The 71,532-nt window shown below is 41.4% G+C and overlaps 3 protein-coding genes across 6 annotated transcripts in view; 2 read left to right on the top strand and 1 right to left on the bottom strand.

Annotated features, from left to right (window-relative positions):
- ZDHHC18 (zinc finger DHHC-type palmitoyltransferase 18) overlaps positions 1 to 18,224 on the top strand; it is a 22,732-nt gene extending 4,508 nt beyond the window's left edge. The window contains exons 2-9 of one of the 2 annotated variants that reach the window (XM_070950106.1): positions 344 to 429; positions 1,265 to 1,414; positions 6,366 to 6,503; positions 7,173 to 7,221; positions 8,292 to 8,394; positions 9,032 to 9,141; positions 11,370 to 11,469; positions 16,553 to 18,224. In XM_070950106.1, the coding sequence (XP_070806207.1) occupies positions 344 to 429; positions 1,265 to 1,414; positions 6,366 to 6,503; positions 7,173 to 7,221; positions 8,292 to 8,394; positions 9,032 to 9,141; positions 11,370 to 11,469; positions 16,553 to 16,738 (922 nt within the window). In that variant the 3' untranslated portion in view covers positions 16,739 to 18,224. Of the gene's footprint in view, positions 1 to 268; positions 430 to 1,264; positions 1,415 to 6,365; positions 6,504 to 7,172; positions 7,222 to 8,291; positions 8,395 to 9,031; positions 9,142 to 11,369; positions 11,470 to 16,552 lie in introns of both variants that reach the window. The other variant, XM_070950104.1, reaches the window with a different exon arrangement.
- Positions 18,225 to 27,603: 9,379 nt separating this feature from the next.
- On the top strand, positions 27,604 to 29,126 carry SFN (stratifin). The gene has a single exon (XM_070949226.1). It carries the CDS (start codon positions 27,709 to 27,711, stop codon positions 28,447 to 28,449), a length of 741 nt encoding a protein of 246 aa, XP_070805327.1. The 5' UTR covers positions 27,604 to 27,708; the 3' UTR covers positions 28,450 to 29,126.
- An 8,837-nt stretch (positions 29,127 to 37,963) lies between these two features.
- GPN2 (GPN-loop GTPase 2) lies at positions 37,964 to 58,006 on the bottom strand. Of its 3 annotated transcripts, XR_011600772.1 has the most exons (8): positions 57,892 to 58,006; positions 56,248 to 56,685; positions 54,945 to 55,101; positions 53,643 to 53,803; positions 52,528 to 52,658; positions 51,646 to 51,820; positions 38,786 to 38,855; positions 37,964 to 38,043 (listed from the first exon to the last, which is right to left on the bottom strand). XR_011600772.1 is itself a non-coding variant. In XM_070950107.1 (6 exons), exons 2-6 carry the CDS (start codon positions 56,662 to 56,664, stop codon positions 51,724 to 51,726), a joined length of 963 nt encoding a protein of 320 aa, XP_070806208.1. In that variant the 5' UTR covers positions 56,665 to 56,685; positions 57,892 to 58,006; the 3' UTR covers positions 50,023 to 51,723. The 3 variants fall into 3 exon arrangements, 1 of the variants encoding a protein (XP_070806208.1); XR_011600773.1 differs by lacking the exons at positions 37,964 to 38,043; positions 38,786 to 38,855 and adding an exon at positions 48,238 to 48,300; XM_070950107.1 differs by lacking the exons at positions 37,964 to 38,043; positions 38,786 to 38,855 and having other exon boundaries at positions 50,023 to 51,820.
- Between the last annotated feature and the right edge of the window lie 13,526 nt (positions 58,007 to 71,532).

Below are 71,532 nucleotides of genomic sequence, written 5' to 3'. Positions count from 1 at the left end.
GTATTGTTTTTGAGAAAGACATCATTGAACAAGTATATACTGAAAGCATTTAGCAAGTTTCATCCCAGAAATATGCTATAAATCCTGTCTGTGAGATAGGTATCTTTGTATCTTTTTCCTAAAAGTTTTAAGAGAGCTAAGCAGGTTATGATATAATATTTGTTAGTTGAAGGAAGCAGCTTGGCTAGGAAAAGAAACCAAGCAATGAGTGGAAAATTAGTGTGACAAATGGAAATTCAGTTTAAATAATGTTTTCTTTACTTTTCAGCTGTCCATTCCTGGCTCATAACTTGACCATGGCCATTCCTATCATTGCTGGCATCCTGTTCTTTTTTGTCATCAGCTGTTTGCTACAAACCAGCTTCAGAGATCCTGGTATTTTGCCCAGAGCCACCCCCAGTGAAGCTGCAGATCTGGAGAAATGGATTGGTGAGGCTTATTGCATTTCTTTATGGAAAAATATATAAGGGATGCTATTAATGGTATTTATCCAGAATTGTCACCCTGGCATTTTCATTCTTGAAATTATCTATAGAAAGTGTGCATGTCGTGTCAGATCAGGGCCATTTTATGCTTTAGTCTTTGACTAATTCCAATAATTAGTCTTTGACTAGTTGATAGGAATCCATAATCTAATAGTTACACATTTTACTTCTGAAACTTTTATATATCCTGGTTCTTTCTTTTGCTTAAACTTTACAGCAGGCTTATATAACCATAGTATGTAGAACCTAGAGATATCATATTCACAAAATGGCATATGATCAGTCAACTTTTTCATATTTTTAAAGTGGTAGCTACAGAGATATTAACAGAAACAATGAAGAAAGGTCCGTTTGGATTGTCCTTTTAATTTTTGAGGTAATGTAGTTTTTAAACATCCTTTTTCCTGGGCCTTTTTAAAATTGATTTACACCAACTTTAAGTGAATGATTCTGAATACGGATTGTTTGAAACATCCCACTATAGTGCATCTCAGAAATCATAATAACAGTGCTTAGATACGAGGATTAACATTTGTATATATTAGTCTGAAAGAATTGCTTCAGGAGTGAATTCTATTTTTCATTTGTGGCCTGCTACAGTTCAGATAACATGCTATCATTTCAGAAAGACAGCAATGAATGATGTGGATGGGTTGTTTGGATCTTAGTTTAGATGGAGACTTGATAGAAGATTATCAATATGCATTCAATCCTTGCTTTAGTCTGGTATTAGTCAAATCTTGGATGAGTCTAAGAGGTGAATATTTTTGATTTCACAGACAACCTCGGCACTTCCACTTATCGGCCACCTGCCCGAACCATGGAAGTTGTAATAAACAAGTATATGGTGAAATTGAAATATTGCTACACGTGTAAAATGTTCCGTCCACCCAGGACTTCCCATTGCAGTGTCTGTGACAACTGTGTTGGTAAGATCAGAGTGAGACTTTTATCCTGTGAACAATCAGGATTATCATTTCCATTAAGTTATTTTTCTGCTTTTGTTGAATGCAGAAGCATTTGAGTTCACATTTTGTGTTGTATGTTCTTTGTTTAAATTTGATTGTTCCTCAGAGGATAATTCTGAATATAATAGAGAGGGTTTCTCATTCTGCTTGTGCTTAGGAGTATTTCCTAAGTAGAAAGATTTCCTATTCAGGTAGAAACTTCCCAAACTCACATACAGTGATTCAAAAAGAAGATTATCAAGGTTTCTTGTGATAATATCCAAAGGTGCCTGCTATTCAAAAATATGCCTGGATGCGTGAGTGTAATATTGTAAAGTTTGAATCTTGCCTTCTTTGAGCTGCAAGAGAATATTTAGAAAAGTCTGAGCAATGAAGAATAAAGGGTGCTGAGTATGATTTTGCTTCAAGATCAGCAAGATTTCAGACTTGGTTAATTCTTTTTTTTCTTTCCCAATCACCATTCTTTCTACTTGTCTGTCAAACAAATTGCCACCCCAATAAACATCCCTCTGAAAAAGAGTACCTACTTCAGATTGGAAAGCCTATGTCTCTCTGCTGAGGTGCTGTAATGGTGAAAGTACATGATATAAGGCAGGGGTGAAATCCAGCAGGTTCTGACAGGTTCTGGAGAACCGGTAGCGGAAATTTTGAGTAGTTCAGAGAACCAGCAAATACCACCTCTGGCTGGTCCCAGAGTGGGGTGGGAATGGAGATTTTGCAGTATCCTTTCCCTGCCATGCCCACCAAGCCATGCTTACCAAGCCATGCCACACCCACAGAACCAGTTGTAAAAAAATTTGGATTTCACCACTGATATAAGGTATATCTGGCTTTTCTACCGTGTCTCTCCCCCCCCCTCCAAAATAAGACTGGGTCTTATATTAATTTTTGCTCCAAAAGACGCGTTATGACTTATTTTCTGGTTAGGTCTTATTTTTATTGATTGATTGATCGATTGATTGATTTGATTTATATGCCGCCCTTCTCCGGAGACTCAGGGTGGCTTACAATGCGATTTTGGGGGAAATATAGTACCAAACATTTTAACTAGGGCTTTTTTGGGGGGTAGGGCTTATATTACAAGGATTCTGAAAAATGATGCTAGGGCTTATTTTCTGGTTAGGTCTTATTTTCGGGGAAATGGTATATGGTCACAATATGAATATATTATATTAATTAAAGAGCTTCCACTGGGAAGAAAAGGTGACTGGATGAATGTATGGCACTGGTAACTGAATTTTTAAATATGCTAAGATATATTTGGTGGCTGCAAGCAAGGATAAGTGACAGGCAGATATTAAGAATGATGAGAATTACTGAAAACTTAAAGAGCAAAGAAGTAGCAAGCCATTTCCACTTTTAAGGAGATGTTCATTTCTTTCATTCTTGAAGCATTTGTAATAATGAAATATTCCTGTAGCACATGTTAGTTGGGGAAAATAGTTACAGGCATATCAAGACATGAACCAAAGTGTGGTCACACCCAAAAAAAACTAAACCTTGCCAGGATGTATCACTCTTTAGGGCAAGGGGAAGGTGTGGGTGAGGCAGTCTACTTTTGAAGTAGATCATTGCATTCTTGAATTGACATTTTCCCCTCTTTTTGAGGGCAGTGAGTTATCTTTAATGAATCCAATCTGAATAGAAATCTACTTTATCAGCCAATTTCATGTATAGTCATGGTTTTAAACAATAGAGCGAACACAGTTATTGACTCAAGAGCTATATGACTACACCTATGTTAGATTAAATTGCCTAGCAAGAGAGGACAGGCATATCTGTCAAAGCCAACAAAAAGGTTTTGCTATGAGAAATGGTAAACTGTTTAGGCACATGTATAATATCTTTCTTCAATGTACTTTAAGCAGATTGTGAAAAGGAAGAGAGAGTATCTAAGGGAGCACACAATAAACTGCAAATAGAGCGGATAAAATTAAAGTTTGGATAGCATTGGCATACAATTTGAATGGCATTGACATTTCTTGAATAAGTAAGATAGCTAATGTTTGTCTTGAAACAATTTGCTTGGCTGTAATAATGCTATATAATGACGAATACACATTTTAACAGAGCTGATAATACCCAAATGTTGACTGATTTGAGATCAAGTTCCTAATAATTTACCTGTTGAAAGGTGAAATTGTGGGATGGAAATAGGACTTTGAATAATTATCTATGAGTTCATAGGTGGTGATCCGTGCAGCCTGGAACAGCTGATAGGCGGTATTCCAGGAAGCTGATCCAACCGCCAATCAGCTGATCATGCTAAATCAGGCTGTGCTGAAGCTGGCCAAGCTGTTTGCTGTTTGCTGCAAGAAGGCAAATTGCTAGGAGGCAAAGGAGAAGCAGATTTTTTTTTCTTGTTTTCCTCCCCCAAAGCTAGGTGCGTCTTATAGTCCAGAGCGTCTTATAGTCCGAAAAATAGGATAATTGCTTTCATCCTTCATATGGGTCCATGATATCTGAGGAACTGTTTCACCCTGATGGGACTAGCCCATCCCACTCATTCCAGAAGAAAGGACTTACTTTGGATCTCTTCAGCCAAAGAATTTCAGCTGGCAGGGTTCAGGTGATAAGCCTTTTCTGCTGTGGCCCCCACCCTCTGGAAAATTCTCCCACCTGGGGTGGGGTCTACCCCCACACTCCTGGCCTTCTGGAAGAGCCTAAAAATGTGACTCTGCTACTTGGCCTGGGGCCCTGATAGGTGCCTGCTGCATTGGGGTTGCTGATCAGGCAGAGAAGATCAGCTCCAGGCCACCTATCATCTTGCTTTTTAGTTTTTCTATTCCATTTTTCTCATTTTAATTGTTTTCTAGATTTTTTTTACATTTATTATATTATAAGCCTCTCCCCCCCCCCGCCAAGTATCAATGAGATGGGTGACAAATAAATAAATTAATAAATTAATGTAATAAATGAATTAATATTCCCATCAAAATGTTGGCAGTTGTCAAGCAGATTGAAATTTCTAATGGTTTTATCATAGCATTTTGATTTTTTCCAAATATGCGGATAGGAGTGTCAAGGAAAAGGGGAGATGTCAGGGAGCTAAGATAATCTATTTTTAAAAGTAGAATAATAACTCAGGTATACCGGTAGATATATATCCTTTTCTTGATATTCATGAATGACCTTTCTTTGCTGTATCCCAGCATTGGATTGATTTGGATGTGTTCGAAATTGTTCTGCCTTTCTGCATTTTTTCCAAAGTGATCCTCTGGGAAAAATTTCACCATGGCCCAAAGAACTACAATGCTTTTCTAGTTCCTAGTTTATTTACCTTTAGTTGCCAACTCGTTCTTGACACTGTCATTTCCCTACTTAGTGAAAAGAATTATTTCACTTTATTGTTTCAGCATCCTGAATGCTTCCATTTTACTAAAATGCTTAGTCCTTCTTTGTTACTCCTAAGCCCCAAAGGTTTGCCAATGCATAGCTTTGTAAGCTGCAAATAATTAGTTTCCTACTTGTTTGCTACATCAACAAATCTGATGAACGTATCTGTGAGTTGGGTTTCTGGAGAAACTCATATTAGAACTGATCCTCCTGCCTATTATCTTGTCTGTCCCCAGTGTCCTCTGCAGTCTATTTCTGGCAGTTCAATACTGGGGGGAAGCTAGTATTATGTGCATTACAAGTAAATCTGGCATCCTAATTTCTGAACAAACACGTTAACTCTGGTTGAATGACTTGTGTGAATGAACTTTTCATTCCCTTTTCATTCAGTTATGTGTCTCTCATTCTAATACAATGGTAACCAGTTCCCTAAAGCTAGTAGTCAGATCTCAATTCAGTAAACTTGTTGATATTTCAGCAGAAAAGCTAATGTTGATTGCTATCAGAGAAAAGAAAATTTAAAAACCACAGGCTATTTCATATTCCTTTCTTTTTGTGTCTTTGAGTGAGTGTTGACTTCTGGTGGGTCCCTGGGCATGCCCCTTCAGTTTTCTTGGCAAGATTTTGGAAATGGTTTACCGTTGCCTTCTTCTTAGGGCTAAAAGAGAATGATTGGCCCAAGGTCACACGGCTGATTTTGTGCCTAAGGTGGGCCTAGAGCTTACAGTCTCCCAGTTTCTAGCATGAGGTCTTAATCACACCAAATTGGCTCATTTAATATTTTAGAACTCTCATTACATACACATTACCAAAAGAGAGCCTGATCCTAATGTATTGTTTGTTTGCAATGTTTACATTCCATTTTTTCTAAGAATTCAAAAAAACATATACAATGGTCCCCCTCCCATTTTATTTTAACAGCAACTTTATGAAATAAGTAAGACAGCAAGAGACAAATAACTGACCCAAAGTCCCCCAGTGAGTTTCATGACTGACTGACTGACTGACTGACCGTAGACCTGAATGGGGTCCTTTGGAATCCAGCACTAACCATTGGTTACACTCATCCTCTAAAATTGTTTTCTGCATCACTTGTAAAATACATGAGGGATGTGTACAAAGAGTGTCGATCTGGGAAAATATCATTTTGGGAATTCCAAAACTTTTCATTTCCTTCCAGGTCACAGTGAACCTCCTTTGGACCATACTGTTGTACTGGCAGTTGTATAATGCTTAAAATAAATTCTCTGGAGCAGAAGTGATTCTTGATGTTCTGAATGTAATTTTCTAAATAAAATTGGACCAAATAAAAGTGAGCCAAACCATCCTTGGCACATCTCAAACTACTTATGATCCAGAAAAGTTGCTTTCAGAGATTAACAAACTATAAACTTGCAGTGCCATGTTCTGGAGTGAATGAAGATAGAAATAAAACAGTCAAAGAGTTCTGAATTCCTAGAACAATTTGTTCCCAGATTGGCATATTATGTACAGTCCAAGTACCGGTATATATCCTCCTTGAGCATGTGAAATGTCATTCCCTTTAATACTGTGTTTTTGTTCCTTTTCCCCTCAGAACGATTTGATCATCATTGCCCCTGGGTAGGCAACTGTGTGGGGAAGCGGAACTATCGATTCTTCTATGCCTTCATCCTCTCTCTCTCCTTCCTAACAGCCTTCATCTTTGCTTGTGTCATCACCCACCTTGCTCTGCGTAAGTATAGCCTGTTGTCAAAGTTGAATGTCACAGAGCTCTAGGAAAGTGTGAGGAAGTTCACTGTGTCTTAAGTCACAACTGAAGAAAGAATTATTTAGAATAGATGTGCATGAACTCCCATTCCAAATCTACATTGGCCCCTCCTAACCCTCAGGTACAAACCCAGGAATCTCCTGAAAAACTGTCAAATAGTATTTTTAATGAGGGCATTTATTAAATATGTAGAAAGTAATAATAATACCTACAATAAATAAATAAATCAAAAAACGAATGTGGGCCATACAGTAGCCAAACAAAGATATTAATATAAATATCTGTAACAAAAATAACATTGAATATATTTGTTAATGTACTAAATTTGAGCAATCCTATATATTAACCCTTTCCCAATCTAAGCATGTTGGATTACAACATCTTTAGTTCACAAAATCAGTTTCAAGAGGGAGTTACTTGTATGGCTCAAAACCTCTTTTCTATCTGAGATCCTGGGGATCAGCACTGTTTAATCTTCTGTACGTTTTTGTGGTTAGAGAAGGAAAATAGGAAAAGGAAGGAATATCAGATACGGTTCACCGCCTTGAGTTATTTATAACAATAATAAAGGCAAGATGAAAAAAAATCTCTAAAAAATTCCTTCCTTTATCTCAATGTCTGTTTGCTTTGCAGGCTCCCAGGGAAACGATTTCCTCACTGTTTTGAAAACAACACCAGCAAGATATCCTTTCAATATCTGTTTCTTCCCTCTTCCACTTAAAAACCCTTGATAGTGTTTTTTGAATGTATTCAACAAGAAATGATCATAAATGGGAATCTGAGCAGTTCGTGGGAGTGACAGTCCTAACACATGTAGAGAATGTAAAGTGGGAGTTGGCTGATCTAGGGCAGTGGTCCCCAACCTTTTTATCGCCGCGGACCAATCAGCCTTTGATAATTTTACCGTGGCCCGCTGAGCGCGCGCAGGGGTAGGGACTTTGGGCCACACGTGCGTACCTGCGCGGGGCTCTCTTCCCTGGAGCCTTTGCGCACGGCCCAGGAGCTTTTGCGCACGGCCCAGGAGCCTTTGCGCTGCAGCGTTCATGTCCCCCGGCCGCTGCGCGGCCCGGTGCCAGGTACTCCACGGCCCGGCACCGGTCCGCGGACCGGGGGTTGGGGACCACTGATCTAGGGAATGAAGAAGACTTTCTCCCAGACCTTTTGTCCCCCTTCCCTTTTGGCAGGTGTTTCCTAAAATCTGGTATTCATTTGGTCCATGCAACTTGGTGATTCAAAAACCGTAAAAATAAAAATCCAGTGCCCTCTGTAGAGGTCATCCTTTAGTGATGATTAGCTGAGGCAGGCCTGTCTCAAATTTAATATCTCAAAGCCAGATGGGGACTTTTTGATTTCCCCAAGGTTTTTTCAATCTGTGTTTTAACTTGACTGTGTAGCTGTGCTGTTGTTGCACTGTTTCACTCTGTGGCTATCATTTGCTTTATTGCTCATGGTTTAACTTTGTCTGTAAATCCGTTTTGAAAATCTTTTAAATAGGATTAAATAGCAAAGTATTAAAACAGCTGGGGACTCTTTGTCCTGAAGTGCAGAATACATTTTCCCCTGATGAATTTATTGTATCATTAATTATGTCTTTGGGTTTATTTGTATATCATCTTTCCTTAAAAAATTATGCTGAAGTGGCTCAGATGCATTTGGTGGGTGGTGACTACTGGTAGGAGTAAAACTTTGGCAGAACTTCAGCAAAATGAATGCTCCTCAGTCACAAGTATTATTCCTTAATTCCTAATTTACTCTGTTGGAATTGGTGATTTGTTTTTTTTCAGTCTGGTCTATTTTTGGCCTCTCAGGGTTTCACACTTACTTAATTGCCTCCAATTTGACAACCAATGAGGATGTGAGTAAAAATATTGTTTTCAGTGAATAAAAGTTTAACATTCCAAATAGCCATCATGACAGCTTTAAATCGGTTTCTTGAAAGGCACAAGATTATGTTTAAAATATTCTTGCTTTGTTTTGTTCTAAAGCACAGTGGCTATAACATTTATCGTTGGTGAAAAGATAGACATTTCTGCATTCCAAAATAAAAAAAAAGGGCCTTTATTTCTAATGAAAAGATTTGAATAATGTTCTAATTTTTAGATTGGACAACTCATAGCCTCCCATAATGTCTAGGCGGTATAGCCAATGATTTGGAACAGCTGGCCTTTACTTAAATTAATAAATGTTTCAAGATATCTGTGGTGGGAAGGGCAAGCGATACCACAACCCAGTCATTTATGTACCTGTATCTGATAATCAGGATACAAATATGAGTTTGCATGTTTTGTCTTTCTTTTGGGGGGAGGGGACCTTATAGCAGACACCTATGGCATCAGTTCTGTAACCTGAATTCCTACACATATATGTGCAAATATATCATGGGACTAGTTTTATCTGATGTATAGTTAACTGTGACTCTCATCTAAGTAAAGACAAACCAGCAAAAGATTTTCTGGATTTTTCCTAACCAATTAATCTCTTTTGGATTGTAGCTCAAGGGGGCATGGTCAAATAAGAGAGGTTCTGAATTTGCCAACCCCTATAGCCATAAAAGTGTCCTAAACAACTGCTGTGCAGTGCTCTGTGGGCCATTTTACCCCAGGTAAGGAAACATGTTCCTAGATGGACTCTGTATTCAAATGCCTGATGAATGATCCTGCAATTGCCTCTTGTTCCTGTTTTCTGCAGCCATTCATGCAGGTAGAAAAAAAGAGAACAGCAGCCAGTACTTTATGATCATGAGAATGATCCATCATTCACACAGTGAGAAATATATAGGTATTGTAAAAATGAAAGTTAAGTGGGGGAATTTGGTCTCTTGACTGATACAAAATAGTTCCCTTTGTGTAAAACAATGCAAATTATGGACTTAGAAAACCAAAACAGAAAGAAATGAAAAAGGGGGAAAGAAGAGAGCTAAGGAAGTGGAAACGACAGGGCTAGAAATTAAGTTTTAAAACATACATATTGCTGGGTGAAAGCGTTTGCCTGCCAGAAACAAAAGTTCTAAATTCACTCTTTTTTCGCTAACTAAAAAATATAATTTTCTACAGTTTAATGCCTGCTCTTGAGGCAACTATCTTTGTCAGCTTAATGGTTGTCCTAATCATTGAAATTGGTTAGGATACAATGTAATGATGTCAGTCTTCATCGGAAAACCTCATTCTGCCAAATGGCTTACGTAGACTTTATAAAACAAGCCATTTCTGCCAGTGAAGTTACAGTTTAGACCATAAGAAAGAAAAGGGTTGAAGAGACACAACAAAAGCATCAGATCTTACAATAAAAGCAGGTGTGAATTTGGGAGATAGAATATTCTGTTTTTCTCCAGACCACTTTGATCTGGTTGTTCCTGGAGTTGTTTGGCCATTTCCCAAACTTTATAATCCCCAGAATGGCAAAGTGATCCAGAACATTCCAATATAATCAACCTCTGAAATAAACTATTTTCAACACTCCTATAAAATAGCACAGTCCACTACTTACAAGCACAATTGACCCCAACATTTCTGTTGCTAAGCAAGACAATTAAGTGAATCACTGCAGTTGTTAAGTTAGCAGCACTGTTGTTACATAAATCTAGCTTCCCCATTGAGCTTGCTTGTCAGAAATCACAAAAGGTGTGTTTAATGATCCAAAGACACTACAACCTTCATAAATACATGTTAGTTGCCAAGCATCCAAATTTTGATTGTGTGAGCGCAGAGATGCTGCAACGATCATAACAATAAAAATGGTCATAAATCCCTTTTTTTGGTGTCATAACTTCAAACAATAACTAAACAAATGATTGTAAGTTAAGGACTACCTGTACTTATAATGACCTGCTGGAATGGGGACAGTTCAGAAAGATCAGCTGTTTAGAACTAATCTTTGAATAGAGCTGATGGAATATTCTATTTCCATCTTGTTCGGCTATAGCTTTTTAAGCAAAATTGATATTTGACAATTGCAATGAGGAATTTTCACTTAGGATACAGTTTCCTTGAGATCAGATGCAGCATTAAACGTAAATATTCTAGGTAATCTCATCATAAATCCTTGTTTAGTGGCAAGGAGCAGAATTAGGCAAAACAAATTATTATTTCAACACTTATTTTGAGATAATACTAAAAATTATATGGAGAATATGTACAAAAAATTGTTGAGCAAGAGATTACCTGTTTTATATTTTGGAAGGATAATTTGAATGAAGTTTTACATTTCTGTCTAGCTATTTTTCCTGGTTGACCTTAATATATCATTTATTTCTAGAATTGTAATGGAGAATAAGTTATAATATTCTGATGGAACCCTGCAAAATGTGTTTAGTATTTAGCAATTTTAAAGTAATTTCAGTAGACTGCTGTACTGTATAAATCAAGTGGGGCAGAGTTGAACCATATTCAATTTTTTTTGCCTCTTAAATGGAGCATTGAAGGTATTATTAATTTTTTCAAATGTTGGCTATTTATTTATATGGCTACCCTACTCACAATTTATCACTTTTTCCTGAAAAATCCCATGGGCATTTGACAAATTGAGTTTATTTGATAGCTGCCTACTATAGTGTTTACTTTTAAAAGTTCTGATCAACAATCAGATCAATCTGTACATAGACCATTTGCCTTTGTACTTCTATGTAATTCCTCACTAAATTATATCAAATTTCTTGTTTGTGATTGAAAGCCCAGTTAGAATTCTCATCCGATCTCTAATAATGAACTGATGGGGTAAATGAGAGAATTGTTGTTGCTTAATTGTTTTAGCATTATTTCTTATTTGCATAATTAATTAGTAATCTAACCTTTTCTCTCCTTTTTTCTTCCCCTCCTTGTCTGAATTGTCTAGTTTAATAGATAGAAGAGGATTTGTCCAGGCAGATGCTGGGACTCCCTCTACTCCTAAGGGTGAAATCCCTTCCTTTGGAACAAAATCTGATGCCAGCATGGTATGAGCCAACATTTTAGCAACGCTGACATACGTATCTTATGCCTACCTCCAGCTGGTGCCTCTCCTACCTTTTACCATTATCTGGGCTCAGGCAGACAGCTTCATGGAGCAGAATCTCCAGAATTCTTATTCAAACCAGAGGCCACCTTCTCTTGCATTGATTTTTAATTGGTTTGGTTTTTTTAATATTTTGGGACTTAACCGGCCATTTTTCACTGCTGCAGCTAAGGTCTAGGTAGGACCTGCCGTCATCTTGAGGGTTAAAATACTTAGAACAGCTGGTTGGGAGATTCCAGCTTCATGAGAAATATCTTTTATTGGAGGTTTTGTTGAAAAGATTGGTAGAAAAAGGCATAGCTACTTTGCATATGGAGGTGTTGTAACAGAATTGTCTCCTAAAGTATTCTGCATACTTTATTTGTTCCAACAATATTAATGTTACACTGTTTGTCCTGCCATTCTGCCTGAATATTGCAAAGAATAACTGATGCTTCTTAAACTGTAACATGAATCATTTGAAGACCCAACACTACCTTGCCTTACCAGCAAATACTGCTTGCTGAGGAAATTAGCCTGAGTAGCTGTTTTGGGTAGAAGATAGAAGTTCCCTAGAAATGATTATAAAGAAAGTCTACAAAATCAGAAGCAGAAAATTGTTTCTCAGTCTGGGAATTGACTCAGGATTGTCCTTGTCTATTTCATCTGAATCAGGATCAGAACACTAAGCTTCTAGAGGTTATTTATTTAATAGTAGGAATGAAATTAAAGAGATCAGTTGGAAATTCTTAAATTATGTCATTCCAGATGAGTTGTATTTACCTGGTGCCTCTGGACAGCTGAGCCACTTTTGTATTGGGTTTGGAGATTTGTATAAGTAAGGCATGTGGACTAAAGGCCATTTCAGCAAAACCTTCATGTATACAAGCATTATCCAAAACAGAGTTATTATAAGAAGTCTTTTCACTTGGATCTCTGATCATTTCTTAAAGATTCTTAGGAGGGATCCTGCTTCCTCATGCTGAATTTTCTTACTGTCCCACAGTTCCCATCCCATGGCATGAGAGAGCCCTTGCCTATAGGGGGAAACTAGATACTTGAAATGTGTTTATTAAAAGCTGCTGGGAATTTTTGCACAAATTTTATAGTTTTTTTTCTAGCAATGTTATTTTGTCTTCTAAAAAGATCCTTTTTACTATCTGTAAACCTGTGCCCAGAAGGTGTTTTTTAAGTGTTATATCTTATTTCTTGGATTTTACCAGCCAGTAGGAGGAAATGGGGAACCTGTAGAACTTGCTCATCCAAGGTGTTAGGTTTCATTTCTTGTACTGTAGTCGAAAACATCTAGAAACTGCCTGGATGGGTTAATCAGCTATGCAACAGTAATATTCTCCCTACTGACCTTTGAAAACGGGGGTTTAAAAGAAATTGAATAGGATTTTATATTTCCAAGAAAACAAAGAATAAGCACATAAGTGTATTATCCATCCTGCTTCTGCAGAAGAACTGAGAAGCACCCTTTTTGTGTAAAGAAAAAAAAAATGCAGTCACTGTGGTCAGGAGTTTCCCACCATTCTCACCTTTCTGCCAATATATTCCACTCACTGTTATGGGCTGTGTTTTGAGTAGCTCCATCATATTCAGCAATGGAAACCACTGCTCTGGGCATCTGGATGACTTTGATAGGAAGATTGAGTTGAGAAGCAAGTTGTCCAAATCCTTTAAGCTGAATCATGACAACTGATCTGAAGTAAGGTTGCTCATCTGTAGGTATATTTTTGTACCCTTCCTAAAATGTTTGACATTACTAGAAGGAATAATGCTGTATCTTCAGCATGTCTGTTCTAAGTTGGAGCACTTCATGAAGAAGAACAAAGCCAATTAACTGCTATGGCATTTCTTTGCCTGTTTTATATTTTGGTTAGTTTTTCTGATAAATTAAAGTTGCAAGAATGGGTAGTACATATCACCGGTGCTCCCTTTCTGAAGTTTGAGTCTGATTTTAAAATCAGCTGAGTCATTAGGCAAAAGCCACTTAGATGTTCTGATGAGGTGCAGAAGCTTCCATAGCAGCTTCCAACAGCTAAATGTGGCTGCTGTGATATGTGATATAATTGTATTTATATTCTGATGCATGCCACACCTAAGAAAGCCTCTGTATAACTCTCAGAATCTCCAGAAGTATTGCTGATCTGAGGACTCCACTTTCTGATCACTGTAGAGCAGGAGTCTCCAATCTTGGGAACTTTGAGACTTGTGGACTTCAACTCCCAGAAAAGCTGGCTGAGGAATTCTGGGAGTTGAAGTCCACAAGTCTTAAAGTTGCCAAGGTCGGAGAGCCCTGCTGTAGAGCATACTTCTCATTCTGAGACAGTTACGAGGTCTTTTCCAATGGTATGCTGGCTGATGTATGGGAGAGTATTTTTATTCTGTGCCATTTAGATAAGTGCCAAGGCTGGGGTATTTTAATAATAGTAGGCTTAAACTTAAAGATTGAGTCTGCTATATCATCGGTTCTGCCCTTTAAGATCCCTGGACTCAGTGGAGACAATATCTGTCTCTCCTGGTTTCTATCACCTTGCATGTCTCTGAACAGCTGAACTGCTCTTGTTCCCAGAGCAGCCACTTCCATGGCTCTCAACTGGTTGGTGTTTTTTTGGAGGTAGCCTTATCTGTAATCACTTATATGTGAGAAGTTGGCTAATGGAACCCAAATGGATCTTGGAGCTACAGTAGGTGCTCAAAATAATGTGGTTTTGATCTCCAGAAGGCTGTTCATAACTTATTTCTTTCAGAAATTTAATCAGAAGGGAGGGGGAGAAGATAATTCTGGAAGAGTTTTTATTGTTAGGAAAGAGAAGAGTTGTTTCTTATTGAAGAAAAGTTTGTGTTGCTCTCTTAAGGCATTACTGTATAACTTGGCGGGGAAAGAAATTGTAAGCAAGTGTTCCATTTATGAAACACTCTTACGATGACTAAATCTTTTGTAATAAAAATGTTTTTTTAAAGAGCTAATTGTTTTCAGTTTTATATTTCCATTTTCCTTATTTGTTAAATTAAGACAAATTAGTATTTGAATATCTTCTAGACCAAGAAGCTGAATTTGGGCAATTTCAGGGCTGCTGATTCTGGAACCCAGCAGGCATAGAAACGGATGCTGGACATAATTCCTTATAATGAAAGGTGGAGATTGGAGAAAGATGAATCTGTGTCCTGTTAATTGGAAGTTTTGTTTTAGTGCAGGGGTCCCCAAACTTGGCAGCTTTAAGACTTGTGAATTTCAACTCCCAGAGTTGAAGTCCACAAGTCTTAAAGCTGCCAAGTTTGAAGATCTCTGTTTTAGTGTATTGCTTCAGAGTTGCTGTAACTAAAGCTAGTCAGAAAGAATGCATTTAACTGCTCTCGCACAGTAGCTGTGTGCTATGTCTGTCTTCTCTCACTTCCCTACCATCCCAACCTGTTCCCCAAACCCAAGCCTGCCACAATACATAATCTCTGGTGTCTTCTTCAGGAGGATGCCTGCCAGGACTTTGCGATATCTTGCACTGCCTGATGGGATAGTCCCTCCCCACAGGATGGGTTAGTACTGCTCTCTGAAGGTTAGCTGGTAAGAATTTTTTTCTTCCTCGCCATCACCCAGTGATTCATCTCATTCTCACCACATGAGTGTTCCAAGTCTCAGTCTGAATTGTTTTCCATGGTTACGGGTCAATCATCCATCCATGGCTTAAGTTTCAAGGAGGGTTCTAAGGTTTATAAAGTGCCAAGAAGGATTTGAGGGATAGACAAGGAACCTGTGGAGCAAGGCAGATAAGACACTATATAAATAACTACACATCAGGATGAAGAGGTGGACATTATGAAAGGCTGCACTCAACATTGGGAAGGCTTGAGCTAGGGTGAAAATGTTAAATTTTAGCACAAGAGACATCTGTTGGCTTTGTCATTGGCGAGCCATGATATATATTTGGCTATGGCTGTGCTATTACTGTCTCCAAGAGATTAATTCCTGTAGGTTATTATCTTTGGTGAGGAAGTACATGTCATCAGATCTGCCGCCTCTACTTTCCCCCCTTAAGAAAGAACAAAGCTGGAGAATATTTTTAGTTACTTTACTCATTAATCTTCTTTCCTTGCCTTACATCTCTTATATTCTTGCATAGAAAAAGCAATTGTTGCTTACTGGTATTTAAGTGAAGGCATCTAAAGGAGAAGCAACTGGAACAACAAGCAATCTGTAAAGCTAACTATTTCTCTTTGGTGTCGTAAACAGATTTGCATAGGGCAAAGCAAAGGAAGAATTCTGGACCTTTAGCCATCTGCCTATATTCCCAGCTGGGGGGGAAAAAAACCCAGAAGCACAATAGAGGCTTCATTGCAAACATACAGAAATTGGTGCTACATATTTTCATGTGACCTCAATGTACAGCCAGTCCAGCATGTTTAAATATGTCATTGTGATTGGAGTAGTCTAAAGGGGGCTGTCATTCATATATTCTTGCATGTCTAATGAAAGTTGACTATATGCATATCCAAACACATTAGAACATCCACATCATATGTGATTTAAGAGCCCCCTCCCCCCTCAACCTCTGGGCATGATTTCTCATTTCTAATGTAGTAATAGAATTTATTGTTACAACGGATGCTATGGGTGGTCATGAAAAGATTTGGGAGTATGTGTCGTATTTGGCATATATCTGAATTTTACTGTTTCATCATAGGGGAAGGTATTTTTTTTTGTCTTTCATTCTCTTATATGTCCATGTAACATTCTTCAGGAACCTTTTATTTTGTTTTTTTCATCCTCCCTTTTCTTTGTTGGATGCATCTAATATTTCCCCTCCTGAGAGTTTTCTTCATCCAAGTGTTTCGGAGCAAAAGCTGCATTTTTAAAAAGACATATTCCAGATTTACCTGCATTGTACTAACTTTCCTTTTCCCGTACTTTCCTTTTCTCTAGCTTGCCTGCCAATGCTAGGCCTGTGATGATCCTTCTTTCACTGCTGCTTTCATTTACTAATCCTCTCTTTTCTTCTTCCTTTTCCCTCTCCCAATCCCCTCCACTTCTTGGGAACATCCAGTATGTCCAGGGCACAAAAGATCTTTTGAGGACCCTCTGCGCCTCGTGGCAAAACTCAAGGCGAACCCAAGAGACCCCTGTCAAATATCTGAAAATACAGCCGTTGCCACCACCTGTGCCTCTCAACCCTCCAGGGCTATCTAATTTTTCTATTGCTGCATCACTTTCTTTGTCCCAGCAAAAATAGGGAGATGCCACCGTGCACAAGGAAAAAGCTATGCCAAGCCCTCAAGGCTGGAGTGGAGGTGCTCCTGCTACCCCTGGGGTTTGAAGCTTAAAGCCATACAAATCAATTCATCTGCTGTGAGTGCAATTAGAGGAAGTTCTTTTGGCTCCTGCATTTCAGACCTGGTTCAGGGATGTCCCAAGCCTTCAGAATTCTTGGGCGATTTATACAGTTATCTAGGTTGGTACCTTGTACTAATCAATGACACCGATCCCAATCCAGTTCTGTTGTCTAGAATCAGTGTTTCCAAAGCACACTACGCTTGCGTCAAACGTGATGCAGTTGGTCAACGTTAGCAACTTTTCAAAAACAATGCAATGCACTGTGAGCCAGTATTCAGGACTGTGTATGCGTGTGTTTGTGTGTCCGTACGTGTGTGGCTTGCATGATTCTATAGAAACGTAGACAAAATACGGGATAAGGGATCTAGAACTTTCTGGGACTGTATGCTTTTTATTTTGCTTTAATTTTTCTCCTCCAAGCGAATTCTAAACATTATTATTTGGAAGGTACGCTTGCAAGTGTCTATGCAGTTTCTGCTAAAATCTCAGAAGTAAGATGAACCTAGATTTCCATTGACCCAAGTGGAGATCTAGCACTCGCCATCTTTACAAAATGAGAATTATGCAACTTTATAAACTTATGTACAATAAGTCAACTTGCCTCCTTTCTATTCTGCAAAACCTAGATGCAAAATTGTATGTGTGTGTTTGCGTGACACGTGTTTCCTTCTGTATTAAGCACAGTACGATCCACAGCTCTGCTACGTAAGTGTTTGGGTCTGTGGTGCCCTCAACTATCATGAGAGGATAGTTTGGGCTGGATCACATCAGTTTATATAGACCTATCCTGCTGAAATTCAAGCTGCTATAGCCAGCAGGGCAAGATTGTGCAGAGTCTGAATTGAAAACTTTTTTAAAAACTCTATAAGAGATGAGAAAGGGGTATGTGTACTCCTCTGAATATAGTTAATTTAGTGTTTATACTGGTAACTGAACTTGAGTTTTAGAAGTGGCTTAGATTTTTCTCTACCTTTTTCTTCTCTTCCGCTTCTCCCCTCCCCCAATCTATTGACACTAGTGTTTTGTAGTATTAGGTAACAGTTTCTGATAAGAATTCTTTTCTTGCTTCACCTATTGCACATAATTTCTAGGACGGACAAGACGTAAATCAGAACAGGGGTTTATAGGAAGGCTTATTCCAGCCTTTCCCAACTTGAAGTCCTCTGCAAAGATGTTGGACTTCAGCTCTCATCATTCCATTCCCCATGCCGCTTGGGAAATAGAATTGAAAATCTAACACCTTTGCATAGGGCACAAACTTCCCCAGATTAATTCCCTCTAGACAACAGAACCAAACTTGTTTGACCTCTTCGACCGTATTTTTCTGGAATTTGAAATCCATTTATGCCTTTCACTTTTGTAACAATAAAACTTCTCCTATCTTACTCTCTGACTCTCTGGTTTCTGTATCAAATCCATTGAAACATATTCTCCATATCTATCTACGCATGTGGTTTATTAGTTCCCCTTTTCATGCTGACATTGGAATGTAACAGTGTAATAGAAGATTGTATGTCTGTGTCTATGTGATTTTGCAAGTGCCGGTTTCCTGTGCATCATTCTAAAAATGAAATTGCTATGCACAAGGAGAAAGTTTGGAGATAGATGCACATTCTACTTATTCCTCTACCAATGAAATCTCATTGTTTTAACAAATAGAGTCTAACCATCTAAATGGGAAATCTCTTCCATCTGTGTAAATGTCCTATGCAATTTAGAACTGAACTTGTCCTTTAAAAGTTTTGTGCTCACATTTGCAGGACATATTTGAGCTCTACAGTTTTACTTGTTACGTTGCCCAAATCTCAAAACTTTGTGAATAGCTATAGATTTAATTTAGATTATTTTATGATTGAGCAGCCCAGGCCTAGAATGTGAGGCAAATTGGAACCACTCCTGTAGTGCTGTTCTACTTTCCTTTTTCATCCCTTGTGGCTACATTTGAAAGCAAAGGCCCTGGGAAAGGATTAGGTTTATTCATCTGATATTCATCCCTTATTCATCCCATGGCCATCATCTCTAAATATGGATTTTTGTGGGCTTTGTGTGTATTCGCAAAGAAAAATGGAAAATCAGCAAATACAGGTAGTCCTTGACTTATAATCATCCATTTAATGACCATTTGAAGTTACAACGGCACTTAGAAAGTAACTTATAACGATTATTTCACACAACCATTGTAGCATCCACATGATTGGAATTCAGATGCTTGGCAACTGGCATATGTTTATGATGGTTACAATATCCCTAGGCCAGTGGTGGTTTGCTCCCAGTTCGCACCGATTCGCAAGAACCGGTAGTAAAAATTTGTAGTAGTTCCGAGAACCGGTAATAACATTGGCTGGCCACGCCCCCGAACCGGTCCCTGGCCGGGTCGCTACTCACTTACCCCGCCCACCTCATCAGAGGCTTTTTTAAAAAAAAAAACAAACTTTTAAAAGCATTTTTTCTACAACCTCTTCGGCTGAAGAGGTGGTAAAAAAAATGCTTTGAAAAGCCTCTAACGATGTCAGCCGAGTTGCCTGATCGGCAGAGGCTTTTCAAAGCATTTTTTTCTGCAACCTCTTAAGGTTGTAGAAAAAATGCTTTTAAAAGTAAAAAAAAAAAAAATTGGCCACGCCCACCCAGTCACATTACTCCCCCACCAAGCCACACCCACAAAATAAGCCACGCCCACAGAACCGTTAGTAAAAAAAATTGGAACCCACCCCTGCCCTAGGCCATCTAATCACTTTTTGTGACCAGCAAAGTCAATGGAAAAGCTAGATTCACTTAATAATTGCGCTACTAACCTTAAAAACTACATTGATTCACTTAACAATTGTGACAAGAAAGGTCGTACAATGGAGCACAACTCACTTAACAACTGTTTTGCCTAGCAACAGAAATATTGGCCTCAATTGTGGTTGTAAGTCGAGATCTTCTTGTAAATGGCTGTCATCAAAATGGAACAGTCAACAATAGTTGAAGCCTATTAGGGTATAAGGTATATGTGTTCTGGATGGCTGCTTCAACTATGATTAATTACAATTCACACTATGTCATGCAAATGTTGTATAGTGGCCATCTGGAGAGGGATTGCTCATAAAGCAACATTCATGCATTGGTTCCAGTTTAATGTTAACAGTTGTGACTACCTGTATATTAATATGTTCCAATATATTCTTATCAATATATTAACCACTAGGTGGCAGCAAATAGTTTGCCATTTGTATAGCCAAGTTGTTACACAAGTGTTCTTGAAGCTGGAATTCAAGAAAGGGGCTTGTGTGTCTGACAGAGAAATAGTCAGCTATGGAGTATTCTCAGTACAACCACATAAATTTTCTAGAATTATTGTTGATCTGTTGACTAGTCAACTTACAGTAATTCATCTTTAGGTGGCAACTAAGATTTTCTTTTCTTTCTTGGCATGCAAGCTAATGAATTTGTACAATTAATTTGCAACTACTATAAGAGAAAATTTGAAACTCAGGATTGACCCGTGAGGTCCTTGGTGCCCTCTGAGCTTGGTTGTTTTCTTTCAGGCGTTTCATAACCCAGCTAGGTAGCATCATCAGTGCTTGCAAGTACTAGATAAATGTTGAAGAGGTAGCTTTTGAGAAAACTCTTTGCTGAATTTTGTATCAAATCACAGCATATTGATTATTCAAAGAAGGAAAAAAAGGTGTCTTGAGGCCTTATTTATACCAAGTCATATTCTACTGTACAATAAAATACACTTTTAAAAAATACGTGAAGAGCCCAAAGTGATTCTTCCAAAATAGTGGCCATTGCTGCACTGCTACAAAAGTATAAGAGTCAAGTCCATTTGTATACATTGAGCCATAATTGTAATCAATTTCAAGGCTACACATCTTATGGTTGGTCAACCCACTTAAAACAAAAAGGAACTACTATTGAAGCCAGTGTCCTGGTGCCTCTCACAGCCCAAACTGCAAACAGGTGCTGGCTTGGAGGCCAAATGGCAACGAGCAGTCTCACAGCACAGCTGCTAGGCCAATTATAGCCAAGCAGATTATCACTTCCAAGCCACGGCCATTATGTGCCACAGGTTGTTGAGATGGGAGGTTATCTTCCATTTTTCTCAGGAAAACACTGCTTTTTTGCTAGAAGAGCTTGGCCTGGCTCCACCCTGCCTCAGTAGATGCCTGACTCCAAGATAGAAGACCCATTGGGAGGACCTGTCCTCAGCAAATGGTAAGTGGGACATCTTCACATTGTAGTAAGTAGGCTAGAAGGTTGACCTCACAAACAGAATTTCCAAAAGGCTCTGTACATAGCATGCCAATGACCAAGCTATCATCTTAGTCACCTCTCTCTACTGGCTAGCAGCATAAAACTGGGAATAGCTGGCTTCATGTTTACTGCTATCTTTACAGTCTGCCTGCCCAGCCCTAAAAGGAGGCTGTTACTTCCTAACTCGCTTTTTTTTAATTCTTTTTTTTTAATCCAAGCTAGAGAAAAAAAAAAGTAAGAAAAAAACCCAGAAGCGTTCCAATTGAGAATTGTTGGGGGTTTTCTTGGGGTGGGGAAGGGACAGATCCTGTCCAGCTTCCAACCTCTTCTGCCCCTTTCTTTAGCTGCAGAAGGGAGAAACCAAACTAGCCAAGGAAACGGAGTACCTAAAGGCCTCATTTTAACTTAGCACATTGAGAGCCTCACCTTGATCTCGGGAACGAAGATTAAATAGTACACTGGTCAGCAATTCCCATGTAGAGGTTGACTTGGGGGGAATGTAAACAGGTAATTCTTGACTTACAATCCCAATTGGACCAGAATTTCTAAGCAAAGCAGTTAAGTGAGCCGCACCCTATCTTATATTTTTTTGGCACTGCGGTTGTTAAATGTCATTAAGTGAATCCTGCCTTGCCCACTGTTAGTTGAGGACTACCCATATGCAAGATTGACTGTTAGATGTTGTAATTTAGCAATATCTGGTGATCCTCAGGATTCCCAATGCTACTCTTGATCCTCACAACCATATTAAGCAACATTATAGGCCCTATTGTGCAGGATTGTTGTTGTTTTCTTGCCAAGTTGCTGATGTTTCTGGATCACAGGCTTAGCTTCATATAAACAATATAAAATATTTTTTCCAAATTGTAATTCAGACACCAACAATTGGGCCTGCAATATTTTCAGGTGTTCCCCAAGGCCAGAATGAAAATGCTGATGGGCTAAAACATGACTTTCCAGTGAAACCTATTTTTCCATCATGTTGCCGAACCTGATAAGTTTGATGTAGATAGGATGTTTTGTTTGTCTTTTTGGATGGCTGCCATCAAATACTGTAGCTGAGTGTCACCTTGAAATTTTATAAGCATCTTCCTGCATGATGCAGATGAGAAAAGAGAGGGGATCATCAGCAGAGAAAATCAAGTTAGTGGTTCTAATACTGCAAAACTGTAAGGCTTGCTTTGGAAAGCCATTGTTAGGTCCCAAGATTTTTGCTGTCGGAAGAAAAGACTCAGCAATATTAATACACACCAGCAATTGACTCTTATTTTGGGACTAGTGATAGGATCATAACTTTAATTCACTTGATAGTAACTGGCTGATCTGGTGATCTCTACCTGTATAGTCCTGTCCCCCGTGCTTCTCATCAATTGTTGCCTAGCTCTGCAGCCTTAACTGACTGCAATCATAGCTGTGGCTAGGCCACATAGCTGCTCATCAACTCCAACTGAAAGCCAGCATTGCATGCCACAAGTTGCCGCAAAGGCTTTTAGTGACAGTGTTGTGTTATAATATTGCTAATATTAACACAATACCTATGTTGACAATATAGAAAGCTGACCATAATCACAATATATGGACCATGTTGTTGTTGTTAGTTGCAAAGCCGTGTCCAACCCATCGCAACCCCATGGACAACGTTCCTCCAGGCCTTCCTGTCCTCCACCATCCTCTGGAGTCCATTTAAGCTCACGCCGACTGCTTCAGTGACTCCATCCAGCCACCTTGTTCTCTGTCGTCTTCTTCTTCTTTTGCCTTCAATCTTTCCCAGCATTAGGCTCTTCTCCAGTGAGTCCTTCCTTCTTATTAGGTGGCCAATGTATTTGAGTTTCATCTTCAGGATCTGGCCTTCTAAAGAGCAGTCAGGGTTGATCTCTAGGACTGACCAGTTTGATCGCCTTGCAGTCCAAGGGACTCGCAGGAGTCTTTTCCAGCACCATAGTTCAAAGGCCTCCATTCTTTGGCGCTCAGCCTTTCTTATGGTCCAACTTTCACAGCCCTACATCACAACTGGGAAAATCATAGCCTTGACTATACGCACTTTTGTTGGCAGAGTGATGTCTCTGCTTTTTAGTAAGCTATCTAGATTTGCCATAGCTTTCCTCCCCAGGAGCAAACGTCTTTTAATTTCTTGGCTGCAGTCCCCATCTGCGATGACCTTGGAGCCCAGGAAAATAAAATCTGTCACTACCTCCATTTCTGCCCCATCTATTTGCCAGGAATTGAGAGGGCTGGACCATGAGTTGTCCATTTTATGTCCTTCTGGAAATCTTTAACAGAAGGCATATAGCCATCCGTGGGATGCTTACAGTTCAGATTTTTCAAGTTAAGCTGGAGAGCCATTGTCTCATGGTCCTTCAATTTCCATCCGTCTGTGAATTTGGTCATTCCTTACAGAAAAGATGTTTCCTGAAAGGCCATTGGAGGTGGCCAGGTATATTAGAAGCCTTCAGCTCTTTCCTTCCAAAGGCCTTCCTCCTGTCTCCTCCTCACGCTCTGGTGGGGAAACTCATCAGAGCGCAGATCTCAATCACTTACTTAAGACACTAAGAATTACGATGCTGACACCGGGTTTGCTCATCTTCCGGGTGTAGATCTGCCATGAGTCACTCTTGATGGAACACTTTCCTCTCAAACTGGATCAGCTGAGTTATCGACCTCGCCCATCCCTTGCACATAGAGATTTCACCTAAGGCTGTGCTTGGAAGCAGTTTGTCATAGTGTTACATTCTTCCCCTACCCCGTACCCCTTTCTTTATGGAAATCTCGGTAGAAATGAGAAGGTCTTTTCCTAAGAAAGCAGCTTGAATCCTGAGCCCGAACTATTTTATTTTTTCCTGAGAGAGAAGAAACAGAGACAAATTGCAGAAAACATTGGTTAAAATCTTTTGTAGTGAAATGTCCGTAGAGTTATAGACATTTATGTCGATGACAGACATAAGACAAATATGTCTATTATTTAAAAGCAGTGAATGCAAATAGTAGCCAATAGTTTAGCTTTGGACATTTGGGGGGAGAATGTTTGTTGTTAGTGGGGCATGAAGTGAAAAGACATATTTCTTTGAGTAGCCAAGTAGTTAGGTAATTTAAACTCTGCCCTTTCTTATGGGGAAGCTTTTTAAGGATCAAGACATATTTATCTTGAAACTGAACACATTTTTTCATTCAGGTTTCTGTCCCACTTCAATTGCAATCAGCTGTGCTAAGCCAACGCTGAACGTTTTGGAGGCCTTTTCACTTTTATTTATTCTTGGGTGGTACCTTAGGCTTCTATCCAAAGACTCTACATCAGGGCAGGGGTGGGTTCTACTTACCTTTATTACCGGTTCACAATGGGGCCGTGTGCAAGCGCAGAAACTTCTGCACATGTGCAGAAGCATTTTCATGATGTCAGGGTCAGTTGGCGTGGCCTCCCACCAGTTTTACTACCAGTTCTATAGAACCGGTGCAAACTGGGGGCAACCAACCACTGCATCAGAGGTGTCAAACTCAAGGTCCAGGGGCCGGATCCACAAGGTGCTTAGATCTCGCCTGGGGGGGCCACCCTAGAAACAGCAAAGGACCAGCCCGCACTGCCTCTGCCAGCAAAAATGGAGCACGTGGCCCTCCTGAACTCCATTTTCGCTGGCAGAGTGGGTTGCAGAGGGCCATTGCAGCTGAAAGCAGAGCTCAGGATCCTGTTTTCACTGGCAGAGTGCTTGGGCCACCACAGGTGCCCCCGACACGAGTGACGTTGAGCTGGTCACACCCACCCCGGCCATGTTCCCCATGGCCCCCCAGGATCAAACACAACCCTGATGAGGCCCTCAATGAAATTGAGTTTGGCACCCCTGCTCTACATAAAGGCCCTACTCTATGAATTATTAACCACATTATGAATTAAACATCTTTGCTATTTTAAGATACCACCCTTTACCATCAGATCATTGATCTGTTTAGCTTCACACTATTTTTTCTGATGCAATGGAATGCTCAACAGATCCGTGGAACGTGGGCAGTTGGACACTGAAGGTGGGAAACAATCCCTTTATTTTTGAATCCAGAGGTGAAAGGAAGTGTAAGAAAGAGTCTCATAGTAACTCCAGTTTGATTACACCAGGTATAAATTGCATAGGAGAATCACTTCAGTAAGTTTTCAAAATTCTGTTACGTCAACTTCCTAGTGCTCTTTCTAGAAATCCAGGGGGTTCTTTTTTCTTGAACTTGCCAGCTTCATGATACATGATACCTGAGTGGTAGCAAAAGTCTCACTTTAGCCTATTGCTTCTTGAGTTATGCGTGTATTCTTCTTCCTGCTAAACTGAATATTCACAGAGGGGGGAAGGGATAATCATGACTGCGTAACAGAACCACTATATTACAAGATAAGACCCTCAGGGCTGTAAATCCCTCTCCCTTGGGATCTGGAAAATAGACAGATGAATTGGGAATGCATCTCCCAGAAATCCAGGCCAGAACAGCCATTGTTATCTGACACATCTGGATGGTGCCGGGTTGGGGAAAGCGTGATAGTGAGTTATTGAAAAAATAGCATGGCTTGGTGCGACTCACATTTTAACATTCAAATCCTTTAAATTGGGAAATAAATTGGGAAATGTTGAGTCAGGAAGGGCCGCAGTTCAATTCTAGAGCACATGGTTTGCACAGTGATCTAATACTCAGTTCCCACATCCCTTCTAATTGCTTTATTTAAACAATATCAGTGGTACCAAGGTATATAAGGTACCAATATCAGTGGTACCAAGGTATATAAAGTACCAATATCAGTGGTACCAAGGTACCAATGTAATTCACTACTTACACATTTCAGTCTAAACTGTTTAATCAAGCTATCTCCTAGAATACCAAAATGTAAAATTAGAAAAAAAAGGGAAAGAAGAGAAACAAACAAGGGAAAACCACACACACCAAAGAACAACAGCAGTATTACGGTATAGAACAATAAGCATTTCTTCCCTTATCAAATATACCAACATACGATTTTATATATGCAACTTATTATGGATTTTTGAACAACAAACTGAGACTATACTGAATTATATTTTTTGATCTTATCTCTCAAAATCCCCATAGTCAAAGGATCAGATAACAAATAATGTGAAAATGAGAGATTACTGCAACCTGAATCATTGACTTGTGGAGTGGAAAGGGGCCACAAGACTCATCCCATCTAACTCTGTATTTTATGGGGAAATCGTCCATTCTTGAGAGGTATATTTAAACTTATAGTAGCTGCAACTTTGAACAATTATTCATGATCCTAACTTCTGTGGTAATAGAAATTAGTTCTTGACCATCTTACTGTGGCAGTCTAATATACTGGAATGATGACTTAATGTCTCCCCTTGAAGAGGACCAGCTATTTACAGTAGTCTGATGTTCTGTAAGATAATGTTCTGTTAAGTGAGGTTTGCTCCATTTTATGACCTTTTGCCACAGTTGTTAAGCAAATCATAGCAGTTGTTAAAGGAATCTGGCTTCCCCCATTGACTTTGCTTGTCAGAAGCCAGCTGGGAAGTTACAAATGGCAAGCACATGACCCCAAGACAGTCATAAATAGTTGCCAGTTGCCAACCACCCAAAGTTTTGATCGTATGACCATGGGATGTTGCAGCAGTCGTAAGTGCGAAAAGCAGTCGTCACTTTTTCCGGTGTCATTATAATTTCAAATGGTCACTAAATGAAGGTGTGTAAGTCAAGGACTACCTATAAGTAGGAGAGATTTTGTATGTGATAAATTTGATCTGGTGCTAGTCTTTCATATATATGGATCATCACTTGAGACAGTAAAGTGAGCAGGTCTGTACAGATGTTCATGCAGCACAGAATACTCAAAAAAGTCCACTCCAAAGAATATTACCCTCATTCTGGTGAAGTAATTGTTAGATACAGCACTGGATTTTTTTTTTACATACTGTTTTTCTGTTTTAAATTTGAGCCAATAATTTGAATTCATCCTTGAGGTTAAAAAATACTTGAGGTCTTTAATTGAACATCCCATTAACTGTATTTCTCTGAACTTTATGGACTCTTATATTCCATTATATACATGGTTCCCTATGTTTTAGAAAGACAGCAGTTTCACAAGCAATATAATTTAAGATGAGTAATTTAATTAAGTTTGAGATTCCCTAGAATACTGGCACACACAGGGTGGAGGAGATGCAAAGACAGAAAGGATCAGGATCAGAGGCAGCTCAGGTTGAAGAAATACTGTATATCTGTGCTGCCCCCTGGAGGGGAAGGGTAGTCCTATCCTCCTCTCTGGTTCGCCGTCCTGCCAAAGCTTCTACCTAGACAAGCAACCTCTTGCTCAAGTTCCCAAAAGGCTGCATTTCCACATCCTAGGCAGGTATGCATTCACTCACTCGCTCACTCACTCCCGCTTTGGCTCCAAGGTGAATCACTGCAACTCCTTTTAAGGAGAGGCTGCATGAAAGGAAGTGGGGGAAGGGTTCATGGAGAAGCTTCTTCACCACGCCTTGTTCTTGCTTCAGGCTGAGACGCCAAGCCAAAAGCTGATCCCAGCAGCTAAACTCAGCAGAGATTCCGACAGCTTTGCTAGCAGCTGCCTGATTCCTCTCCAAATCGGCCTCCTTGCCCAGCGCTCCCTATCACTGCTTATTCACAATGGCCAGGAATCACCTAGTACAGAAAGCCAAGCTAGCTGAACAGGCTGAGCGTTACGAGGACATGGCCGATTTCATGAAGTCTGTAGTAGAGGATGGAGCCGAACTCTCTAATGAAGAACGCAACCTGCTCTCGGTTGCCTACAAGAACGTAGTCGGCTGTCAGAGATCGGCATGGCGGGTCGTCTCCAGCATTGAGCACAAGACGGAGGAAGGAGATGACAAAGCTCCGCTGGTCAATGAATATCGGGAGAAGATTGAGAAGGAGCTGAAGAACGTCTGCAATGTGGTCTTGGGGCTCTTAGACAAGCATCTCATTCAGAAAGCTAGCGACCCAGAAAGCCAAGTGTTCTATTTAAAAATGAAAGGCGACTACTTCCGTTACCTGGCTGAGGTGGCCGCTGGAGACGACCGAAAGCAGATAATTGACAATGCCCGAAAAGCTTACCAAGAGGCAATGGACATCAGCAAGAAGGAGATGCAACCCACAAACCCTATCCGCCTGGGCCTTGCTCTCAACTTCTCCGTGTTCCATTATGAAATTGCCAATGCTCCAGAAGAGGCAATCAAGCTGGCCAAGACCACCTTCGATGAAGCCATGGGTGACCTCCACACGCTCAGTGAAGACTCCTACAAAGACAGCACTCTCATCATGCAGCTTCTCAGGGACAATCTCACATTATGGACAGCAGAGTGCTCAGGAGAAGAAGGTGGAGAAGCGGGTGAAGAGCCAAAGAACTGAACTTTTTAGACAATAGAATGATGGTAACTCCACATCTCCCTTCCTCTTGTTCTTTTTCCAACACATGGTATTTTTTATAAGACGCATCTCCAGTTCCTGAAAGTTTCAACGGGATTTTGACAGCAAAAGGGGATGGATTCATAAAGGACTTAAGCATTTATCCGCTCGTCCTCAATGTGACAGCTTTGGGATTACCTTCGTCCATGGGCCCCGTTCTTCCTGGTATGTGACATCTGCTAGACTCACCGCAGCCTGGAACTCCTTGCTTGGGTTTTTTTTTTCCTTCTTCATAAACTCTTGTGTTTGGTACAGCATCTGGTTAATACAAGTGTTCTCCTGGTATGGGATGGATATATATATATATAATTTGTATGTTTAACTGTGAACAAAACTAAAACCCAAAAGCTTAAACATTATTTTGCATGGCAAAGGTACCAAAACAGTAGCCGAACCAAGTTAAACAAAAATACTTGTCTTTGCTTTCTCCAGTGCTTTTGTTCTGTGGGGTTTTCTCACTCCGGGCCAGAAGTTGGAAACGGGGCCTTTGTGTGAATGTGGGAGGGAGGATTTCTTCTAAGGGGTTAAAGCTAGCAATCTCAAGAGAGCCTCTTGTTACTGTGGTGTTTACTGTGGTGGTTTGCTGCAATACTCTTCCCCAATAAAAATTCACGTTTATGCCTGCCTTTCGTAGTTCTGGTCTTCAGTTCCATGTCTGGTTGCTTCCAGGTAAGAAGGGAGAATGTGACCCCTCTTAGAGCCACTTCAGAGGTAGGAACACAAGTCTAAGCAAAAGGTATGGTGAGCAGGTTGATGCCTGTTAGACATTTCCGAAATCCCAGGTTCTCCTGCAGGCTTTGGGGTGGGGTGGAGGTGGGAGAACAGTATGTCTGAAGCAAGAGCGGCATTGTGTAGGTTTCATCAATGAAAGGAAAGGAGGAGGGCGGAATTTGCGAAGCAGCCCTGAGGAATGGCTTTAAGGATCGGAATATTTTGATCTGAGCTGAAAAGGATGCATCCCCCTTCTCCAAGAGAAAAGCAGCACATGCTTGTATTTTCCAGGACCACAAATGCTGCTCCCTTATTCAGGAAGCACATAACCATGCATCAAATCCCAGTCATGGATGCTTTCTTTCACTTTTTTTTTTTTTTTTGGACTGGGTGTGATCAGGGTTTTTTTTTTTTTACATCCTACACTAATGCAGATCAACCCTATGCACTAGACTAGAGAATATTGGGATGTTCTATGACGATATGTGCTCTTTTGGCTCACATTGGGTCTATTTTAAACACCAGGAAAGCCTATTGATGTTCCTAAAAAAAAAAAACTTGTTACTAAGAATGTAATTAGTTTTCTTCTTGATTGTTCAGGAAACAAAGTGTCAGGAAAATCTATATTATGCTTAATTTCCTTAGTACTTCCAGGTGGATCTCAAGGTCTATTTGGGACCTTGAAGAGCATCTATCTTTCATGCCAAAGAAAGGTGAACCACTGGTCTTCGAGTGATTTCTTTGTTCCTAGCTGGTGGGCTATGGGAGGACACATATTAGGCATGCAAGAAGTCCCGTGTTCTGTCCTTCAACCTCTAGGTAGAGCTGGGAATAACTCCTCTATCAGTCCCTGTGAACCAGCCAATGAAGAGGGCTTTTAAAAAAAATAATTGCCCAGGCTTAACCAGAAATTAAACAAGGATAAAGATATAACAAGCAAGATAAAAAATATATAAAGCATAATAAAAAATGTTCCCATCCTCAGGAATTAATTGATCTAGATGGAGCAACAGACTGATTTAATTTAAGACAGTTTCCTGTTTTAAGATGATCACTATGGACTAGTTCCTCTTAAGAGAAACTTAATCTTTTATTATGGAAAGAATCCTTGGGGAATATTAGTCCCCAACATCTGTACGGATTATCAAGGCTAGTTCTAATTTCACTGCTTTAAAAAACATGCAGCTTTCACTTCATTCTTAGAAATCTTTCATGCACCATCCATTTTCGAACATCCAATCTCAGAAATACATGATGAAATCATGCAAGTATTTTTACTTCTGCTGCCCATACAAAGGCTAGGACTTTCTCTAGCAGACCAAGTGAAGAAAGCAAGTATTTCACCTGTCTTTGATGGCATTTATTTTTGAGGTCAAGGAAAAAAAAAACCACCCAACTACCAAAGTAGCCTCACATATTTATTTGGGAATAGGAACTCTGTTAGAAGTTAATTAGCTCAGGTGCTGAAGACCTTCAGATGCTCGTGATCCTATGAAAAGAACCGAGCCCAATCCCAGATCAGTATCATGACCTAAGACAAGCTTGAAGAAACTTCACCACTTCTATCATAGGGCAAGGGATTTTTTCCCCCCAATTTGCAAGAGAAACTTATAGAATGTTAGTGTTCTCAATCTTTATTTCCTTCCTTTACACAGTTGCTTTATAAAATGCACACACACACACACACACACACACACACACACACACACACACACACACTAATGTTGGCAGCTTTGGCTTGTGTGAAACTGGAAAGGGTGTGCCTCACTTCAGGCAGTTAAAAACTGGGACATTTCATCTTGATGTCTCGGGATTACATGCAAAAGTTCCCAAGTCTACTCCCTAACATCTCCAGGCAGCCTGGGAGATTTCTTTCTCCTTAAAAGCTTGTGAATGGTTTTGAATGAGATCAGGAGTCTCCAAACTTGGCAACTTTAAGACTTGTCAACTCCCAACTCCCACAATTCCTCAACCAACCTGAATTAGAGGAGCCAATGGCCTGGCTCGATATAAGAAAGCAGTCGATGTTCTGGTATTTTTCTGGCAGGCTGGAGAAGATTTGCGCCTGCTACACTATTAAGAACAACCATAAAGGCAGGACAGGTGCTTGAGGATACGAGAAAGGAGATGGGATGAGTTCTAGCAAGGAGTCCAGATGGGATAAAAATGTTGCACATGTTTGTTTTGGAGCAGCATGCACATATATCAATTTATATAATCCTTGTAGCTGAAAAGATGGCTCCCTTTTGTTCTAGAACTTGGGGAACCTGATGTTTAATGGGTGCATATGTGCCAGGGAGGTCTTTTGCATAGGGGTGAAATTTACTTCCCTATCGTTTCGCCAATGTGCATGCGCCGTCATCTGCGCATGCGCAAAGCCTGTGCATGCGCAGAGGCTTAAAATGTCACAAAACGATGTCATGATGTCCGCATGGGTGGGCGGAGCCTCCCACAGCCGCCGCTACCGGTTTGCCAGAGCCGGATAGAACCGGCTGGATTTCACCCCTGCTTCTGCATAAACCTTACCAAAATGAAATGGGGGCTGGAAAACAACATGACATTCTCGAATGATCCGTCCCTTATTTCATCTTTCTCACACTTCTGACCTCTGTGGAACCACACAATCACTGGCCATCTTCTCTCTACCTCTGAATTTCTGGAAGTCACTATCACAATATATTTTCAAAAGAAGCTGTTGGAGAAGCTGATGCAATAGACTCCTCACCCTACCTCTCAATCATCTCGTGGCCGATTGAAAAAAGAATGCCTTTGCTCACTAAAGATTCTTAACTGCAAAGGGGAAAATTGGTAGGGAAAGTTTCACAAGGACGCAACTGCTGACTCAGTACAATAACTGTCCTTTATACGGGCCTGTTATTCGATTGCAAGGCTCCTGTTGGGCTGAATACAACATACGGACAAGATGAATGATCACTGGTGTCGCAACCGAATCAGTAATAACTCACAGGTGCAAGAAAGGAAACTGAAGGAATCTACAAACCGTCAGTGTGTAGGATGATAAGCCATCCGCTTCTTCATTTAAATATAATCCTTAAGGTTCTGGGTGGTGCCCTGCTTAGTTCTCCTCCTGGAGTCAACCTCTTCTCAAGTTAATTGAATGAAGTGGGTCTTGAGTTTATTCATAAACCGGGTGAGAAGAGGATAAAAAGACGCAGGGATTGCTGAGGGGCTCCCATAGAGATGCAGATCGAAATTTCAAGATTTCTCAGCTACATGTATATTGCCGGACTGGAAAACGGTGTTCATATTTATTTATTTTATTTTATTTTATTTTATTTTATTTTATTTTATTTTATTTTATTTTATTTTATTTTATTTTATTTTATTTTATTTTATTTGTCATATTTCTATGCCGCCCACTCTCCGAGGACTCTGGGCAGCTTACACCAAAGACAGTATACTAAATAGCATATTGCCCCCAACAATCTGGGTCCTCATTTTACCCACCTTGGAAGGATGGAAGGCTGAATCAACTTTGAGCCGGTGAGATTTGATCCACTGATCTGCTGAACTAGCAGTCAGCTGAAGTACCTGCAGTACTGCACTCTAACCACTGCGCCACCTCGGCTCTTATCTAGCTTCTTCACCTGTGCAATTACGTAGATTAAAGCAATGCCCCCTCCCATGGCGTTTTCAGATAAGATAAGCTCCATCCAGTATCAATCATCTTTATTTCTCTGCCTGTGTCAGCTGGTTTGCATACTGTTCTATGCCAGCACATGGGCACATCTTGATGGGCAGAAATTAACGCTATTTGAGGCATGGGAAGGGCAACCGTTGACAAGTAGGGAAGCCCAGTGGGCAGGACCCAGAACGCATAGGAGCAGAATGAGCCTTTCCATTTCTTGCTCCTGACTTTGTGACCAATTTGGTTTCATTCCAGGGATGGTGCAGGAAGCCAAGGGCAGCTGCTGGGGTAATCAAATGCCCGGCCTGTTTTTCTACATATAGCGAATGCTCACAAAGCAAGAAGAACTTCAATGGAGAGGTCCTTAGTGCTCTCAGGGCAGGGTTGTTTTCTTGCAGACTTTTCACGATCCCAACTAGGTAAATAAATAAATAGTGCTAGTCCTGATGATGTTACCTAACTTGGGTCATGAAACGTCTGCAAGAAAACAACAAGGACTCCTCATGTCAACCCTGAGCTACAAATATACCTCCTTTATCAGAGTTTCAATGAGCTGTTGAGGCCACCACCATCCTGAATTTTCGAACCACACCCCGAGGATGTCCCTGGGAATTGGAGAGAGAAGAAGCAAACAGGTTAGACTCCTTTCAGTGAGGTCAGCCTTGAGAAAGTGCTTGGAGTGATGCTTGCAGCGTTATATTTCCAGAGAGGGATAGTGGTTAAGATAGTTACACTAAGACTGGGGAACAAACAACCCACGGCCCAGTCTCTTCTCAACCACAGAAGCTCCCTTGGGGATTTTGGGCCACTTCTGCTCTGTGGGGCCACTGTGGCATGCATAAAATGGACATCCTCCTTATTAGCTACCTTGAGCTCTCAGAGAAAAGGTGAGATTAAAATCTAACAAATGCATTTAAAAATAATAATACCTGCTTTGGGGTGAATTGCTAATGAAAAGGACAATTTCTTAAAACTTTCAATTAAATAAGCTTTCTTCCTACCGGTAGCCCTGAGCCAATGCTTTTAACAGCAATCTGGGAAGAAGATATTTAGCAGGCAAATTCTACTCCTTCCTTTACCATCTACTTCATTTTAGCTACTAAAATTAAATGGGGGGGAAACACTGGTATCCCTGCAGAATGCAGGCAAGTTTATCCTTATATTTTGTACGGTTGTATGTTGTGTATGTGTACTTTTTGTATTTGCTACCTAGTGGAGTGTTAGAAGTCATGTAAATGGGTTTGGGATGGATTTGACTGTCTTCATCAACAGAATAGCTCTTCAGAAACTGGATAGAAAGGGATCCAGTTTGCACTAGAGGGAGAAATTGGTGAAAAAGCCATCCAGTTCAGAAATGGGTTGGGAGCGCTACAGAAAAAAAAAATCCAGAAAAATTCCTCCCCTCCAGTCCTCCCTTGAGGGAAAGACAGTTGGGCAACAGCTTGTAAATTGCTGTCTTCTCCATTGTAAGTGATCCTCCTTCCTGGTCGCATGACTCAGAGCAGAGGGGCTATTACCGATTGGGGGGGGAACCCCCCATAGAATTACTGACCTTACTTGGAATTCTTTCCCACCATTCCTTTTGGGGAACAGTTGGGTAGAGCATGATCCGCACACTTAGATATATTCTCCATATTAAGTGGGATAGAGGTCCATGGTTTGTTCTTGCCATTTCAAAGAAATGTGTGGATTGACATACTCCAGTTGACAAAACTGGACTATCTTGAAATAGCCCAACTGGGGTCATTAGGCTGGAGGAATTCTCACGAGATATGTGGGCCAACCCTCTCCTTAGGCACAATGAGATGGCTGCCTCAGGGCAAATTCTGGAAGGTTGTGATGGCTACACATCAGGGGTGGGCTTCAAAAATTTTAGCAAGGGGTTCTCTGCCCGGTTGCTAGGTGGGTGTGACCATGGTGGGCATGGCCTAGTTGGCCTCCTGCACCATGTGGGGGGGGGGGCGTTTTTGCCCTCCCCGGGATCCGGAGGCTTTCCTTGAGCCTCCGGGAGAGTGAAAACGGCTTCCCCAGGCTCTGGAGGCCCTCTTTCCAAACTTCTGGTAGGCCCGTTTTTCGCCATCCTCGAGCCTCCACATGCGCCCTGCACTTACCTGCTTCCAAAACGGGCCACGTGGGGACTCCTGGGGGGGGTGGGGTGGGGTGAGAGGGATGGGGTGGGATGGGATGGGATGGGTGGGGCCAGCCAGGAGTGGGATTTGGGGGTTTTCCGAACTGCACAGAATCTTAGCTAGAGGTTCTCCTGAACCCCTGCGAACTCCCAGCAGCCCACCCCTGCTACACATGCTTTTTAAAGGTTCTTCACTGGTGAAAGACTGAACGGTCCTAAAACAGCTGAACCCATTGGCTGGTTGAATTGTAGATACTGATCCATAGCCAACGCTATGAGTGCCAATCACTTCCTGTACGTGGACTAGAGGGGTGCATCATATTGTCCTCTGATTCAGGCAGTGAAAGCACTGTGAGCCTTTGAAGGCACAGGCACTTCAGCTAGGAATTAAGAAATGACATCTATGCAAACTAGCTGGCCTGTAACAGACTCAACGATGCATCCCAAACAGGGGAATGGAACAAAAACCGGGTTGATTAATGCAGTTCCAAGCAATAGCTTAAAGCCTTGCGGCTCAGGGGAAAAAAAAAACTTGAATCAAAAAATTTAGCACATACCAAAAGGGATCCACACCCACTTTCTGCTGTTTCTCTGGGAAATGGGATTGCTGAACACTTTCTGAACTGGCCCATTTCCCATTTAATTTCTCTTAAAACCTGGGTGGAGCTCAACAGTTTCAACTGCATTGGGATTTCTCACGAGTTTCAACTTGACCACTTAATTGGAGCAAAATCCAGTCATCCACCTGCGGCTACAAACTCGTCTCAGCCAGCAAGAGAGGGAGGTGTACCTGGCTACAGAGGGAGATTTGAGGTTGCAGCGAGAAAATTAGGTGGGGAATTATGGAAAAGTTTCTCTGGCTTTAAATTAGTCCATTGCTTCCCCCTCAGACTTCCATCCTGCTCTGCCGATTCTCTAACATTCATTCAGATGGCACAATTTTTCAGTGTTCAAGATGGATTATGGGCACCTGGTGTCAAAATACCACACCCATAATTCTTCACTAAATTAGCCCCAGTTCTGTGCCAATGAAAATATTAATGCTGCAGTCTGTTTAGAATATTAATTTTTTATAGGCTTTTGAAAAATATTGCAGAATCTATAATGCAAACAACATTAAATTATTTAACTTATTGTTGAACTGCTGCTACTTGTAGCAATAGAGAAGAACTAATGGTTTAATTAATGTAGTTTAGTTTAGCTTAGCTTAGCTTAGCTTAGTTTAGCTTACTTTTTAATATATTTTCAAGTTGGGTTCTCGCAATTGTGAAGATTTATTGGCAGAACCAATATTGTGAATGTAGACAATCCAAAGTTTAATTTGTAAAACACTCCCAGTTTTAATTTAATGAAGGATTAATAAACAGTAATATCAAAGCACAAATGCCTAACCACAGATCCACACCAGTCCCAGATGCAGAGGTAGCTTAATCTGATAAAAGGCAGTTTTACAAGTCTTTCCCATATTTTGGAGCAGAGTGTAAACCTGGGATTTGTAGGGTGTATTCACCAGCATCTATTTGGAGACTCTCCAAAGCCCCATTTGGATAATATTTGTATTTGTAGGAGTTTAGGAGATTTTAAGGACAAGGTAAGATGTACTAAGCCTTGCATAGATTTCACTTAATTCTTTATATCAGAAACTTAAGAATGAACAAGCCAATTTTTTTTTTTGACTAGCAAAATAGTAAATTAGATTCTTTTGCCCAATATTTTTGTTTTCATTACAACTAAGAGACTGTTGCCTCTTTCATGTTAGTGGGGAAATGCCCTCTCTTGTGGGGCTTTCATGGCAATGCAGATGCTTTTCGGTTCCCTTGCACTACCCCAGGAAGCTTGTATGGCACTCCATTTTCTTTCCCCTTGGAAAATTCCAGTTGCCACAACGGATGTGCATAAGAATAATTGGCACATTATTACATCCAGGGGCTGCTTCTCAGAAGTAGTGTGTTAGTGCATTGTGTAGCTAAGCTCTTTCCTAGCCTATGAAAAGGGGTTTGGGACACCTGGAACACATCGTCACCCAGCTCAGAGAGCGCCAAGGACCCCGCAGTTCAACCCTGAGTCTCTTCTATTGTTACATCATCACCTGGTCCATCCTTGATTAGGAATTACGGGAGCTGAATTCCCAGACCTGGGAAGGTGTAAGAATGAGGAAAGCTAGACTAGACCCAATTATTTCTCTCTCTGCTCTTTTCTTGCTTCAGAATCCGTCTGCGAGATAGGAAGGGATGTGGCAACCGATTCTTTATAGGTGATGCGGATAGATCAAGATCTAGATCTATCCGCTGATACAATCACTGTAGTTTACTCAGAGTGAGTGTACAGGCACAAGAGAGCCTGTAATCTGATGGGGAGAAGGTGGGGCTGGTGCAGTGGTGAAATCTTTTTTTTTTTTACTACTGGTTCTGTGGGCGTGGCTTGGTGGGCGTGGCTTGGTGGGCGTGGCAGGAGAAGGATACTGCAAAACCCTCATTCCCTCCCCACTCCTGGGGAGAAGGTTATTGCAAAATCTCCATTCCCACCCCACTCTGAGGCCAGCCTGAGGTGGTATTTGCCGGTTCTCTGAACTGCTCAAAATTTCCGCTACCGGATATGGCACAAGAAGAAAAATATACAGAAGAGCAGGGTTTCTTGGCCATTTTAAAATACTTAGACATCAATTCTCAGAATTCCCCAGCCAACATGGGAAACCCCAACCCTGCAGTAGTAAAAAAAAAAAGGGGGGGGGAATTTAGAGTTGACCTTCAGGATAAGGAAAGAAGGAAAGCTGCCACGGTGGGCTGAGGAACTCTGGGAGTTGAAGTCCACAAGTCTTAAAGTTGCCAAGGTTGGAGACCCCTGATCTAGTGGAGAAACTGATTCTCAGTCCATTATGGAATCTGTTAATGGTTGTTGGGTTTTTTTGTATTTTTTTTTTATTTTTTACACAAACAAACACATAATACATCAATCCTTCCGTGTGTCATCTCGGTGTTTCTTCAGTAACTTCTTCCTCTTTTTGATTACTCCTCCTATCTTCATTTCTTCCCTTATGATTTCCATTTCTCTATTACAATATTTCCCCCCAAATACAATACATTTAATGTAATATTCTCCTATTTCGTTATCAAAATCTATTTCTCTTTTCTAACCAATCATAAAATTTCCCCCATATCTTAAAATATTCCGTATCTTCTCTCTCTTTAATCATCAAGGTTAATCTATTCATTTCTGCACAGTCTAAAATTTTTTTAATTACTTCCCCTTCCAAAGGGATTTTTTCCCCTTTCCATCTTTGCACAAATATTATCCTCGCTGCAGTTATTATATGAATAATCAAATATACATTTTCTTTACAGATTTTCTCTAGTAGGGTACCCAGTAGGAACAGCTCCGGTTTTAAATCAATATGTTGTTGGGTCATTTCCTCTAACCAAATCTTAATTCTGTTCCAATAGACTTTAGCTTCTGACCATGTCTCCACTACTACTACTACTACTACTACTACTACTACTACTACTACTTCTTCTTCTTCTTCTTCTTCTTCTTCTTCTTCTTCTTCTTCTTCTTCTTCTTCTTCTTCTTCTTCTTCTTCTTCTTCTTCTTCTTCTCCTTCTCCTTCTCCTTCTCCTTCTCCTCATTATTATTATTATTATTATTATTATTATTATTGTTATTATTATTATTATTATTATTATTATTATTATTTCTATGCCGCCCACTCTCCGAGGACTCTGGGCGGATTACACCAAAGACAGTTTACTAAATAGCATATTGCCCCCAACGGTCTGAGTCCTTATTTTACCCACCTCGGAAGGATGGAAGGCATATGATAAGAAGATCCTGGTATGTGATGGCATTTCCAACATTTCGCTGAATCTGTTAATGTTTTAAGGGAAGATGGAAACAGTAGAAAGAATAAAATACATTTTGATATAAAACTCAGGACAACTTGATTTTCTTTAGCCTAAGATGGGGCATAGAAAAAAAAAAATCAAACAGGCTTTAAAGACTGTATTACTCTACCACCCTACAACAAGAAATAGCACCCTAGAATCCCTTCCATGCCTGTTTCTTGATCTGGCCTATTTCGGAGGACTTAGCAAACAGAACCTCAACTCAGCCTCGAGAACAATCTTTTTTATCTAGAAACAGGGCAGAAATTGTTCAGCAGGCTGTCGCGGGGCTTGGCCCTGGTGTCCCCCTCCCACAGAACTCTTCGAAGCGTCCCAGGTGAGCATCCCATACACTGTGGGACATATTACAAGCTGTGCAAGAAGAAGATCTACGTGTGTTGGAAGAGAGCGAGCAAGTGCCGACTTGCGTTCTGCTTCCAACCAGGCAAGGAGGCATCCTGGCACTGTGAGACTTTGGGAAAGCAAGCAAACCCGGGCCAGACAATTAGGTTGCATGGCTGCAGGCAGCGGTGATGGGAGTGGAGGGTGGGGACCGCACCTTTTGGTCCGGTCAAGAATCCTGTGGAGAACCAGAAAGGCCAATATTTTGTTTTCCCTCTGCAGTTTCTCCGCATTTCACGGAAGCTTCAGGAATCCATCCTTATTTCCAGAGGTGAAATCCAAAATTTTTCCCTACCGGTTCTGTGGGCGTGGCTTGGTGGGCGTGGCAGGGGAAGGATGTTGCAAGATCTCCATTCCCTCCCCTCCTTGGGGGAAGGATACTGCAAAATCCCCATTCCCTCCCCTCCTGGGGGAAGGATACTGCAAAATCTCCATTCCCTCCCCTCCTGGGGGAAGGATACTGCAAAATCTCCATTCCCTCCCCTCCTGGGGGAAGGATACTGCAAAATCCCCATTCTTTCCCCTCCTGGGGGAAGGATACTGCAAAATCCCCATTCCCTCCCCTCCTGGGGGAAGGATGTTGCAAGATCTCCATTCCCTCCCCTCCTGGGGGAAGGATACTGCAAAATCTCCATTCCCTCCCCTCCTGGGGGAAGGATACTGCAAAATCCCCATTCTTTCCCCTCCTGGGCGAAGGATACTGCAAAATCTCCATTCCCTCCCCTCCTGGGGGAAGGATACTGCAAAATCTCCATTCCCTCCCCTCCTGGGGGAAGGATACTGCAAAATCTCCATTCTCTCCCCTCCTGAGGGACGGATACTGCAAAATCTGCATTCCCACTCCACTCTGGGACCAATACCAAATACTTTGGTATTTGCTGGTTCTCCAAACTATTCAAAATTTCTGCTACCGGTTCTCTAGAACCTGCTGGATTTCACCCCTGCTTATTTCCCACCCAGACATTCATTTGGCTGCCAGGGAACGGCTGCTGTTCTCTCCCCACCACACACACACACCATGCTTCGGTATGGGCCAGGTGTGCCACAGCCTGTTTTCCTTGGCAAACATTTCAAAGCGCAGCGCAGCGTCATCCTGACTTTTGACATTTTTTTTCCTTTTCAATGGAGGAGGATTCCCATTATGCTTTTCCAGCCTGCGCAACCAGTGGTACTTGTCCCAGCCCTTAGTATCTGCTTTACAACAGAAATTGCTCTGGCCAAGAGATTCACCCTAAAAACCCGTATAAGAGCCAGCGGCGGGAACAGGGTGTGCTTGGGGGCCTAATTTGCAGGTTCCTGGCAGGGGAACAGACAGGAGACAGCAGCCCCCCTGGGTGATTTTGAACAGGAACAGAGCCTGCCCAAGATGAAGATGGCTCCCTTTTCCCTCTTGGATTTCTTCCGAACAAATTTTCTGCTGTGACAACAAAACGAAAGACCATCTTTGACTGTTCCTACCTGTTGGGAAGCTGCAGGTCTGAGGAGCAATGGCAGAGGTTTATTTTTTTTTTAATGGGCGTTTATGTCTAATCCCTGATTTCTCATTTGGGCAAAATCGTTGTGGTAGTCGAACCAGTGTGGATAATCAGCAAGTTGGATTTGCTATCTCTTGGGAAAATCAAGAGCTGCCATTAATGCTGGTTTGACCTGAGCTGTTTCACTGGTCCCAGGCAAGGGAGGATGTTTCCCCTCTGTTTAGAAGCACTAAGGATCCACGTCTTGGTCTTTCAGATGCCTGCGGTGGAGCTGGAGCTAGTAAAGAAGCATCTGGCAAAAATTCTTTTCCACCCTGGTGGGACCCATGAACTGGGGATTTTTCCCTGCTGTGTAACTGAGCAAGGCCCTTTCCTGCAGTAGATGACAGCAGGGGTGGGATTCAAAAATTTTAGCAAGGAGTTCTCTGCCCGGTTGCTGGGTGGGCGTGCCCAGGGTGGGCGTGGCATAGTCGGCCTCCTGCACCACAGGGGGGGCGTTTTGCCCTCCCCAGGCTCCGTAGGCTTCCCTCAAGCTTCCAGGAGGGTAAAAATGGCCTCCTCAGTCTCCGGAGGCCCTCTAGAGGCCAGAAACGGGCCTGTTTCCGGACTTCCCGAACTTCGGGTAGGCCTGTATTTTGCCCTCCCCGAACCTCTGCACATGCCTTGCACTTACCTACATCCAAAACAGGCTGCATGGGGACTCCGGGAAAGGGAGGGGTAGGTGAGGCCAGCCAGGAGTGGGATTTGGGGGTTCTCCAAACTGCATAGAATCTTAGCTAGAGGTTCTCCCGAACCCCTGCAAACTCCCAGCAGCCCACCCCTGGATGACAGCCTTTTATTTGTGAATGATACATAATTTGTGGTAGGACCCTCATAGCATGTATTCCAGTGGTGGGTTACTCCCAGTTCTGTTCGGTTCTTGAGAACCGGTAGTAAAAGCAGCGGGAGACTCCACCCACCTGCCCAGATGTCATCATGGATGATCTGCGCATGCGCAGAAGCTTGTGTGCATGTGCGTGCATGCTCCTATTGCGAACTGGTAGTAAAGGAAAGTAGAACCCACCCGACGTATTCATGTCTGTTATGAGGTCTCCAGAAAATGAAGGCCAGTGATGGTTCAGCTTTGGAGATCCCTAGCAAATATCCATATCTAGCATGTGGCTAATAGAAATAAAACATGGATTTAAGAGCAGGGCTAGAAGATTTCCTATAAATCAGACACATCTGATTGTCAGTGCAGACAAAGACCTCCCATGACCACAGTGCAGGAGACTTTCTGGATCTATCCAGGGTTTGAGATCCCTCATCCGTAACTGATGTGCTAAAAACCACATTCCTCTTTCCGCCGGCATCCCTGAAGATGCTCCCACTTGTTCCTTCTTTCTTGCCAGCACTCCCAGCCACACTCATCACGCCCTAATTGGAAAAATGACCTCAGTGCTTGCTCCAGATTGCTGAGGTGTCTCTTTAGTGATGTAAGTGGAAGGAGACTCTTGGCATTTTTCTGAAACTGACTCTCCTGGGAGTACACCCTGGTCTCCCTTTGTCTGATGTAATGTCGTGGGAGGGCTGCTCAAGCCTAAACCTGTTCACCCTGTTTGCAACACTCGAGGCACAGCGCACCCTAGTCTCCATCCTGGGGTTGTCAGTGTGACCACAAAATGTAGTCACAACGTAACCCGTTAGGTCCTCTGCTCTCAGAGGGAATGCCAACCCTCCTGGGGGAATCTGAACGGGCAAGTGAAGCAGGGGTGCAATTGAAAAATTTTAGCAACCAGTTCTCTGCCTGGTTGCTGGGGGGGGGGGGGTGGCCGTGGGGGTGTGGCCTACTCAGCCTCCTGCACCACAGGAAGGGCTTTCCTGGAGCCTCCAGGAGAATGAAAATGGCCTCCTCCAGGCTCCAGAGACCATCTGGAGGCCCGTTTCTGGACTTCCGGGAGGCTCATTTTTTGCTCTCTCAGAGCCTCCGCGTGCACCCTGCACTTACCTGGCATCCAAAACGGGCTTCAAAAATTTTATCAAGGGGTTCTCTGCCCAGTTGGGTGGGCGTGGCCTAGTCGGTGTTATTTGCCCGAAACCAGGGGTGAAATCCAGCAGGTTCTGACAGGTTCTGGAGAACCGGTAGCGGAAATTTTGAGCAGTTCAGAGGACCGGCAAATACCGCCTCTGGCTGGTCCCAGAGTGGGGTGGGAATGGGGATTTTGTAATATCCTTCTTCCAGGAGTGGGGAGAGAATGGAGATTTTGCAGTACCCTTCTTCTGGAGTAGGGTGAGAATAGAGATTTTGCAGTATGCTTCCCCTGCAAGGCCCACCAAGCCAGGCCCACAGAACCGGTAGTAAAAAAAATTGGATTTCACCACTGCCCTAAACAATTCAACTGTCTCAAAATGGCCTTCGAGTGGGGGACGTTTTCAGCAACAAAAAAGCCCCAGACCCTCCACCAGCCTCTCTCTTCTGATATACTGCTTTCTTTTCAAAACAGGAGTGACCACTTTAAGTAAAAGTGCACTTCCCACCCACCCCCCAAAAAAGCCAATATGTACATCAAATTGAAGTCTATAGGTAAAGTAGCCTTGATGGTACAGTGGTCTAAGCACCCTGTTATTAACACAGCTGCCTGCAATTTCTGCTGGTTCGAATCTCTCCAAGGCTCAAGGTTGACTCAGCCTTCCATCCTTTCTAAGGTAGGTGAAATGAGGACCCAGTTTGTGGGGGCAATAAGCTGACTTTGTATAAAATATACAAAAGTATGAAGGCTATTGCTTAACGCATTGTAAGCCGCCCTGAGTCTCCGGAGAAGGGCGGCATATAAATCAAATTTAAAAAAAAAAAAAAAAGTATAATAGATGGGCTCAGAAATGCATTTGAAAATGCCCCCCAAATAGAAGTACTGTAAAGAAAATTAACCAGAATTCCTAGCTGTCATGACTTCCCTCGGGGTTTAAGAAGCATCAAGAGTGTCTACCAGTTTGTTTGTGTCAAAAAAAAAGACGCCCACCCAGAAATATCACAGGTGGCTCTTGGTCCTGTAGAAACCTTTGAAGACTGAACTGTTTTGAAGAGCCTTTGAGGAATTAGTGGCCACCAGTGTGCCTATCCTTTTCTAGTCTTTTTCTGTTCTTTTGGTTTTGGTGGTTCACCACTTGAAATGCAGATGGTACCCACAGCTGCAATGTGCAGATCAGAAGGTGGCACCTTTGATTTATTGAATGTTGGCATAGAGGCCTTTCCAGCTGGGAAACTTGTAAGCTGAGACTCCCAAAGGTGCTTTTTTTCAAGAGGCAACTGGACTTTCTAGGTTTTCTTTGAAGACGTTTCGCTTCTCATCCAAGAAGCTTCTTCAGTTTTGACTAGATGGATGACTGAATCCTTCCATTCTCTACCATCCAGTCAGAGCTGAAGAAGCTTCTTGGATGAGAAGTGAAACATCTTCAAAGAAAAACCAGAAAGTCAAGTTGTCTTTTGAAAAAAGCACCTTTGGGACAACCATGACTGAGAATCTGCATAGACACTTGTAAGCCTTTTTCTTCCAAGAAGCAATATACAGGTAGTCCTTGACTTACAACATTTCATTTAGTGACCGTTCAAAGTTACAATGGCATTGAAAGAGTGACTATGACCGTTTTTCACAATTACGACTTTTCCAGCATCCCCATGATCGTGGGATCAAAATTCAGACGCTGGGCAACTGGTTCATATTTATGACCGTTGCTGTGTCCCAAGGTCACGTGATCCTTTTTTGCGACCTTTTGACAAGCAACGTCAATGGGGGAAGCCAGATTCACTTAACAACCAGGTTACCAACTTATCAACTGCTGTGATTCGCTTAACAACTGAGGCAAGAAAGGTCGTAAAATGGGGCAAAACCCACTTAAGAAATGTTTCACTTAACAACATATTGGGCTCAATGGTGGTCGTAAGTCGAGGAGTACCTGTATACATTTACACAACTGCAAAGCTAAGAGGCGATGAAGAGTTACCTCAGGGAGTAGTGTGGGGTTGACTTACCAAATTTTGAAAAAGAAGTGGGGGGGAGGGAAACCAGTGGTGAAATCCTATTTTTTTTACTACCGGTTCTGTGAGCGTGGCTTGGTGGGCATGGTGTGGCTTGGTGGGTATGGCAGGGGAAGGATACTGCAAAATCTCCATTCCCATCCCATTCTAGGGGAAGGATACTAGGACACATTAGGAGCCTGGTGGCGCAGTGGACTAAGTGCTGTTAAAGTAGCATTTAGTTGCCAGCTGCCTGCAATTACTGCAAGTTCAAATCTCACCAGGCTCAAGGTTGACTCAGCCTTCCATCCTTTCGAGGTAGGTAAAATGAGGACCCGGATTGTGGGGGCAATAAGCTGACTTCGTATAAAATAGAACACCGCTTGGTGGGGGGGGCGAAAGCCCTACTAAGCAGGTATATACAAAAGTATGAAGGCTATTGCTTAACGCATTGTAAACCGCCCTGAGTCTCCGGAGAAGGGCGGCATATAAATCGAACAAACAACAAACAAATAAATAAATAAATAAAATCCCCGTTCTCTATTCCCTATTCCCTCCCCACTCTGGGGCCAGCCAGAGGTGGTATTTGCTGGTTCTCCAAACTACTCAAAATTCTGCTACCAGTTCTACAAGCTGCTCAAAATTTCTGCTACCAGTTCTCCAGAACCTGTCAGAACCTGCTGGATTTCACCCCTGGGGGGAGCCCCATAGCAGTACATCAAGTTTGCCAGTCCAGAAGCTCAAAGCTTGCTCCATTGCTTCTTGGTTAAGAGGACTGAAGGGGGGACTTGGCCCCGCAGGAAAAGCCATTACTCAGCAGTTTGGGCAGGGTGGAGGAACAGGGCGGGGTGGGGGGGGGGTTCTTGTCCCACAAGCCACCGAGCAGCTGCAGCTTTGCTAACACAGCTGTTTGTGCCAAGAGCTGCCTGCATGGATTGGGTGGAGAAGGAAGGCCGGGGAAGAGAAGATTTGAGCAGGTGTGTCTGGATGGTGGAGCTCCACCTTGTCTGAGAAACTTCCCATCAAGGTAACAGCCATGGGTGCCTTTGAAAGTCTCACCAACACCCATATCCCATTCCCAAGACATTCCAGGTGTGTTTCTGATCCACCCAGTAGAGGTTACCTGGCAGATCCCATCAGGCCGGTCAAGGCTAATATTTATGGAGGGTTTCTTAAGGCAATAGTCATTTTCCTTGCAGTTTTCGGTTCAGAGCAGAATTACGTGGCCTTATTTGGAATTGTTTCTCGGCGCTTTCATGTGATAATGGTCGGGGAACTCAACACTTTCTCGCCCCAGAGCCACTAATTACACATCATGCGAAACACATGACTAATCGTGACGTGTTACAGAGATGAGACAGGCATCAAAAGGCATTGAACCAGTCCTTTGTGCAGCGATAGGTTTCCCCCGATTAGTAATGGCTGGTCTTGCACGCTTGCTAAAAGGTAAAGAAGGAATAGCATAAAAAAAAAAAGACAAGCTAGGGAGGAACCTCTGAAAGGGTGGAACTGTGAGAGATTAAGAGCTTCCCGTGCCAAGATAAGCATTACAACTAATCTGTTTCTGGGTGTTGGATCTTAGAAACCTGTTTCCGTGCACCCAAATTGTCCCTATCCAAATCTCCCGTATTCAGCATCCTTTCGTTATCTGCAGGTTGGCTAGCAAAGGAGAAGCACGGGGATTCCCCCCCCCTTCTCCATAGACCCAGAGTCATAGCCGGCTTCCCTCGAGATGACCCAGGAAACGTCTGCCTTCAGACATTCTTTTCACCCACCTAAGTCATGCCTTTCCCTTTGCTGTTGGGTGGAACGTGCCTTGACTTTGCCAGTAGCTCGCTAATGCCTTGCCCACCCCAGCTGCGGCTGAACCCAGTGCCTGCCTGGCAGGCTGCAACAGAACATGACGGGTGTGAAAAAGAAAGAAAGAGAAAGCAAACTAGAGCCTCAGGCCTACGAGGGCTCAGCCCTGCCCCACCTCACTGCTGAAGCTGCACTGAAGTTGCTGAAGGCTGGCAGAGCGGCAGCTGTGAGACGGGCCTGCCTACTGGTCAGCCAGGTGCTTTGCGAGGAAACAGATGTGTCGCCCGAGACAAAGGCACAAGGTTCACCCAATGGAGGTGGCAGGCAAGAGGAGGCAATCAATGGCAGCGTTTTCAGGAGCCTGGACAGGAAAAGTGAGCTGAAGGACTGACTCTCCTGTCCTTCTAGGCAGCATTTAATCCTCCAGGATTAGGGACCCTCATTCTTCTAAGGATGCCTCAGGTACTGTATTTAAGGGCTGCCACCCTTCAGTCGGCATCCATAGCTAAGTATGGCCTATTATGGAGACCTTCACAATCATGTCCATGCCGGGAACCTGGATCGCCTTAAAGAAACTTTGGCTAAGTCTACTCTAAGATCATGCCAGAAACTATGCAAGGTATCATAGCAGGACTGCCAGAGGATCAGTTCAGCCAGTAGACCCAGAATATCAGTGCTGGGTAGTGCTGAGAAGAGAAAAAGCCCACACTGAGAACAATTTCTTGTCTTGATTTTCTCTCTCTCTCTCTCCCCCTCCCTCCCCCTCCCTCTGTCTCTCTCCCCCCTCCCCTTCCCTGTCTCCTTCTGCTCTCCCTTTCTCCTGTCTCTCCCCTCCCCTCCCCGCCTCCCTCCCTTTCTCTCTCCCTTTTTTCTCCCTCCCCGTCTCCCTCTCTCCCGCTTTCCCTCTGTCTGTATCCCTCTTTCTCCCTTCCCGTCTCCCTCTCCCTTTTTCTCCCTCCCCTCCATCTCCCTCCCTTTCTGTCTCTTCCCCTCCCTGTCTCCCTCCCTCCCTCTTTCTCTATCTCTCTCTCTCTCCCCCTCCATCCCTATTCAGGATAACTCGCAATAACACTGAGACTGTGGGAACAAGCTTAAGGCCATCTTTTTCCACCATCAAAGAAGTTACACCCAGTTAACATCTTGCCTATTTCTTGCATTAAGAGCAACCCCTTGTGGCTCTGATGGAATAGTTCTTAATGGGGAAATATAGTGCAGAAGAACGGTTTTTAGTTGCCCTGCTGATGTATCAGCAGCACCTCATGGCGGCAACTGGAAAAAAAAACGATCAGGTCTACCTTCTCTTTGCCTGGTGGCCAATTTTAGCCATCATCTTAAGCCCCTGATTCCTGGTACAGATCTGAGAGATCCCCCAGAAGCATAGCGGACACAAAGCACACAACCTCAGAAAGCGAAGCTGTTCGAGCCAGAATGCAAAGCAAGTATTTTAGTGGATCACAGCCACGTTCCTTAGCAACACAAAGCAAGAACCTGTCGAAAGAACATACTGTAATTTCATCTATTTCTTTGCATTCAGTAACATTCATCCCACACTTCTTCCCAGTGAAACACAAAACTTTCTTTTTCCGCATATATCAGTTATTTTCCAGTCTTCCCAACCTAGTACACTCAATGTCTAGATTCTAGGCATCAAAGCCTTGGCATAACCAGACTGAGAAAGGTTGCTGAATGTGCTAGAATATTCTTGCTGCTTTGATGGACGCCTGCAGGAGCAAAATTCTCACCAGAGGAGTGCCATCCTGTAAATGTAGATGTAACTCGGTCATGATCGCCTGTAAGTTTATTGCATTTCATCATAGATTTATTTGATTTCATATTTGTTTTCCTGCTTGATCACCATACCTTTCAGGATGGAGAACTGCACTGTGTGCAGGTAAATTCTAGGAGGGGGGGGGGATCAGTTATCCTTATGGAGCATCTTCCTTCGCTCATGAGCATATACAAAAAGATATTTGTCATATTTGTCATAAAATCCACCTTTCATTGCTGAGCTGGTAAATATACTGCTCAAAAAAATAAAGGGAACACAAGCAGAAGACATCCGAGATCTGAATGAATGAAACAGCCTTATTAAATTACCTACGAGACCGTCTTTTGCCACCAATAGCCTCCCACCGACCAGTTCGTTCTCACAGGGAGGGACTACTCAGAGTACCGTCAGTCAAATTATGCCGACTGGCGACTCCCAAGGGGAGGGCCTTCTCTGTGAGGGCTCCAACCCTTTGGAATGAACTGCCCCCGGAGATATGGAATATCCCTGATTTCCGTGCTTTCCGCCGTGCCCTCAAGACCCTGATGTTTCAACAGGCAGGGCTAAACATATGAACATGTGAATGATTTTTTTTTTTAATGTTATCTAATTCTGGGTTTTATTTAATTGACCAAACTAAGTAATAATTTTAATTAGCAATTTTATGATGTTTGTGTGTCTATATTTTTCTTGACTGTACACCGCCTTGAGTCCTACGGGAGAAAGGCGGTATAGAAATATAATAAATAAATAAATAAAAATAAATAAATAAATAAATAAATACTTTGTTCTTTACATACAGGAGTTTATATACTGCTCAAACAACTAAAGGAAACACAAAACTAGTGTATGTAACGAACAAAGTATTTAATAAGGCTATTTCATTCATTCAGATCTCGGATGTCTTCTGCTTGTGTTCCCTTTATTTTTTTGAGCAGTGTATATCTCCTCACCATTTCTATCCTTCCTGAAGTGTTTTGCTATTTCTTGCCAGCCAAATAGATTTCTTCCTAGTGGTTATCCCTTCATCCTCCAAATGGTGCATCTTCCTGATGGACCTGACTACAGATCCATAATTTTGAACTGGTGTTGGGGCCCTCGGTCAGTGTTGTAGTAGATCCCTACCTCAAGGGCTGGGATTCTAGACACTTTCACTACCTACCTACCTACCCTCCTTTGAACATCTTTCAAAAGAGATAATGAAGCAAGGAGGGAAGAATTCTATTAAAGTACTTGGTGAGGTTTGGATCTTTTCAAAAAACAACCATAAAAATATCTGCAGGTTTATTATCTAGAATCAAAGCAATTTAAATTCCCTTTCATGATAAAATGCCAAGAGCACCAATTTTCATAAGCTATAGTTGTACAAACAAGACATAACACCAGAAGGTGTTTCTTCCTTCTGTCAATTTGGTATAAATTACGTGCAGTTCTATCCTTTAAGCTGCTTCACTGCAATGATAGAATGCATGTTTCATTATTTAAAAGCACGGTGTTTCTATTACATTCTTTCTTTTATAACTCTATTTGAGCTTGATATTTGTAATTCTCCTCTCTATATCTGACAGGTATGCTACCTGTCTCCTTAGATGGCACTTCATATAAGTAAATGTGTGTAATAATTACCCAGTTTGTGCTTTAGTAACACTTGTTAACCTTTAAAGAATGACATACTGTAGGACTTAAGTACCCTACCAAGAAAAATTACAAATGTTTTAGAGCTATTTTATTTAGAAATAAATGGCAAGGAGGGACATGGTGCTACACAAACTATGCTTCATGGGAAGAAAGTAATTCAAATTACGGTATTTTCTTTTTCTTGCAAAATGAGAATCTAGGGATGTTCAGCAGCAGTGAAAAATCTGAGATGGATTAAAGAAATGCTTCTTCACATCTGTGCATAAAATCAGTGGGTCTAACAATGGCAGCAATTTTAGGTTTTAAACAAATTATACCAATCCAGCAGAGTGAACACTTCACATTCTACTACAAGTGTAGGAAGAGGTTACATACCAATGTGGACTTTTTAAATGAATGTTTTTTGAACTTGGACACTTTGATGTGTTGACTTCAACTCACTATTGGTGTGGCACTATCTTGAAAAGTTAATGCCTTGACTTTGCCAGTAGCTGTTGACTTCCAAGTTTCCACCAACGTGAAAAACATGGCAATAACCATGGGTATTCAATGTTTTTGGCCTGATTACACTGAAGTCTTAAAACATCTGCAAATACTGTTTTTCTCTTCTGCCCCATATACTGCAGAGAGAGAATGTCACACTGCTCCAAGCTTGTCTGTCTGTATAAGTATCCTACAAATGCACCAAAGTTGGAAAAAGAAAGTTCAAAAACTTCTTTATTTAGCATTCCTCTCTCCAAAATCCAAAATCTTTGGCAGCACCAAAAAAAAGCCTCAAAACATACCCTTCTCAACAATATTCTTCTCAACATAGACTCTTCCCATCCTGCTTACAATCTTTCTGGACTGTTGCCTTCTGGCAGAAGATACAGAACAATTAAAACTCGGACCACACTTTTTCTGAATAGTTTTTATCCCAGAGCTATAACTGCACTCAACAATGAACTAAAGGGCCACCTATAGTGAGCAGTTGGACAGCATTACTTGGTCTGTTGTGTGGATGTTTGGGTAGTTGAGGGGTGGGGAATTTGTGGTGGGTGGGAGTGTGTCTGGGGATTGTTATGTGTGTTGGACCTGGTCTTTGGGTGTTAAGTGAATTTCATTGTATGGGTATCCTGTGTATACACGTACAATGACAGTAAAGCTGTTGTTGTTGTTGTTGTTGTTGTTGTTGTTGTTGTTGTTGTTATTATTATTATTATTATTATTATTATTATTATTATTATTCAGATTCCATGCTTTTCCTCAGTATCACAATTCAAAGCGGCCAAAAGCAGGTCACACCACCAAACAGATCACAAAGAACATGATCTGTGACAAGACAGAGCAGCCTTTCCCGACAAGGCCCTTTGAGATGATGACCAAGGCATATCATTGGCAAGAGGCCCTCCCCCAAAAAACATTCGGAAGGCACCCAAATTGTGGAATGGCAGCAGAGAGAATTCTCAAAAGCTTCTCAGCAAAATAAAGCAGGATCACGCTCTGAAGGAGACACATTAGGCCACAATTTTGCTAGCACTGAATGGTCGTCTCTGGCAACTAACAGGTGCCAGATCGTATCACCTTGTCAACTGCTCTTTGGTCATCAGCTGTACAAGTTTCTTAACAGAAACATCTGGCTCCTCATTACACCACGATTAGAAGGAACACAGTGATGGTGGCTTGTTCATTCCTGCACCAAGACCCTCAGGAATACCTCAGAGGGAGCAGAAGGAGGGAGCTCCCCTGCTGCTCTTCCTGAGAGACCATTTTGAGCAGGCCGATCTACCCTCCTTCATTGACTGCTGTAACTGGCATGTTCAATGTCTGAAGTTTCCTCCTCCACTGTTTTCTCCTGTGGCTGCACATACTTCTCCTGGACTGCCAGGGTCCTGATGAGTGAGAGTTAAGGAGAAAGGAAGCCCAAAAGCATTAAAGAAAGCCGAGCTGGTCCATCTGCTTCTGTTGACGGCAGGAGAAACATCTGCATATACAGGTAGTCCTCAATTTACAACCTTTCATTTCGCGACCATTCAGTTACAGCGGCACTGAAAAAAAAGTGATTTATGACCATTTTTCACACTTATGACCATTGCAGCATCTCCAGGTTCACGTGATCTTGGCAAATGAGTCCTATTTATGGACGGCTGCACAGTGTCCTGGGGTTACATGATCATCTTTTTGTGACCTTGTGACAAGCAGAGTCAACGGGGAAGCCAGATTCGCCTAACAACCGTGTTACTAACTTAACAACTGCCGTGATTCTCTTAACAACTGGGTCAAGAAAGGTCATAAAAACGGGGCAAAATTCACTTAACCAATGTCTCACTTAGCAACATAAACTTTGGCCTCCATTGTGCTCGTAAATCGAGGACTACTTGCACTATCCAAAATGGCGGATGGGATAAAAAGGAATCATTTATTCCGTGGAGCAAAAGGGCCAGGCGTGTAGCACACAAAATAATCCTCCCATTGCTACCACTGGTCTAAAATGCTCTTTAAATGACATCATTGCAAATCATAAGCAGATTTCCCAAACCTCTGCATTTCCTAAAGCACCGAAGTACCAAGGAGGAAGGAGAGCGAGGAGAAAGGATACGATGTAAATTGAAAATCAGCTCCCATCGCTGCAGACATCAAGACGTTGAGGTTTCTGTGTTCAGAGTCCCCAAAACAGTAACCATTGGCTTTGTCCACTGCCTGCATCACGCACCGCATACTTTCCTTGTCCTGAAACATGGAACCATTAGAAACATGTCACGCCCAAATTGATTGCTCTGCCGTATTTCATCCTGTTACTCACTGGCCTGATTACTTGGCAGGCAAGTCTCAGCAACAGATTAACTTTTTTTTTTTTTTTAATAAAATGAATCCTCTGAGCAATCTTACTTTCAAATCTGAAAGTTTTCTTTAGGAAGAACAGATTGCAAAAGAGTGTCCATATACGCAATCACATTGCCATGAGATTACAGTTATCAAATGCTAGAATAAACAAATCATCAGCCAGTTTATATTATCATTCTATTAACTTCAAACTATTCTCCATTCCTTAAACGTTCTGTTCCATAGGTAAAGGTAAAGGTTCCCCCCGCACATATGTGCTAGTCGTTCCCGACTCTAGGGGGCGGTGCTCATCTCCGTTTTAAAGCCGAAGCGCCAGTGCTGTCCGAAGACGTCTCTGTGGTCATGTGGCCGGCATGACTCAACATCAAAGGCGCACGGAACGCTGTTACCTTCCCACCAAAGGTGGGCCCGATTTTTCTACTTGCATTTTTTACGTGCTTTCGAACTGCTAGGTTGGCAGAAGCTGGGACAAGGAACGGGAGCTCACCCCATTTCGCGACACTAGGGATTCGAACCGCTGAACTGCCAACCTTTCGATTGACAAGCTTAGCGTCTTAGCCATTGAGCCACCGTGTCCCTGTTCTGTTCCATAACAGCATTTAGTCAGATGCACACCCACTGGGCATAGACCTTTTCAACTGTGTTTTGACCAGTTGTGAAGTACTGTCCTGGCAACTGGTCAGTTTCAGAATTCGTTGCCTGCATTTGTGTATTGTTTTACCTCTTAATTTCATTCCCCCTGCACTAACAGGTGCATGCCACACTTGTCTCAAGCATAGTAATTTGCAGCTCAAGTATAGGTAAAAATGGTGGAAGGAAATTGATGGGCACTACCAAAGCTTCATCTATTCCGCTCCTTGATTTGCTTACCTGGACATTGAGAGGAACAAAAGAGACCAAACTGTAGTCTTCAATCACCCCCACCAGCTTCTTGTTCAGGCGTTGGTAGTTCTTGAAGAATGGATCTAAGGCCAAATGATCCACCAAGTAGGACAGATCAAGAACTTCTGTGTAATAATCTAGATTAAAAGCTGTAAGGCAAGTAAAAGGGGGAAGGAAAGCTTCAGTAAATTCAAAGAATAAGGAACAAGCTAATCTGGAATATTTCTTATTCGATAGCAGGGTCTTTTTTTCTGGAATGCAAAACGCTCCAGTGACTGAATTGCAATTAAAAGAGGAAGAGACAGTTTGGTGTAGTGGTTAAGGCTAGTTCCTGACTTGGGTATAAAGCCAATTGGGTGATTTTTGGGCCAATCGATTTTCTTTTAGCCCCAGGAAGGAAACAATGGCAAAGTACTGCTGAAAAACCTTGCCAAAAAAATTGCAGGGCCTTGTCCAGGCAGCCTTTGAGAATAGTTAGCCCTGCTTTCAAAACAAGTATAAGGCTTGACTTATTTGTACTACTCCAGTCTGAGTAGTAATTTATCTAGGCCAGGGGTCTGCAACCTTAAGCACTCAAAGAGCCATTTGGACCCATTTCCCACAGAAAACACCAGGAGCCAAAAAAACCTGGGTGGGTGTGGCAAACTCGATGTCACTCACTTCCACCAGTCACATGACACCCCCCAGCCACGCCTACCCAGCCAGTCATTAGGGCAGAGAACCAGTTGTTAAAAAACACTGAGAACCACAAAACCCTTTTGACATCTCTCTCTCTCCCCTCCCTCCCTCCCTCTCTCTCCCCTCTCTGTATCTCTCTGTGTCTCTGCCCTGGATGCTTCTCCATCCCCCGCTGTTGCCCTTACCTTCTCAGGCCAGGCGAGGAGGGACTGTGAGGGGAGGGCGAGGGGCGGGGCCAGCCAATGGTGGGATTGCCCGACGGAGCCACAGCAGAGGGCCCAAAGAGCCGCATGTGGCTCCAGAGCCACAGGTTGCTGACCCCTCATCTAAGCGGTTGTCTGACTGACAAGATCTTGGATCAACTTCTCCGGCAACCACCCAACTATAAATGAACTATGGCTACCCTCAGCTGACCCAAGTGGATAACATACACCTGATCCGATGTGTAATAGGCCCTTAGTAGTTACTTTAATCAGTCCCACAGTTCTCTAAGGCAGGGGTCTCCAATCTTGGCAACTTTAAGATTGGCTGAGGAATTGTGGGAGTTGAAGTCCACAAGTCTTAAAGTTGCCAAGATTGGAGACCCCTTCTCTAAGGATTGCCTGTTCTCACCTAACTTCCCATACTGCTCAATGAGGTCCATTTTGGAGAGGATGTTGACGTGGGGCAACTCCACGTGCAGCATTGTGGCGAGGGAAGTGCAGAGAACAGAGATGAATTTGCCAGGATCTGTGCAGTAATGAGAATCTACCAGATGAACAGCAGCCAACTACAAAGAACAAACAAAAGGACAGAGAAATTAGCATGTTGTCTGAGGAATTCTGGGAGTTGAGGTCCATACGTGTTAAAAGTTGCTAAAGTTGAGAAACCCTGGTTTAATATATGCAGACAAGTCACCTATACAATAAACGGGACTCTTTGTCAGGAATGGGAATAGAAAGTTGTAGTCTTTCAGATAACCCTGAATTAAAAGCACTCCTTTTATACTGTTCACACCATGGTTTAGCAATAATTAGAGAGTACAAATTCTACATTACACCTCCTACTAAAACAGATGTAAGTTTCTACTAGCATTTTAACAATATTTTGATGTGAAGTGGAAATAAAGTATAAGGAAGATTTTCAAATTGAAACTGAGGTGTAGAACCCCCAAAGCCTCCTGGACTCTGATGATAACACAAATTAACACATTAAATTAGACATATCAATAGCATCATCGATGGACAATAGTGGTTGTCTGGATTTTTAAAGTCCAGATCAACTCTCTAGTTGAATACATCTTCTTTTCAAGCTCAGGCAATTTCTACCAAACATTAAAAGGTAAAGGTTCCCTTCGCACATACGTGCTAGTCGTTCCTGACTCTAGGGGGCGGTGCTCATCTCCGTTTCAAAGCCGAAGAACCAGTGATGTCCCAAGACATCTCCATGGTCATGTGGCCGGCATGACTAAATGCCAAAGGCGCACGGAACACTGTTACCTTTTCACCAAAGATGGTCCCTATTTTTTCTACTTGCATTTTTTACGTGCTTTCGAACTGCTAGGTTGGCAGAAGCTGGGACAAGTAACGGGAGCTCACTTCGTTACGCGGTACTAGGGATTCGAACTGCTGACCTTTCGATTGACAAGCTCAGCATCTTAGCCACTGAGCCACCATGTCCCTCTTACCAAACATTACAAACACATAAAATGCACCATATTTTACAACAGCTTCATGGTTTTGTCACTGGGAACTAGTTTGAAAAGGCAGCTGTTCTCACATACAGTCGCTATGAATTGGGACAGACTGAGGTTGAGGTTTGGCCTTCAGGAATGCTCTCGCTTCCTCTGGACCAGGGGTCTCCAACCTTGGCAACTTGAAGTCCACCAGGCTTAAAGTTGCCAGGGTTGGAGACCCCTGTTCTGGACCAAACATACCCTGAAATTCCACTTAGCAAGTTGAGCGAAGATGTTTCTCAAAGAACTATGATGGGTGCAGAGCTCCACTTGTCCGGGGCAATCAAATAAAAAGTAATGTCCTTTCAGTTGGTCCAGTTTCTCCTGTAGCCAGTCAAAATTTGCCTCTAGGTACTCCATGCAGTAAATTAAGCCACCGTTGGGGCCAAGTTTCAAATTCTCCATCACATCAGCCAAGGTGATCAGTTCAGAGATATCCACAGCACATTGGAATGGAATCCCTTCATTGGCTGGGTCCAGATTCACCACAGCTACCTTGCGCCCAATTGCAGAGAGGAATTCCTGCATGCCATGACAATAGGTGGTTTTCCCGGAACCGGGAGGCCCAATCACTACCTGCCCGAAGGCTAGCGACGGCTGCTTGTCATTTTTTGACATGCTGCAAAAGGTTTCTTTCTCCTAAAAAACAAGACACCAAAAAGAATAAGACCAGTTAGGCAGGGATGAGCCCATGCTGTTTAGACCCGTTGCTATCCACATGAAATAAAAACAATTCACAGCATGCACAACAAACACGCTTGTATGATAAACTCAGTGGTGAAATCCAAATTTTTTTACTACCAGTTCTGTGGGCGTGGCTTGGTGGGCATGGCATGGCAGGGGAAGGATACTGCAAAATCCCCATTCCCGCCCCACTTCTGGAGGAAGGATATTGCAAAATCTCCATTCCCACCCCACTCTGGGGCCAGCCAGAAGTGGTATTTGCTGGTTCTCTGAACTGCTCAAAATTTCCGCTACCTGTTTTCCAGAACCTGCTGGATTTCACCCCTGAATAAACTCATATTACATTCCCACATTACGAAACCTTTTGCAAAAAAATAAAAAAAAAGAGTGGATTGGAGAGAGCCGGGAAGGGCAAGAGCTTCGGCCCGCTTTTTGCAGAGGAAGAATATAATAGGTTGAATATTAATTTGAAGAATATATCGGTGTATAAACGCACCAGTGCGCCTAACCGTCCCTGTCCTAATGTCCCCATTTATTCGTATCCTTATCCTGTATTCATAATTATGTTTATATTTATATCTGTAATCTTATATTTATTTATTTATTTATTTATTTGGTTTGATTTATATGCCGCCCTTCTCCGGAGACTCAGGGTGGCTTACAATGTGTTAAGCAATAGCCTTCATACTTTTGTATATACCTGCTTAGTAGGGCTTTTGCCCCCCCCCCCAAAAGCGGTGTTCTTTTTTATACAAAGTCAGCTTATTGCCCCCACAAACCGGGTCCTCATTTTACCTACCTCGAAAGGATGGAAGGCTGAGTCAACCTTGAGCCTGGTGAGATTTGAACTTGCAGTAATTGTAGGCAGCTGGTGCTACTTAACAGCACTTTAGTCTGCTGCACCACCAAGGCTCTTATACGTGTTTGACAAATAAATAATAAATAATAATAAAAAAAGAAACCGCTTCTAAATCACCCTTCGGCTCAATGCGCCGCGCCGGGCTTAGAAGAAGAAAAGCGGGACGCGCTGCAACCGGGGGAAACGCCACGCCATGCAGATTGGAGGCGGACGGTGCAAAAGCCCTCCCGGTCCCAGTCCTCCTCCGTCAGCAGATCCGCCTAGCGACCGTTTGGGATCCTAAAGCCCCATAAAGGATTCACCTGGGATTCCGCTCCTGGTTCCTTCTACCGGCCGCTTTCACTCATTACGCAGGCAGACGATCTCCTCCAGGCATGAAAGAGGGCTTGTCTTTGTCTGCACTTTCTTTCTTTTACAGTAGAAACGCAAAAGCTTGCCGCCGCTCTATCTCGGGCTAACTCTATGGTAAGTGGCGTCTAACCAGGCAGGAAACCGGAAGGCGTGATGTAGTTATTTCAGAGGTCTTCAAACTTGGCTGCTTTAAGACTTGTGGACTATGCTGGCTGAAGAATTCTGGGAGTTGAAGTCCACAAGTCTTAAAGCAGCCAAGTTTGAAGACCTCTGAGTTATTGTATAACTGTATAAGCGAACGGCCGGCGCCCCCTGCAGGATGGGATGTGCTGAGATGTGGCCAAGGAATGAAGACCATCGTTTTTTTTTTTGTTCGCTAAGCGCCCTCTAGGGGTGGGCCAAGGAAATAGCAACGAGCAGACAAGAAGGAACACGGTAATAAAAACGAAGGAATGACAAGTTGAAGCTACTGCAGCAAGTCACAAAAGGAATAAGTGTGTTGGTAGTTTGCCACAGCAATAATGGTTTAAAACAGTATTTCTCAACCTTGGCGACTTTAAAGATGGGCAGATCAGTTGGTTGGAGAATTCTGGGAGTTGATGTCCACTCATTTTAAAGTCACCCAAGTTGAAAAACACTGGGCTAAACAATTATTATATTGCAATTATAGTAATCATTTCCTATCAGTTTTGTTTTGTGGTTAGGTTGCTGGTTTTCTATGCTTTAATGTTATGTCATTAACTGTAAAGCAGTCAGGTCCTTTGACTGTCCCTGCCCTGCCCATGGGACATCAATCAGCTAATAATAATATTTTTAGACATGGAATTCCACCCCGAATCACATTCTAGCATCCGTTATTACATTTGAGAAAAAAAATTTTTTTTGCTCCTCGTCAGCTTTTTTTCTGACCGCGGCATCACGCGTTTTCTTCCTTGGGCAGCAAAAACACTCGATTTTTAAAAACAGCTAATAATAACAGTTTTAAACATAGAATTCCACCCCGAATCACATTCTAGCATCCGTTATTACATTTGAGAAAAAAATTTTTTTTTGCTCCTCGGCAGCTTTTTTTCTGACCGCGGCATCACGCGTTTTCTTCCTCGGGCACCAAAAACACTCTATTTTTAAAAACAGCTAATAATAACATTTTTAAACATGGAATTCCACCCCGAATCACATTCTAGCATCCGTTATTACATTTGAGAAAAAAAAAATTTTTTGCTCCTCGGCAGCATTTTTTCTGACCGCGGCATCACGCGTTTTCTTCCTCGGGCACCAAAAACACTCTATTTTTAAAAACAGCTAATAATAACATTTTTAGACATGGAATTCCACCCCGAATCACATTCTAGCATCTGTTAGTACATTTGAGAAGAAAAATTTTTTTGCTCCTCGGCAGCTTTTTTTCTGACCGCGGCATCATGCGTTTTCTTCCTCGGGCACCAAAAACACTCTATTTTTAAAAACAGCTAATAATAACATTTTTAAACATGGAATTCCACCCCGAATCACATTCTAGCATCCGTTATTACATTTGAGAAAAAAAATTTTTTTTGCTCCTCGGCAGCTTTTTTTCTGACCGCGGCATCATGCGTTTTCTTCCTCGGGCACCAAAAACACTCTATTTTTAAAAACAGCTAATAATAACATTTTTAAACATGGAATTCCACCCCGAATCACATTCTAGCATTCGTTATTACATTTGAGAAAAAAAAATTTTTTGCTCCTCGGCAGCTTTTTTTCTGACCGCGGCATCACGCGTTTTCTACCTCGGGCACCAAAAACACTCTATTTTTAAAAACAGCTAATAATAACATTTTTAGACATGGAATTCCACCCCGAATCACATTCTAGCATCCGTTATTACATTTGAGAAAAAAAATTTTTTTGCTCCTGGGCAGCTTTTTTTCTGACCGCGGCATCACGCGTTTTCTTCCTCGGGCAGCAAAAACACTCGATTTTTAAAAACAGCTAATAATAACATTTTTAGACATGGAATTCCACCCCGAATCACATTCTAGCATCCGTTATTACATTTGAGAAAAAAAAATTTTTTGCTCCTCGGAAGCTTTTTTTCTGACCGCGGCATCACGCGTTTTCTTCCTCGGGCAGCAAAAACACTCTATTTTTAAAAACAGCTAATAATAACATTTTTAAACATGGAATTCCACCCCGAATCACATTCTAGCATCCGTTATTACATTTGAGAAAAAAAAATTTTTTGCTCCTCGGAAGCTTTTTTTCTGACCGCGGCATCACGCGTTTTCTTCCTCGGGCAGCAAAAACACTCGATTTTTAAAAACAGCTAATAATAACATTTTTAAACATGGAATTCCACCCCGAATCACATTCTAGCATCCGTTATTACATTTGAGGAAAAAAATTTTTTTGCTCCTCGGCAGCTTTTTTTCTGACCGCGGCATCACGCGTTTTCTTCCTCGGGCAGCAAAAACACTCGATTTTTAAAAACAGCTAATAATAACATTTTTAAAAATGGAATTCCACCCCGAATCACATTCTAGCATCCGTTATTACATTTGAGAAAAAAAAATTTTTTTTGCTCCTCGGCAGCTTTTTTTCTGACCGCGGCATCACGCGTTTTCTTCCTCGGGCACCAAAAACACTCGATTTTTAAAAACAGCTAATAATAACATTTTTAGACATGGAATTCCACCCCGAATCACATTCTAGCATCCGTTATTACATTTGAGAAAAAAAAAATTTTTTTTGCTCCTGGGCAGCTTTTTTTCTGACCGCGGCATCACGCGTTTTCTTCCTCGGGCAGCAAAAACACTCGATTTTTAAAAACAGATAATAATAACATTTTTAGACATGGAATTCCACCCCGAATCACATTCTAGCATCCGTTATTACATTTGAGAAAAAAAATTTTTTTGCTCCTCGGCAGCTTTTTTTCTGACCGTGGCATCACGCGTTTTCTTCCTCGGGCTCCAAAAACACTCGATTTTTAAAAACAGCTAATAATAACATTTTTAAACATGGGATTCCACCCCGAATCACATTCTAGCATCCGTTATTGAATTTGAGGAAAAAAAAATTTTTTTGCTCCTGGGCAGCTTTTTTTCTGACCGCGGCATCACGCGTTTTCTTCCTCGGGCACCAAAAACACTCTATTTTTAAAAACAGGTAATAATAACATTTTTAGACATGGAATTCCACCCCAAATCACATTCTAGCATCCGTTATTACATTTGAAAAAAAAAAATTTTTTTTGCTCCTGGGCAGCTTTTTTTCTGACCGCGGCATCACGCGTTTTCTTCCTCGGGCTCCAAAAACACTCTATTTTTAAAAACAGCTAATAATAACATTTTTAGACATGGAATTCCACCCCGAATCACATTCTAGCATCCGTTAGTACATTTGAGAAAAAAAATTTTTTTGCTCCTCGGCAGCTTTTTTTCTGACCGCGGCATCACGCGTTTTCTTCCTCGGGCAGCAAAAACACTCGATTTTTAAAAACAGCTAATAATAACATTTTTAGACATGGAATTCCACCCCGAATCACATTCTAGCATCCGTTAGTACATTTGAGAAAAAAAATTTTTTTTTGCTCCTGGGCAGCTTTTTTTCTGACCGCGGCATCACGCGTTTTCTTCCTCGGGCTCCAAAAACACTCTATTTTTAAAAACAGCTAATAATAACATTTTTAGACATGGAATTCCACCCCGAATCACATTCTAGCATCCGTTAGTACATTTGAGAAAAAAAAATTTTTTGCTCCTCGGCAGCTTTTTTTTCTGACCGCGGCATCACGCGTTTTCTTCCTCGGGCAGCAAAAACACTCGATTTTTAAAAACAGCTAATAATAACATTTTTAGACATGGAATTCCACCCGGAATCACATTCTAGCATCCGTTAGTACATTTGAGAAAAAAAAATTTTTTGCTCCTCGACAGCTTTTTTTCTGACCGCGGCATCACGTGTTTTCCTACTCGGGCACCAAAAACACTCGATTTTTAAAAACAGCTAATAATAACATTTTTAAACATGGAACTCCACTCCAAATCACATTCTAGCATCCGTTATTACATTTGAGGAAAAAAATTTTTTTGCTCCTGGGCAGCTTTTTTTCTGACCGCGGCATCACGCGTTTTCTTCCTCGGGCACCAAAAACACTCGATTTTTAAAAACAGATAATAATAACATTTCTAGACATGGAATTCCACCCCGAACCACATTCTAGCATCCGTTATTACATTTGAGGAAAAAAATTTTTTTGCTCCTGGGCAGCTTTTTTTCTGACCGCGGCATCACGCGTTTTCTTCCTCGGGCACCAAAAACACTCTATTTTTAAAAACAGATAATAATAACATTTTTAGACATGGAATTCCACCCCGAATCACATTCTAGCATCCGTTATTACATTTGAGAAAAAAAATTTTTTTGCTCCTCGGCAGCATTTTTTCTGACCGCGGCATCACGCGTTTTCTTCCTCGGGCACCAAAAACACTCTATTTTTAAAAACAGCTAATAATAACATTTTTAGACATGGAATTCCACCCCGAATCACATTCTAGCATCTGTTAGTACATTTGAGAAGAAAAATTTTTTTGCTCCTCGGCAGCTTTTTTTCTGACCGCGGCATCATGCGTTTTCTTCCTCGGGCACCAAAAACACTCTATTTTTAAAAACAGCTAATAATAACATTTTTAAACATGGAATTCCACCCCGAATCACATTCTAGCATCCGTTATTACATTTGAGAAAAAAAATTTTTTTTGCTCCTCGGCAGCTTTTTTTCTGACCGCGGCATCATGCGTTTTCTTCCTCGGGCACCAAAAACACTCTATTTTTAAAAACAGCTAATAATAACATTTTTAAACATGGAATTCCACCCCGAATCACATTCTAGCATTCGTTATTACATTTGAGAAAAAAAAATTTTTTGCTCCTCGGCAGCTTTTTTTCTGACCGCGGCATCACGCGTTTTCTACCTCGGGCACCAAAAACACTCTATTTTTAAAAACAGCTAATAATAACATTTTTAGACATGGAATTCCACCCCGAATCACATTCTAGCATCCGTTATTACATTTGAGAAAAAAAATTTTTTTGCTCCTGGGCAGCTTTTTTTCTGACCGCGGCATCACGCGTTTTCTTCCTCGGGCAGCAAAAACACTCGATTTTTAAAAACAGCTAATAATAACATTTTTAGACATGGAATTCCACCCCGAATCACATTCTAGCATCCGTTATTACATTTGAGAAAAAAAATTTTTTTGCTCCTGGGCAGCTTTTTTTCTGACCGCGGCATCACGCGTTTTCTTCCTCGGGCAGCAAAAACACTCGATTTTTAAAAACAGCTAATAATAATATTTTTAGACATGGAATTCCACCCCGTATCACATTCTAGCATCCGTTATTACATTTGAGAAAAAAAAATTTTTTGCTCCTCGGCAGCTTTTTTTCTGACCGCGGCATCACGCGTTTTCTTCCTCGGGCAGCAAAAACACTCGATTTTTAAAAACAGCTAATAATAACATTTTTAAAAATGGAATTCCACCCCGAATCACATTCTAGCATCCGTTATTACATTTGAGGAAAAAAATTTTTTTGCTCCTGGGCAGCTTTTTTTCTGACCGCGGCATCACGCGTTTTCTTCCTCGGGCACCAAAAACACTCTATTTTTAAAAACAGCTAATAATAACATTTTTAGACATGGAATTCCACCCCGAATCACATTCTAGCATCCGTTATTACATTTGAGAAAAAAAAATTTTTTGCTCCTCGGAAGCTTTTTTTCTGACCGCGGAATCACGCGTTTTCTTCCTCGGGCAGCAAAAACACTCTATTTTTAAAAACAGCTAATAATAACATTTTTAAACATGGAATTCCACCCCGAATCACATTCTAGCATCCGTTATTACATTTGAGAAAAAAAAATTTTTTGCTCCTCGGAAGCTTTTTTTCTGACCGCGGCATCACGCGTTTTCTTCCTCGGGCAGCAAAAACACTCGATTTTTAAAAACAGCTAATAATAACATTTTTAAACATGGAATTCCACCCCGAATCACATTCTAGCATCCGTTATTACATTTGAGGAAAAAAATTTTTTTGCTCCTCGGCAGCTTTTTTTCTGACCGCGGCATCACGCGTTTTCTTCCTCGGGCAGCAAAAACACTCGATTTTTAAAAACAGCTAATAATAACATTTTTAAAAATGGAATTCCACCCCGAATCACATTCTAGCATCCGTTATTACATTTGAGAAAAAAAAATTTTTTTTGCTCGTGGGCAGCTTTTTTTCTGACCGCGGCATCACGCGTTTTCTTCCTCGGGCACCAAAAACACTCGATTTTTAAAAACAGCTAATAATAACATTTTTAGACATGGAATTCCACCCCGAATCACATTCTAGCATCCGTTATTACATTTGAGAAAAAAAAAATTTTTTTTGCTCCTGGGCAGCTTTTTTTCTGACCGCGGCATCACGCGTTTTCTTCCTCGGGCAGCAAAAACACTCGATTTTTAAAAACAGATAATAATAACATTTTTAGACATGGAATTCCACCCCGAATCACATTCTAGCATCCGTTATTACATTTGAGAAAAAAAAATTTTTTGCTCCTCGGCAGCTTTTTTTCTGACCGTGGCATCACGCGTTTTCTTCCTCGGGCAGCAAAAACACTCGATTTTTAAAAACAGCTAATAATAACATTTTTAAACATGGGATTCCACCCCGAATCACATTCTAGCATCCGTTATTGAATTTGAGGAAAAAAAATTTTTTTGCTCCTGGGCAGCTTTTTTTCTGACCGCGGCATCACGCGTTTTCTTCCTCGGGCTCCAAAAACACTCTATTTTTAAAAACAGCTAATAATAACATTTTTAGACATGGAATTCCACCCCGAATCACATTCTAGCATCCGTTAGTACATTTGAGAAAAAAAAATTTTTTTGCTCCTCGGCAGCTTTTTTTCTGACCGCGGCATCACGCGTTTTCTTCCTCGGGCAGCAAAAACACTCGATTTTTAAAAACAGCTAATAATAACATTTTTAGACATGGAATTCCACCCCGAATCACATTCTAGCATCCGTTAGTACATTTGAGAAAAAAAATTTTTTTTTGCTCCTGGGCAGCTTTTTTTCTGACCGCGGCATCACGCGTTTTCTTCCTCGGGCTCCAAAAACACTCTATTTTTAAAAACAGCTAATAATAACATTTTTAGACATGGAATTCCACCCCGAATCACATTCTAGCATCCGTTAGTACATTTGAGAAAAAAAAATTTTTTGCTCCTCGGCAGCTTTTTTTCTGACCGCGGCATCACGCGTTTTCTTCCTCGGGCAGCAAAAACACTCGATTTTTAAAAACAGCTAATAATAACATTTTTAGACATGGAATTCCACCCGGAATCACATTCTAGCATCCGTTAGTACATTTGAGAAAAAAAAAATTTTTGCTCCTCGACAGCTTTTTTTCTGACCGCGGCATCACGTGTTTTCCTACTCGGGCACCAAAAACACTCGATTTTTAAAAACAGCTAATAATAACATTTTTAAACATGGAACTCCACTCCAAATCACATTCTAGCATCCGTTATTACATTTGAGGAAAAAAATTTTTTTGCTCCTGGGCAGCTTTTTTTCTGACCGCGGCATCACGCGTTTTCTTCCTCGGGCACCAAAAACACTCGATTTTTAAAAACAGATAATAATAACATTTTTAGACATGGAATTCCACCCCGAACCACATTCTAGCATCCGTTATTACATTTGAGGAAAAAAATTTTTTTGCTCCTGGGCAGCTTTTTTTCTGACCGCGGCATCACGCGTTTTCTTCCTCGGGCACCAAAAACACTCTATTTTTAAAAACAGCTAATAATAACATTTTTAGACATGGAATTCCACCCCGAATCACATTCTAGCATCCGTTATTACATTTGAGAAAAAAAATTTTTTTTTGTCCTGGGCAGCTTTTTTTCTGACCGCGGCATCACGCGTTTTCTTCCTCGGGCAGCAAAAACACTCGATTTTTAAAAACAGGTAATAATAATATTTTTAGACATGGAATTCCACCCCGAATCACATTCTAGCATCCGTTATTACATTTGAGAAAAAAAAATTTTTTTCCTCCTGGGCAGCTTTTTTTCTGACCGTGGCATCACGCGTTTTCTTCCTCGGGCAGCAAAAACATTCGATTTTTAAAAACAGCTAATAATAATATTTTTAGACATGGAATTCCACCCCGAATCACATTCTAGCATCCGTTATTACATTTGAGGAAAAAAAATTTTTTGCTCCTGGGCAGCCTTTTTTCTGACCGCGGCATCACGCGTTTTCTTCCACGGGCACCATAAACACTCGATTTTTAAAAACAGATAATAATAACATTTTTAGACATGGAATTCCACCCCGAATCACATTCTAGCATCCGTTATTACATTTGAGAAAAAAAAAATTTTTGCTCCTCGGCAGCTTTTTTTCTGACCGCGGCATCACGCGTTTTCTTCCACGGGCACCATAAACACTCGATTTTTAAAAACAGATAATAATAACATTTTTAGACATGGAATTCCACCCCGAATCACATTCTAGCATCCGTTAGTACATTTGAGAAAAAACATTTTTTTGCTCCTCGGCAGCTTTTTTTCTGACCGTGGCATCACGCGTTTTCTTCCTCGGGCACCAAAAACACTCGATTTTTAAAAACAGCTAATAATAACATTTTTAGACATGGAATTCCACCCCGAATCACATTCTAGCATCCGTTATTACATTTGAGAAAAAAAAAATTTTTTTTGCTCCTGGGCAGCTTTTTTTCTGACCGCGGCATCACACGTTTTCTTCCTCGGCAGCAAAAACAGTCGATTTTTAAAAACAGCTAATATTAACATTTTTAAACATGGAACTCCACTCCAAATCACATTCTAGCATCCGTTATTACATTTGAGGAAAAAAAAATTTTTGCTCCTGGGCAGCTTTTTTTCTGACCGCGGCATCACGCGTTTTCTTCCTCGGGCAGCAAAAACACTCAATTTTTAAAAACAGCTAATAATAACATTTTTAGACATGGAATTCCACCCCGAATCACATTCTAGCATCCGTTATTACATTTGAGGAAAAAAAAAATTTTTCCTCCTGGGCAGCTTTTTTTCTGACCGCGGCATCACGCGTTTTCTTCCTCGGGCAGCAAAAACACTCGATTTTTAAAAACAGCTAATAATAACATTTTTAGACATGGAATTCCACCCCGAATCACATTCTAGCATCCGTTATTACATTTGAGAAAAAAAAATTTTTTTCGTCCTGGGCAGCTTTTTTTCTGACCGCGGCATCACGCGTTTTCTTCCTCGGGCAGCAAAAACACTCGATTTTTAAAAACAGCTAATAATAATATTTTTAGACATGGAATTCCACCCCGAATCACATTCTAGCATCCGTTATTACATTTGAGAAAAAAAAATTTTTTTTGCTCCTGGGCAGCTTTTTTTCTGACCGCGGCATCACGCGTTTTCTTCCTCGGGCACCAAAAACACTCGATTTTTAAAAACAGCTAATAATAACATTTTTACACATGGAATTCCACCCCGAATCACATTCTAGCATCTGTTATTACATTTGAGAAAAAAAAATTTTTTTTTGCTCCTGGGCAGCTTTTTTTCTGACCGCGGCATCACGCGTTTTCTTCCTCAGGCAGCAAAAACACTCGATTTTTAAAAACAGATAATAATAACATTTTTAGACATGGAATTCCACCCCGAATCACATTCCAGCATCCATTATTACATTTGAGAAAAAAAATTTTTTTGCTCCTCGGCAGCTTTTTTTCTGACCGTGGCATCACGCGTTTTCTTTCTCGGGCAGCAAAAACACTCGATTTTTAAAAACAGCTAATAATAACATTTTTAAACATGGGATTCCACCCCGAATCACATTCTAGCATCCGTTATTGAATTTGAGGAAAAAAAATTTTTTTGCTCCTGGGCAGCTTTTTTTCTGACCGCGGCATCACGCGTTTTCTTCCTCGGGCACCAAAAACACTCTATTTTTAAAAACAGGTAATAATAACATTTTTAGACATGGAATTCCACCCCAAATCACATTCTAGCATCCGTTATTACATTTGAGAAAAAAATTTTTTTTTTTGCTCCTGGGCAGCTTTTTTTCTGACCGCGGCATCACGCGTTTTCTTCCTCGGGCTCCAAAAACACTCTATTTTTAAAAACAGCTAATAATAACATTTTTAGACATGGAATTCCACCCCGAATCACATTCTAGCATCCGTTAGTACATTTGAGAAAAAAAATTTTTTTGCTCCTCGGCAGCTTTTTTTCTGACCGCGGCATCACGCGTTTTCTTCCTCGGGCAGCAAAAACACTCGATTTTTAAAAACAGCTAATAATAACATTTTTAGACATGGAATTCCACCCCGAATCACATTCTAGCATCCGTTAGTACATTTGAGAAAAAAAAATTTTTTGCTCCTCGGCAGCTTTTTTTCTGACCGCGGCATCACGTGTTTTCCTACTCGGGCACCAAAAACACTCGATTTTTAAAAACAGCTAATAATAACATTTTTAAACATGGAACTCCACTCCAAATCACATTCTAGCATCCGTTATTACATTTGAGGAAAAAAATTTTTTTGCTCCTGGGCAGCTTTTTTTCTGACCGTGGCATCACGCGTTTTCTTCCTCGGGCACCAAAAACACTCGATTTTTAAAAACAGATAATAATAACATTTTTAGACATGGAATTCCACCCCGAATCACATTCTAGCATCCGTTAGTACATTTGAGAAAAAAAAATTTTTTGCTCCTCGGCAGCTTTTTTTCTGACCGCGGCATCACGCGTTTTCTTCCTTGGGCAGCAAAAACACTCGATTTTTAAAAACAGCTAATAATAACATTTTTAGACATGGAATTCCCCCCCGAATCACATTCTAGCATCCGTTATTACATTTGAGGAAAAAAAAATTTTTTCCTCCTGGGCAGCTTTTTTTCTGACCGCGGCATCACGCGTTTTCTTCCTCGGGCAGCAAAAACACTCGATTTTTAAAAACAGCTAATAATAATATTTTTAGACATGGAATTCCACCCCGAATCACATTCTAGCATCCGTTATTACATTTGAGAAAAAAAATTTTTTTTTGCTCCTGGGCAGCTTTTTTTCTGACCGCGGCATCACGCGTTTTCTTCCTCGGGCACCAAAAACACTCGATTTTTAAAAACAGCTAATAATAACATTTTTAGACATGGAATTCCACCCCGAATCACATTCTAGCATCCGTTATTACATTTGAGAAAAAAAAAATTTTTTTTGCTCCTGGGCAGCTTTTTTTCTGACCGCGGCATCACGCGTTTTCTTCCTCGGGCAGCAAAAACACTCGATTTTTAAAAACAGATAATAATAACATTTTTAGACATGGAATTCCACCCCGAATCACATTCTAGCATCCGTTATTACATTTGAGAAAAAAAATTTTTTTGCTCCTCGCCAGCTTTTTTTCTGACCGTGGCATCACGCGTTTTCTTTCTCGGGCAGCAAAAACACTCGATTTTTAAAAACAGCTAATAATAACATTTTTAAACATGGGATTCCACCCCGAATCACATTCTAGCATCCGTTATTGAATTTGAGGAAAAAAAATTTTTTTGCTCCTGGGCAGCTTTTTTTCTGACCGCGGCATCACGCGTTTTCTTCCTCGGGCACCAAAAACACTCTATTTTTAAAAACAGGTAATAATAACATTTTTAGACATGGAATTCCACCCCAAATCACATTCTAGCATCCGTTATTACATTTGAGAAAAAAAATTTTTTTTTGCTCCTGGGCAGCTTTTTTTCTGACCGCGGCATCACGCGTTTTCTTCCTCGGGCTCCAAAAACACTCTATTTTTAAAAACAGCTAATAATAACATTTTTAGACATGGAATTCCACCCCGAATCACATTCCAGCATCCGTTAGTACATTTGAGAAAAAAAATTTTTTTGCTCCTCGGCAGCTTTTTTTCTGACCGCGGCATCACGCGTTTTCTTCCTTGGGCAGCAAAAACACTCGATTTTTAAAAACAGCTAATAATAACATTTTTACACATGGAATTCCACCCCGAATCACATTCTAGCATCCGTTATTACATTTGAGGAAAAAAAAAATTTTTCCTCCTGGGCAGCTTTTTTTCTGACCGCGGCATCACGCGTTTTCTTCCTCGGGCAGCAAAAACACTCGATTTTTAAAAACAGCTAATAATAATATTTTTAGACATGGAATTCCACCCCGAATCACATTCTAGCATCCGTTATTACATTTGAGAAAAAAAAATTTTTTTTGCTCCTGGGCAGCTTTTTTTCTGACCGCGGCATCACGCGTTTTCTTCCTCGGGCACCAAAAACACTCGATTTTTAAAAACAGCTAATAATAACATTTTTAGACATGGAATTCCACCCCGAATCACATTCTAGCATCCGTTATTACATTTGAGAAAAAAAAATTTTTTTTGCTCCTGGGCAGCTTTTTTTCTGACCGCGGCATCACGCGTTTTCTTCCTCGGGCAGCAAAAACACTCGATTTTTAAAAACAGATAATAATAACATTTTTAGACATGGAATTCCACCCCGAATCACATTCTAGCATCCGTTATTACATTTGAGAAAAAAAATTTTTTTGCTCCTCGGCAGCTTTTTTTCTGACCGTGGCATCAAGCGTTTTCTTTCTCGGGCAGCAAAAACACTCGATTTTTAAAAACAGCTAATAATAACATTTTTAAACATGGGATTCCACCCCGAATCACATTCTAGCATCCGTTATTGAATTTGAGGAAAAAAAATTTTTTTGCTCCTGGGCAGCTTTTTTTCTGACCGCGGCATCACGCGTTTTCTTCCTCGGGCACCAAAAACACTCTATTTTTAAAAACAGGTAATAATAACATTTTTAGACATGGAATTCCACCCCAAATCACATTCTAGCATCCGTTATTACATTTGAGAAAAAAAATTTTTTTTTGCTCCTGGGCAGCTTTTTTTCTGACCGCGGCATCACGCGTTTTCTTCCTCGGGCTCCAAAAACACTCTATTTTTAAAAACAGCTAATAATAACATTTTTAGACATGGAATTCCACCCCAAATCACATTCTAGCATCCGTTAGTACATTTGAGAAAAAAATTTTTTTTGCTCCTCGGCAGCTTTTTTTCTGACCGCGGCATCACACGTTTTCTTCCTCGGGCAGCAAAAACACTCGATTTTTAAAAACAGCTAATAATAACATTTTTAGACATGGAATTCCACCCCGAATCACATTCTAGCATCCGTTAGTACATTTGAGAAAAAAAAATTTTTTGCTCCTCGGCAGCTTTTTTTCTGACCGCGGCATCACGTGTTTTCCTACTCGGACACCAAAAACACTAGATTTTTAAAAACAGCTAATAATAACATTTTTAAACATGGTACTCCACTCCAAATCACATTCTAGCATCCGTTATTACATTTGAGGAAAAAAATTTTTTTGCTCCTGGGCAGCTTTTTTTCTGACCGTGGCATCACGCGTTTTCTTCCTCGGGCAGCAAAAACACTCGATTTTTAAAAACAGATAATAATAACATTTTTAGACATGGAATTCCACCCCGAATCACA

This window comes from Pituophis catenifer, unplaced genomic scaffold (assembly GCF_029215685.1).
Source record: "Pituophis catenifer annectens isolate HBS135680 unplaced genomic scaffold, rPitCat1.0.hap2 SCAF_9, whole genome shotgun sequence".
NCBI classification, from domain to species: Eukaryota; Metazoa; Chordata; class Lepidosauria; order Squamata; family Colubridae; genus Pituophis; species Pituophis catenifer.
The sequence above is the reverse complement of the archived record's forward strand: the minus strand, read 5'-3'. Positions and strand labels throughout refer to the sequence as shown.

What these genes read in the sequence shown, in the direction of transcription:
- SFN (XM_070949226.1), top strand. Translation starts at nt 27,709, where the DNA reads ATGGCCAGGAATCACCTAGTACAGAAAGCCAAGCTAGCTGAACAGGCT.
- GPN2 (XM_070950107.1), bottom strand. Translation starts at nt 56,664, where the DNA reads ATGTCAAAAAATGACAAGCAGCCGTCGCTAGCCTTCGGGCAGGTAGTG. An exon ending in TTGCTAAGTGGAATTTCAGG is followed by an intron (nt 55,102 to 56,247) that starts GTATGTTTGGTC and finishes TGTTCTTTGTAG; the next exon opens with TTGGCTGCTGTTCATCTGGT. An exon ending in TGAGCAGTATGGGAAGTTAG is followed by an intron (nt 53,804 to 54,944) that starts GTGAGAACAGGC and finishes CTTGCCTTACAG; the next exon opens with CTTTTAATCTAGATTATTAC.